The sequence below is a fragment of the Schistocerca nitens genome, chromosome 3 (genome assembly GCF_023898315.1).
Source record: "Schistocerca nitens isolate TAMUIC-IGC-003100 chromosome 3, iqSchNite1.1, whole genome shotgun sequence".
Lineage (NCBI taxonomy): Eukaryota > Metazoa > Arthropoda > Insecta > Orthoptera > Acrididae > Schistocerca > Schistocerca nitens.
Window position 1 is genome coordinate 710,115,466 of NC_064616.1, and position 72,089 is coordinate 710,187,554.

At 42.3% G+C, this 72,089-nt stretch overlaps 1 long non-coding RNA gene and 1 other non-coding gene across 2 annotated transcripts; both read left to right on the top strand.

The window, feature by feature from the left end:
• The first annotated feature begins 15,247 nt into the window (after nt 1-15,247).
• On the top strand, nt 15,248-15,320 carry Trnaa-cgc (transfer RNA alanine (anticodon CGC)). The gene has a single exon. It is a non-coding gene; the product is annotated as a tRNA-Ala (tRNA).
• An 11,709-nt stretch (nt 15,321-27,029) lies between these two features.
• On the top strand, nt 27,030-45,256 carry LOC126249728 (uncharacterized). The gene is made up of 3 exons (XR_007545648.1): nt 27,030-27,087; nt 28,117-28,329; nt 45,064-45,256. It is a non-coding gene; the product is annotated as an uncharacterized LOC126249728 (long non-coding RNA).
• Nucleotides 45,257-72,089: the final 26,833 nt, after the last annotated feature.

Consider the following 72,089-nt stretch of genomic DNA (forward strand, 5'->3'; position numbering starts at 1 on the left):
TCCATTCATGTCCATTGTGCATTCCGACGGAATTGGGCAATTCCAACAGAACAATGCGAGACCCCGCACGTCCAGAATTGCTACAGAGTGGCTCCAGGAACACTCTTCTGAGTTTACACACTTCCGTTGCCCACCAGACTCTCCAGACATTAACATTATTGAGCATATCTGGGATGCCTTGCAACGTGCTGTTCAGAAGAGATCTCCAATCCTTCGCACTCCTACGGATTTATGGACAGCCCTGCAGTATTCAGGGTGTCCATTTCCTCCAGTACTACTTCAGGCATTAGTCGAGTCCACGCCACATCGTGTTGCAGCACCTCTGCTTGTCCGCGGGGGCCGTACACGACATTAGGCGAGTGTAGCAGATTCTTTGGCTCTTCAGTGTATTTCAAACGCATGGCATACATTCTCCTTGCAGGTTTCTCTACGATAAACAATGGTGACACACTGTAAAATAAATAAACTACTTCCTTAAAACATCGATTCTTTGTGATACATTCACAATACAGCTTTCCAATTTTCACATCCGATCACGGTGCAGAAATTAAACTACGCTCGCATCAGTCCTGTACAAAATGATCGTTAGTAACTGAGAGTACATCTTACAAAAAAAGAGAGAATCACACAGCAGCGGTATTTGACATGTGAAATTACACGTCATGTCGCCACTAACTCCGTAAACAGGACATCTATGAAGCAGATGTATACACGGGGATTGCAGTACCTCACAAACACCTGCCGCTAACTTAGAATCGCCGTAGTTATGAAACTGAAGACTCGATTTTATGCCAAGATGCGGCGGGGGAATGGAGTAGCATAAATCTTCATTCATCTAGACGAATGTGTTAAAACGGGATGGACATGTTTCATCACACATGAGATGGAAGTCCTCTGATGACTGAGAGGTTTGCTGTTAACGATCCCAAGTAGACAGTGCTCTAAGTCACACACGAAACACATAGCTGTATATGAGTCAAACGCAGGTTATGTCACACAACTGATGCATCCCGATAGAACAACAAGAAAAAATGGTCAAATGACGTGCAGCAACATCTCCCCCCCCCCTCTATCTCTCTAGAATGCATAATCAGTCTACCATTAAATCATTCCTTGTCACAACTCCATCTCAACTGGTCACCCCATCCACTCTCTGTCGTTCTTTAATGCAGATACAAGTAAGTTTAGAGGCAGATGGTTCTCTTTCTTCCAGGAAAGCATCAAAGACAGCAGTCAACTAGCATGTATCACTATTACCTCGATAGACGTGCAGTAGAATGTTGTCTCGACGAAAAATGACTGTTTCCCTGGTTTCTAGAGCTTCCATGTCAATGTTTTCTCACACTCCTCTTGCTGTTACATACTCGTTCCCATGTATAGGAATTGTTCTGCACCAAGCAGAAGACATTCAAGTACTCTCTCAATTTTCCCTCATTTCACCCTATTTTCCCTCAATTTATCCGTATTCCGTCATTTTTCGTAATTTTATCGATTTTATCTCACTTCTATCCATGTGATCATGACATCACTTCTCGTTCTGTATTCTAAAATATCTTGGAAATGTAGTACAGTTGCCAGCATCTAGCGCAAATGCACTATTTTTCTGGTCTGGAGACATAGTATAGCACTGTACTCGAATGCATCCAGTCACCTCCAACTACATTTTCTACAGTTGCAATGTGTTTGCTCTGTTTTCTGTATGTCTGTGTCCGTGCAACTGTCACAGATGGCTCTCATGACCCAGAGTAGACTCGAGCTAGTGTTCAAGTGTGGATCGGCAACGCATTATATCTACAGCGATGTTGGAACGTGCATCCACAATATGCCACGTCCATGGTAGGGTTTGAAGGTGGATCCACCATGCATAATATCCAGAGTGATGTTGGGATGCAGTTACACAATATACCACATCTGGGATAGGGTTTGAAGATGGATCTGCCACACATTATATCCAGAGCGCTGTTCAGAGGTGGTTCCATGACACGTCACATCTGGGATAGAGCTTGAAGGTGGACCAACTACACATTACATCCTGAGATGTAGTCTATGTTCAAAGTTGGATCCACCAGTGGGAGGACCGGATCATGATTTCTCAGCTGGCCAGCTCTTTGGACACACAGTATGCTTGGTAGATGGCGCTGGACTAACTGGAGGTGAAGCGTTATTTGTGTTAGTACTGTTAATAATTTATATCTGTATTCCATGTAGTGTCACTTGCACTTTGTGGAATTTAAACACCCTGGGTGTATCCACACTCTGTGTCCCCAGTCGTTTATAAGGTGAGTTGCAGAAGAGTTAGTATAATATATGTAGTTTCATTTTGTGACATAGTGGGGTGGAGAGAAAGGGGAATTGCCTGCTTGCTTTTAATTTAGCAGGTCTCTGAATGAGGGAAGTGCATGAGGAAAATCTGGCAACGTACCCCACTCTCACGCTTCTAACCTCAACCGCCGTCTTTCCACCCTCTTAAACCACCAGAACACAGTTTATCCCCTAATATAGCTCCACTGCAGTTACATGTCGTACAAACATGTAACATTTGTTCTTAAACCACATTATTTAACAATATACATTAATTTTATGCCATTAAAGAAATATTTTTAATAATCTGTGGTTTTTTTATCCCCTGCAATGCAGAAACTTTCCATGACAAAAAATGAATAGAACCTTTTTTGTAAGAAATTTGATGTAGGATAATTTTGTACAAGCAAACATTTTCGCTAGATGGTGAAGTGTTCGAGATATTCAGGAAAAGTCTAGACAAGTGACTTTTATATTCTCCCCTCCCCCCCTCCCCACCAAACCCCACACACCGTTGGGTAGGATTTGTTCTATGTTGTTCATGACACTGTCCCTGCCACTGTACAAAATTTTGCGATTGCGTGAACGTTTTCCCCTAATTTTGCTTCGTTGACTATTTAACACACAGAATTTATTATTATTTTAGCATTACAATGTTACATTATTTCAGCACTGAACATTTCACGTATTTATTGACTCTTTTGAGGTATTATCATAAAGCTACAAGCTCAAGAAAGACCTTTGCAATGATCAATTAAATCAGTTTTTCGAAGTAAAGTAGCAAAAGTGGAATAAGTGTGATGTAATCAGTTCAGAAAAAAGATACGATTGTGTTCACAATTCTCCATTTCCAACTCCATCTGTGAAGAATGACGTTTCTTCGTTTGTTGACAGAAGTAGTTAAATCGATGCTCACTGATTGGAAATACTAATTAATATATAGGTAAGTACGGGGGAAAAAAAAGAATCTGAAACAGACTGTCGCATAACACACAGTTCATAGACGCTACGTACTCAGGATTATCAGTGGCTGCCACTGATATGTGAAGCTGGGTATTGCACCAAAATATCAATGATGCCTTTTTATATGAAACGCTTAAACAGAGAAAATTCGTGGTCTGGCTTGCTGTCATTCGTTATAATGTAAACACCTCTAGAATTCATAGTGTACGAAGGTCACAAAATCCCATTTGTTAAATCCAATTTACAATACTGAGAAAATTAGAGCTGCGACAGAAAAAGATCTTTTGCAAACAGCATGCTGCGGTTCATTGTCTATCCATAAAAACTGTTATACACTGAAGCGCGAAAGAAACTGATATAGGCATGCATATTCAAATACACAGATATGTAAACAGGAAGAATATAGCGCTACGGTCGGCAACGCTTATACAGTATAAGAAAACAAGTATCTGATGAAGATTTTAGTTCGGTTACTGCTCCTACAATGGCAGATTATCAAGATTTAAGTGAGTTTGAACGTTGTGTTATAGTCGGCAAACAAGCATGGGACACAGCATCTCCGAGATAGAGATGAGGTGGGGATTTTCCCGTACGACTATTTCACGAGTGTACCGTGAATATCAGGAATCCAGTAAAACATCAAATTTCCGAGATCACTGCGGCAGGAAAAAAATCCTGCAACAACGGGACCAACGACGACTGAAGAGAAGCGTTCAACGTAACAGAAGTGCTACGCTTCCACAGATTTCAAAAATGGTACAAATGGCTCTGAGCACTATGCGACTTAACTTCTGAGGTCATCAGTCGCCTAGAACTTAGAACTAATTAAACCTAACCAACCTAAGGACATCACACACACCCATGCCCGAGGCAGGATTCGAACCTGCGACCGTAGCGGTCGCTCTGCTCCAGACTGTAGCGCCTAGAACCACACGGCCACTCCGGAAGGCGCAGATTTCAATGTTGGGCCATCAACAAGTGTCAGCGTGCGAACCATTCAACGAAACATCATGTATATGGGCTTTCAGAGCCGAAGGCTCACTCGTGTACCCTTCATGACTGCACGACACAAAGCTTCACGCCTCGTCTGGGCCCGTCAAAACCTACATTGGACTGTTGATGACTGGAAACATGTTGCCTTGTCTTACGAGTCTCGTTTCAAATCATATCGAGCTGATGGATGTGTACTAGTATGGAGACAACCTCATGAGTCTATCGACCCTGCATGTCACCAGTGGACTGTTCAAGCTGGTGGAGGCACTGTAATGGTATCGAGCGTGTGCAGTTGGAGTGATATGGGACCCCTGATACGTCTAGATACAACTCTGACAGGTGACATGTACGTATCTATCCTGTCTGACTATGTGCATCCATTCATGTCCATTGTGCATTCCGACGGATTGGGCAATTCCAGCAGGACAATACGACACCCCACACGTCCAGAATTGCTACAGAGTGGCTCCAGAAACACTCTTCTGAGTTTACAACTTCCGCTGGCCCCAAACTCCCCAGACATGAATATTATTGAGCATATCTGGGATGCCTTGTAACGTGCTGTTCGGAAGAGATCTCCACTTCCTCGTGCTCTTACGGATTTATGGACAACCCTACAGGATTTGTGGTGTCAGTTCCCTCCAGCACTACTTCAGGCATTAGTCCAGTCCATGCCACGTAGCGTTGCGCACTTCTGCGTGCTCATGGGAGCCCTACACGATAGTGGGCAGGTGTTTCAGTTTCTTTGGCTCTTCAGTGCAGTAGCTCTTGTAGAGTAAGCAAGTTTGTGATGATCTAATCTTTCCACACACTGTTGATCACAACATTTGACTTTGACAAAAGTGGATTTATACAAATTGAGGTACTCATAGTTGGATCTCTGTTGTGCTGTCTGACAGACAGAGGGAATCAAATTATTGTTTGCAGGGTTTTAAATCTAGATTTTCTGAAAAAGTCTGATAGTATTGAAGTAATACTTGGTTCTTTGAATTTGACATCAGTTATTGATTTCACTACTCAGGTTCAAAATGGTTCAAATGGCTCTGAGCACTATGGGACTTAACTTCTTAGGTCATCAGTCCCCTAGAACTTAGAACTACTGAAGCCTAACTAACCTTAGGGCATCACACACATCCATGCCCGAGGCAGGATTCGAACCTGCGACCGTAGCGGTCGCGCGGTTCCAGACTGTAGCGCCTAGAACCGCTCAGCCACTCCGGCCGGCTACTCAGGTAGTACAGGAAAGCAGCTCTCTGACAGATAATATTTTTATTGACCAAGTTGAATTTAATTAAATAAAAACTTTTCCTGTTAAGAATGGTCTTTCAGATCATGATGAGAGCTGGTTACAGTATATGACATAGCTCATACAGTAATGCAAAATAGTCCTCCAAAATATTGTGTTCAAATAATAGTTTAATAATTTGCAATTATATTTAGGGAAAGCTTTCAACAGTTAGACTGAGATGAGGTGTACAGAGAATCTGATGCAAATTTCAAATTTAACCTATTTCATGGTACCTTTGTGAGCGTATTTGAAAACAGTTTCTCTAATAAAACAGTAAAAAATAATCATAAAGAACCACCTAAAAAGCGGTGGCGTACTAAAGGGATAAAAATATTTTGTGAACAGTAAAGGGAAATCTATCTTTCAGCTAGAAGGAGTGATGATCCAGAAACAGTCAAATTTATAAAAACTACTGCACTATATTAAAAAAAAGATATCATAAAGCCCAAAAGTATGTGCATTATGTCTGAGATTAGCACCTGTGATAATAAAATTAAAACAATTTGCAATATTCTTGAAAGGGAAATAGGGCAGTTGAGAGCACAGAAAGACTGTATTTCCATCAAACTAAGTGAAACGTTTGCTAACAAAAAGTCATAAATAGAAAATATTTTTAACAATCAATTTTTAAGTATTGTAGGAAAATAGGATCCAGCTGTTCATTAGAAAATGCAGGGCTGTATATAGAAGAGGCAATACCTATGTAGTTTGATAAAAATGAAATTCAACCCACCTCTCCTACTGAAATAAGGAACATAATAAATTTACTCAAAAGTAAAAGCTCTAATGGAATTGATGGCATTTCTGATGAAGTGCTAAAAGCTTGTTCCCAACAGATAAGCAGGATTCTCAGCCACATATGAAGTAGCTCACTGAAATCGGGCATTTTTGTGGATGGACTAAAATATGCTATTATTAAATCATTGTATAAAAAGGGGGATAGGTATGACGCTAACCACTGCTGCCCAACCTCTTTTGATTGCTTTATCCAAAGTTCTTGGAGAAAGTAACGCATGCAATAGTAGCTTCACATATTTGTAAAAATGAAGTACTAAAGAAATGTCAGTTTGGTTTTGAGAAAGGTTTTTCAACAGATAATGCTCTCTGTGCCCTCACTGATCAAATATTAAATTCTCTGAATAATCAAACATCACCCATTGGGATTTTTTTTATCTCTTAAAGGCTTTTGACTGTGTGAATCGTGAAATTTTTCTGGATAAGATTAAGTATTGTGATATGAGTGGGACAGTGCATAAATTATTTAACTGATATTTACCTGAAATAATGCAGAAGGTTGAAATTAACAAAACAGATAGTCTGTAAAAATCAACAGAGACCTCTAACTGGAGAGGTATCAAGAATGGCATCCCACAGGGTTTAGTCTTGGGTCAATTATTGTTTGTGACATATATTAATGACTTGCCACTCTATATTCATGAAGGTGCAAAGCTAGTTCTTGTTGCTGATTATACAAGTATAGTAATCACACCCAACAAACAAGAATTAGCTGAGGAAATTCTAAATGTCTTTAAGAAAATTATTAAGTGGTCCTCTGCAAATGGACTCTCGCTAAATTTTGAGTACGTATAGTTCTGTAAAGTAAATGGCATAACACCATTCATAAGTATAGACTTTGAAAAGAAGTCTATTGCTAAGGCAGAATATTAAAAATTTCTGGATGTGTGCATTGATGAGGAATTGAATTGGAAGAAATGCATTGATGATCTGCTTAAACGTTTATGTCAGCTACTGATCCTATTAGATTTATTGCTAATTTTGGTAATAAACATAGTAAATTAGCCAATTATGCCTATTTCCATTCACTGCTTTCATAGGGCATCATATTTTGTAGTAACTCATCATCAAGAGAAAATGTATTCATTACACAAAAGCATGTAATCAGAACAATACGTGGAGCTCTCCCAAGATCACCTTGCAAATATTTATTTAAGGAGCTAGGGGTATGCACTGTACCTTAACAATATGTGTATTCACTTATGAAATTTGTTATTAATAACCCATTCCAGTTCACAAATAATAGCAAAGTGTATGGCTACAACACTAGGAAAAATGATGATCTTCACTATTCCGGGTTAAATCTGAGTTTGGCATAGAAATGGATAAATTATACTGCCACAAAAGTCTTTGTTCATTTATCAAATAGCATTAAAAGTCAACAGATAGCCAACCAGCATTTAAAAACAAAATAAGAGGATTTCTGAATCAAAACTCCATCTACTCAACAGATGAACTTTTAGATATGAAGTAGTAATTGCAAAATAATAATAATAATAATAATAATAATAATAATATCATGTAAAGAAACCTTATGTTAAACTGACATGTTCCACATCACTATGAAATACCGTATTCATGATCTATGGAACAAGTATTCCTGTAATGTATTGTAATGAAGCCTGATACTGCAGTAAGTGAAAAGCACATACAACTGCAAAGATGGAATACACAAGCATATGACACCATTGCAAAACAGTATAGTGATCCTTCATTTTTCAATGTTATTAAATTCATTGTTAAAATTCTTGATGGTTAGCAAATGAGTGATGAGCAGATACAACCACTGGTTGACTGTTAGTAGTAACAGCTCATTCACATCAAACTGCAGTAACTTTTACACAGTGGCGACTGTTGTGGAAGAGCGCAAGAGCACATTAACACCATAACTTTTAACACCTTGCGGATTTATTGGTTATTTTTCTTTGAATGCTGTTAAATATAATGTGCATGTGGTAATTTGAAATATATGGCACTAAATCTACCGCGATATGCTACATAGTTGCTCCTCTATACTCAGTGAAACCAGGCATCAGCATCGCAAGCACAACTTCAGTTGTGCATGTTTTAAGGAGCTTTTGTACATGTGCAAATGGTGTGACCTGCCTTAAATGTGCCAAGAGCCATATGGATCTGATAAATAACAGTTAACCTTTACCACTCTTCCACACATTTACATCAATGCCACCAGGTAGTAACACACTGCAACAGACTTTTTTCCTTGCTTGCTTGGCATAAATCCTGCTAGATGGTTGCACACTCCTCATATATACCAGTTTAAGTAAAAAAATCTTTTAGGTTTCAGTTTTTACAGCACTTTGCAACAATAGTCAAGATTAGGTATTTTTTGTATGATAAGTTTATTAATCGTGCATAACAATGTTTCATTGTGACAGCATGTTAATTCCGCAAATATTAGCTGTTCCAGTTTACTGTATTGTATTTACCTATTTCGACAATCTCCTGACAAATGATCATGGTAGTAAGTATTATATTCAAATGTTTTATGTTATACTTTCTGACATGTTCCACACCCAAGAGAATCATCTCATTTTTTGGGTCTATGGAATGAAAACTGAATCTAATCTAATCTAATCTCAGAAGCTGGTGTCTTGAAACTAATATTGTAATCAGTCACAAGAATTGTTCTCAAGTAATCATACATCACTTTCATTTCTGGGAGGGCTCCTGAATTATAAATACTCCATAATTTGTGAATACATAGTTCCATAAGCAAGTACAATCTCGTACATTTGGGTCTACAGTAGTGAGAATCGACTGGCTGTAGTTTTTCAATGAAGACTTTAACCTCTTCTCGTATTTTGAGACACTTGGGAGATTTCGTGTCACCTCATCTATTCTCCTTTGGTGACGGACCTGTGGTGAATGGTTTCTTACACACTCCTTTCACTCTGTCCTTGCCTATGCACAGTATTGATAAGAAGGTCTTCTGACAAATCTGCGCTAATTTGGCCCACTGCTTGCCTCGATTCTGATGAAATACTTGACTGACATGCATTTCCTGAAACTGTTCGGCTCCACAAAAAAAAATGGCTCTGAGCACTATGGGACTTAACATCTATGGTCATCAGTCCCCTAGAACTTAGAACTACTTAAACCTAACTAACCTAAGGACATCACACAACACCCAGTCATCACGAGGCAGAGAAAATCCCTGGCCCCGCCGGGAATCGAACCCGGGAGCGGGAAGCGAGAACGCTACCGCACGACCACGAGCTGCGGACAAAACACTACTTATTTTGTTACGACATTTCAATAAAAATGGCAAATGTATACAGTAAATTCCATGTTAAGACTTACCTTTTTTGCTGCCACCCTTTCATCTTAGTCCGAATTACTTTATTGGAGCCGGCTGCTGTGCACCTCCCTTCCACCCGCTATAGAAAACACTACTTAATGGCTCTGAGCACTATGGGACTTAACATTTATGATCATCAGTCCCCTAGAACTGAGAACTACTTAAACCTAACTAACCTAAGGACAGCACCCAACACCCAGCCATCACGAGGCAGAGAAAATCCCTGACCCCGCCGGGAATCGAACCCGGGAACCCGGGCGTGGGAAGCGAGAACGCTACCGCACGACCACGAGATGCGGGCTTCGGCTCCACAGCTCTCTCTCTTTTAAGCGCTTCTTGAGTTATCTCAGAATAAATTCATCTTGTCTCACCGTGTCACTAAGCTCATAATACGCTTGCTGAAGTCCCCTTACATCTTGCATTTTAAGTTCATTGCACTGGAAGACAGTTTTCGCGTATTTGCAAGTGGGCATTGTTGGCAGGTGTTCTGAAACATACCTGAAACGAAGGATTAAAAGTAAGGCAGTGCTATGGTTTACAAAATAAATCTGACCAACTTCAATAGTTTTTCTAAGGAAAGACTGAGACAGACAAAAGGTTATGTTCAAGCAAAATATAGGTAAGAGTGTATATCTGTTTTGTTTAACTGTATTCTTTTTCCATCTTGAAGGATCTTTTGTCTTACTGCTATGTATATCGCTGATCTCCAGTACACTTCCGTTTTCTGTTACTACAGAGAATAAGGTACATTGTATTACTGAAACACGAAACACCAGTGGTATGTCTTACAAACACGTGCATGTGAGAAACTAGCGCGAAATAATCGGGAACAGTATTGTCAACTGTTTCAAAGAATACACAGTGTACTTGGCACTTCATAGACATCGTACTAACGTTTACTTCATATAGTGTTATTTGAGATACATTCCAATTGTGGTAGCACATGGATAAGATGAATTTTTGAAACAACATTTTAGGATAAGGCAGGTTTTAGAAACGTCGCCTGAATTTGTGCTATATTTACACGGGGAAAAAGCGGGTTTAGGAACTTTTCTTTTGTTGTTGGAAAAGATACCAAATAACATGAGTTATAGAGATAAGGCAATAACTCAATTTTCATAAAAAATGGGTAAGATGGATTTTGGAACCGTTCGCCACAATTATTATTATTACTGTTATTATTATTGGCAGTGGCTGTAAGTGTATAAATATGCTGATTAGCATAACTGTTATACAGTAGATGCTATTAATTTCACACTCTCATATTTATCTGAATATAAAGATTTGTGAACACTGAGAACCATATTCACGAGCCGCCAGTGCTATTATAGCAATGGTAGCAGGGTACAGGTTGTGCATTTGTTTACGTGATATGCTGAGTGGTTAAAAAACGTCAAATGAGCAACAATATGTATAATTATCAAATACGTTGCCACTTCATAATGCCTCTAGTGCGGTTACTATAGAGACTTGGCCACTGTTTCTACGTTTCGATGCAGAGTATCGATACGTGGAACTATCTCAGTGTTTCGGAACGGCTTTGGTTCACTGTTTCGAAACAGTGGTGTTTCATTCCGCCGATGTCTCGGATAACTGGGCCAGATTCGATCTCGAGCAAGACACAGAGACTGTATCGTTGTTTCAAAGTTAGGCTGTTTCAGTCCACCTGTGTTTGGAACGGACTAATTGTATCGAAACAGTGATGTTTCATTCCTCTCTCTGTCGGACGAGATTCGGGCTCGGCACAGCTACTGAAACACATTTAACATACCGCTTCATGAAACACTTTCAAAGAGAGTCGAAATCTTTTTGACAAGCAATAGCATGAAGCTTAAGATTTCCGAAAATAAAGTTTTGTTTCTAGCTGACTGCCCTATTCCGAAATGGCGTAACATCTGCTTTATAAACACTAAACAAACAATAAAATAGCGCACACTATTCACATTCAAAATAGGAAATGTGTGAAAATCATTCAGTTAAATTACACATTCTTTATAACATACGCTTCTCTGTTCACGTACAGTAATCATATTAAGCCGACAACATTCTGAGACATATACACAAATTTGATGTAGGTATAATTGCAAGCAATGACGTATCGCTAATAGTGTAATGGTGAACGGGAAGGGCTGGGAAGTATGGTGAATTTGTCGTAATGGTTCGAAACACCTTGAAAGACAAAAATTTTTTCTGTTACATTTTGTTATTTATTCGAATTACTTGGTGTTATTTGTGAGTCTTTAGTCACTGTGCCTCTTATCCACAATGATTCCTTTTGTGTGCATGGAAATTAGCAGGATGGGTATATTACCCATACTAACAGAATGTTGGAATCCCAGTAGTACATCCGTTGTTTCTGCAGTTTTCTCCCACCTCCAGTTCCGTTCGTGGTGGTTCTTCTGTCTTCAGCTATGGCGTTACGAAGCACAGTGTGGGATTATTTTATGCAGATGAATCCTGAGGAAATTAGATGTAACTTGTGCTCGGCAGTGTTGTCGTTTAAAAGTAGTTCAACCTCTTGCTTAAACAGATATTTGCGACATAATCATCCAACAGTTAATTTAAGTGAAACTCGTTCGAAACCAGTTTTTATTAACTGGGCAGTGACGAAGTCAGTTCAACTTCCACAGCAACTGTTCAAGAATCTGCCGGTTCAGTTATGGGTGGGTGTGGTGGACAAACAAAGATTACTGGATTTGCACCTAGACCTGTGCCTTCATCCAAGCGAGCCATAATACACGAACAGATTTTAAGACTTGTTGTTAAAGAATATCTTCCGTTTAATGTAGTTGAGAGTGTAGAATTTAGAAAAATGACTTATTTGTTAAATGAAAACTGTGTACGTCCCTGCAGAAAAACTGTCTCCAAAGGCTTACTCTCTCAAGTGTTCAACAACACACTAATGTGAGTAAGATCTGCAGTGCAAGCTGCATCCTCCATCTTTATTACGACTGCTTGATAGAAATCTGTGAAAAATGAGAATTATATTGCAGTGACTGCTCACTTCATTGATGAAAACTGCAATCTGAAGTCATATTTGTTATCTAGTTTTAAATTCCATAACAAGCATACAGCTGAAAACATTTCCAGTGAATTACAAAATGTGACTTCAACTTGGGGTATTACCAATAAAATTATAGCTTGCACTACAGATAATACACATAATATGATGAAGACAGTGATGATGTGCAAATGATGGCATCTACCTTGTTTTGCAATTACATTGGATTTGATTGTGGAAGTAAGCCTTGAACCTATACACAGGCAAGGACAAAAATGAAGTCAATAGTGGAATTTTTCAAAAGAAGTCCTCAAGCATTTGAGAAATTACACAATATTCAGAAGCAAATGGGCTTGCGTATTTTAACGCCGAAACAAGATTGCCCTATGAGATGGAATGCCATGTATGAAATAGTTGACAGGCTTTTGAAAATCAAACAGCCTTTGCACCCTCGCCATCCTCAGTTTGGATTCGCAGACAAAACTGTCCAATGAAGACTGATCGGTTATTGAAAAATCTTGTGAAATACAATCTCCTTTTGAGCGTCACAACAGAAATTGGCAGCAAAAGAAATGTAACCTTGTCAAAAGTTATCTTATTAAGCAAAAGTTTACAAAGTCAGTGTGTGAGACTGAAGAACTCAGATTACAGCAATGAAGCCATTAATACAGTAAATGCTAAACTTGATGATGGAATCTGTACCCGCCTCGTTTAAAAGTTTGCAGATAAAGCAATTGCTTGTGGCGCAACATTACTGGATCCTCGCTTCACAGAGTATGGATTTCCAAAACCTGGGCATCGATTAAAAGAAACAAAAGATGCCATAATTAACAAGTGCTGTTTAATACGACAGAAACCCACAAGGAGTTCTACAGACAATCCACCACATGCCAAACCAGCTGAGGTGAGGACATTCAACTCTAGCCGTGGCAACATTTGGCAAGGTTTTGACCAAGCTGTAGAGGGGTCGATCCAAAGTGTAGACATTCCACGTGCTGCAAATATAGTCGAGCTTGATAAATATATGAAGATGCCAGATCACAAGATCCACTGCTGTGGTGGAAAGAAAATCATGTGTTGTTTCCTCCGCTGTTTGAAATAATGAAACAACGTCTGTGTATTATGGCCACTTCTGTTCTATGTGGACGCAATTATCAAAGCAAGAGCAAACAATAACAGGCAGACGATCCCGTCCTTCAAGTGAAAAAGTATCAAAAATGATATTTCTAAACTACAACTTAGAACAGGCACAGTAGATCTACTCAGAAATGAAACAGTAAAATTTCAATGGATTTTGTTCTTCTCTGGACAATTTGCACTGAATTTGTATCCGACTGTATTTTGTTTAGTGCACTACATCTTACATGTAGCTACCTTAAAAGAACATATTTCTCAAATTTGTTGCACACAGGAGACACATGTCTGTTCACCATTCAGTGAGTTTAATTTCTTAAGTACGTTTATTTATGTGTTTGAGAATAATAATCGGATTTATGTATGTATATGTGTGTGTGTGTGTTTATTTTTGTAAATGTGCTATGTTTGGTTATTACACAATATAGGCGTCTTAATACTAGTGTATGATAAATAATTCTCAGGCAGTTCAACAATGGTACTTTGATACTTTTGTTTTTACGTTCGGAAACTGTGGTAAAAATTGCATTCCAATAACAATTTAACTTCATCTCTGCTTTCCTGGGGAAGTTTACAATAAAATGAAAATATATGTGCTTGCTGTGAGTACTTGAGTGATCTCCATATGACTGACATCAAACAAACGTCTTTAGCAAGAATTGTTAAGTGGTGTAAAGCCAGATCTGCCTTGACGTAGGTATCACAAGGGCATTACACTGTATGAATTGTTTTAAATTTTAGTCTGGATTTTATACTTCAAGGAAACATACTCTGTATTTCAGTTACCCTGAAATATTTTAACTTGTTTCCGGTTCTATCAAGTGTACCTATTCAGAGCTGTATTCAGCTGACTTGTGAATGTTTGATGAAAAACTGCCATACTAGACCATTGCGTTATGGACTCCAGTCTGTTACGGTAATTTTTTGATCTGCGTGCATCAGTCACTTTGCAGGCCTGCTCTGTGTGACAAATAACGGAAAATTTAACTGTAAGAAAAGTGTGAGTGGTACACTTATAAATGTTAATTCAGTGCCTCGTTTCCCAGAATGCTATCTCAATAAATTACATCTTATGATATGCCTTTTCAAGAGCACATACGGATTTTCACTCATAAAACCTAGCAAAATTAGGAGCTAGAATACAGGGAAACGAGTTTGGCAAACTCTACTATGTCAAACATACAAACACTGTCCTCAGCCAATTGAAAAGTATGAAAATCACACGACACGAAAGCAGCGCATTAGCTGCAGGAAATACGAAACTGCCAAGACATCTAAGTGAAAGTCATACTTTCTGCGATATGATTAGCGCTCTCGCACCTCATTTGTGTTTGTATGGACACATTTATACAGTAGAGATTAAAGATAATAAAATGTGTAGGTCTATTCGATTACTAAACACACACTATTTCACTGTTTCGAAACATTACATTGTACTAATCAATTTGTACGGAGCGAGGTGGCGCAGTGGTTAGCACACTGGACTCGCATTCCGGAGGACGACGGTTCAATCCCGTCTCCGGCCATCCTGATTTAGGTTTTCCGTGATTTCCATAAATCGCTTCAGGCAAATGCCGGGGTGGTTCCCTTTGAAAGGGCACGGCCGATTTCCTTCCCTCACCCGAGCTTGCGCTCCGTCTCTAATGACCTCGTTGTCGACGGGACGTTAAACACTAATCTCCTCCTCCTAATCACTTTGTATTGGAACAGTTACGTGTTACGTGCCCATCTCTTACCTCCATCTTTCAACAAAGTTATATGGCAAAGATCGCCAACATACGATCTAAGCCTCCAAAAATTGTTACGGTGAAAGCAATCTGTCCGATCCACGCGTCTGCCTTTTTTTTTTTTTTTTTTTTTTTCTTTATTGTGATTTCATTCCCCTGCCCCATATGGGCAGGGGAGGGCTGTCAGCAGCACAATCCGCCGCTCTTCAGCCGAGTGATATGACAATTAAAACAAGAATAAAATAATACATACATAAGGAGGTAAAAAGGGGGAACATAAAACAGAGTAAGGGGAGAAAATGGAGGTAAAAATACACTGATATGTAGACGTTCATTGGGGACAGTTAAAAAAGTCACCAGAAAGTTAAAAAACACAATTGGTGATTCTTAAAACACATGGAAGTCACTAGATGCACAGGCACAGGTTAAAAGTCGGCCACAGTAGTAAAAACACTCCGAAACAACACATTTAAAACCCACTCGGAGCACACACGACGAAGAATAAAACTACCAGGTGGGACCTGCCGAGGGAAAGGGCAGAGAGGATGGAAAAGGAGGGGAGAGCATGGGGCAGCTGGGGAAGCGGCGGGAGGAAGGGAGGAGGGGTAACCGTGGGTTCACGAAGAGGCAGGAGACACATGGGGCGGGAGAGGAAAAGGGAAGACAGGGCAGGAGGGAGCGCAGAGACACTGAAAGAAGGCACAAGAGATGGAGGGGGAGGGGAAAGCCGCTCAGAAGGAGGGAGGGGGAGGAGAGGGAGCCCTGAGGAGGAGGCAGGAAGAGGGGGTTAGAGTTGGTAGGAAGGGTAGATGTCAGGGCGAAGCTCATCATCCGGGAGCGGGAGACGGTGGAAGTTGTGTTGGGAAAGGAGATGGAGGGTGTGGAGATGGAGAGAGGGAGGGACACAACGGTAAAGGCGCGGCAACTGGTCGGGAGTGGAGAGGATGGGAGACACCAGGGGGTGAGGGGGATCAAGGCGACGGACAACATAGAGTGTGCGGATGTGTTCAAGGAAAAGGAGAAGGTGGGGGAAGGGGATGAGGTCATAGAGGATGCGCGTGGGGGACGGAAGGCGGATGCGGAAGGCGAGGCGGAGCGCATGGCGTTCGAGGATTTGGAGGGCGTTATAGAACCGGGGAGGGGCGGAAATCCAAGCGATGCTGGCATAACAAAGGATGGGGCGGATCATGGATTTGTAGGTGTGGAGGATGGTAGAAGGATGCAGACCCCATGTCCGGCTGGACAGGAGTTTCAGGAGGCGGAGGCGGTTGTGAGCTTTGTTTTGGATGGTAAGGAGATGGGGAGTCCAGGTGAGGTGGCGGTCGAGGGTGAGGCCAAGGTATTTGAGGGTAGGAGTGAGGTGGATAGGACGGCCATAAATGGTGAGGTAGAAATCATGGAGGCGGAAGGAACGGGTGGTGCGGCCTATGATGATCGCCTGGGTCTTGGAGGGATTAACACGGAGGAACCACTGGTTGCACCAAGCGGTGAATTGGTCAAGGTGGGTTTGGAGAGTACGTTGGGACCGTTGAAGGGTAGGATAAAGGGCTAGGAAGGCGGTGTCATCAGCGAACTGGAGAAGATGAACAGGAGGGGGAGGTTTGGGCATATCAGCAGTGTACAGGAGATAGAGGAGAGGGGAAAGGACAGAACCTTGGGGCACGCCGGCAGAGGGGTAGAAAGTACGGGAGTTGGAATTGTGGATAGTCACATAGGAGGGACGATGGGAGAGGAAGGAAGCAACGAGACGGACGAAGTTGATGGGGAGAGCATAGGTCTGGAGTTTGAAAAGGAGCCCGGGATGCCAGACACGGTCATAGGCGTTCTGGAGGGCAAGGGAAACAAAGATAGCAGAGCGACGGGAGTTAAGTTGGAGGGAAAGAAGATGGGTAAGGTTAAGGAGCTGGTCGTCAGCAGAGAAGGAAGGCCGGAAGCCACATTGGGTAAGAGGAAGGAGGCGGTGCTGGTTAAGGTGGCAGTGGATACGGCGAGAGAGGATGGCCTCAAAGACCTTACTGAACACGGAGGTGAGGCAGATGGGACGATAGGAAGAGGTAGCAGAGGGGGGTTTGTTAGGCTTAGGGAACAGCAGGACACGGGAAGTCTTCCACAGGTCAGGGTAAAATCCAGTGGAGAGGAGGACATTATACAGGGTAGCAAGGACAGACAGGAAGGATGGAGGGGACTCCTTGAGGTGACGGTAGGTGACGCCATCATGACCAGGGGCGGTGTTGCGTTTGGAGCGGAGGACGAGTGTGATGTCTTGCATGGTGATGGGAGTGTTGATGTCGGAGGGGGGTAGCCGATCCAAGTACTGGAAGCTAGGGGCGAGCGGGGGGACCGAGGTGTCAGTGCGGTCAAGGACAGTGGGGAAGAGGGAGTAATCAAAATGGGGATCGTCAGGAATGGAGAAGACCTCGGATAGGTGGGAAGCAAAATGGTTAGCCTTACTGAGGTTGTCAGGAAAAGGGCGATCGTCATGGAGGATGGGGTAATGCGGGGTGGGATGGCTACCAGTAAGGCGGTGGAAGGCTGACCAGTACTTGGAGGAGTTGACAGGGAGGGTGGAGTTGAGGCGTGTGCATGTCTGACGCCAGTCCCGGCGTTTCTTTGCTGTAAGGAGGTTCCGGATATGTCGCTGTAATTGCCGGTGGCGGGTGAGAGTATCCCGGTCACGAGTGCGGAGGAAGGAGCGGTAGAGCCTGCGGGATTCACGCAGAAGAAGGACGGCCTGCGGAGGAAGCGTAGGGCGGTGAGGGTGGATGAGTTTGGTAGGGACATGAGCCTCCACAGCGTCAGTGATGGTCTTCTGGAGGAAGGAAGAGGCATGGGTGATGTCATCAGGGTGGTGGAAAGTGAGGGGGTGGCTGTCGACCTGTGAGGCAATGGATTCCCGGTAGGCATCCCAATTGGCACGGTGGTAGTCATGGACAGACTTTGGAGGGGCAGGGGGGCGGGTGGCTGCAGTGGCAGGACGGGTAGAGGAGATGGTGAGAAGGACAGGGAGATGGTCACTACCGACGGGATCGAGGACATCAACGGCAATGCGACCAAGGAGGTTGGGGGAAGCGAGGATAACATCGGGGGTGGAGTTACTTTCAGGACGGGTGTGCTGTGGGAGAGGAACAAGGTCACCATGGAGGGTGGCAAGGAACTGATGCCACCGCCGAAGGGTGGCAGGGTCACGGCTGTGGATGTTGAGGTCAGCGGCGATCACATAGGTGGAGAAGGTACGGTCAACATGGGAAATGAAGTCAAAGGGGAGAGGAGCGGCGGGGCGAATATAGATAGTGGCACAGGTGACGGTGAGGGAGGGAAAAAAGAGGCTGAGGAGAAGGTGTTCGGTTGGGTCATTGAGGAGGGGTTGTGGCCGGACAGGGAGATGCCGGAGGTGGCCGATAGCGACCCCGCCTCGAGCTAGGGGAAGGGGATTGTCAGTGCGGTGAAGGAGATAAGGGGAGATGCGGACCACATGGTGGGGTTGGAGGAAGGTTTCATTAAGGATGAAGGAGTCAACCTGGTGCTGGGAGAGGGTATGCATGAAGAGGTATTTGTTTGCAAGGAGGGAGCGAATGTTGAGGTAGAGGAGACGATACTGTTGACGAGCCATGAGAGTGGGTGCGGGAAGGGTGCGGGAAGGGGAGAGGGGCTTAAACGAGGGTGTCTAGACGGGTGAAGGTAAAGTGGGCCTGGTTGTGGGAGTATGTGGCGTAGGTGTTTAAGTGGAAAACAGAGCGGGCAGCGAGGGAAATCTGCTGGAGTGTGTGGGGGCGCTGGAAGGGGTGGATGTTCTGCAGGACGACGGTGAGGAACCGGATGATGTCTTCTGCCGTAGGGGGAGGGCGGAGGGAATTGTTAGGGTGGATAGGTGGGTCAATGGGGCGAAGGGGGACAGTGAGTTCAGGGTTGGTGGGAGGGGGCTTGGCTTTGCATTTGGAGGAATAGGTGGGGTGAGGTTCATTGCAGGTGTTGCAGGATGGGGGGGAGGCGAGGTTGGGACACTGTTTGAGGAAGTGGGAGGCTTTACAATGGGGGCAGGTGGGTGGGTTCTTGCAGTTCTGGGTGAGGTGGTCATTGTACAGAAGACAACGCTGGCAGCGGTAAGATTGAGGAGGGGAACGGGACGGGTCAACAGGGTGGCGGCGGTTGAAAATCAGGGCTCCCTGCGTGAGGAGGTGGTCGATGGAGGAGGCGGACTCTGTGAAGATACGCATGAGGAAAGTAGGGCCAGAGGAGTTGTAAATACGGCGGGCAGAGCGGATTTCCAGGGAGGGGTGGGCATTCAGTTCCGCCAACACCTCAGCCTCCGTGACCACAGGGCTGAGTTTTGTGATGACGGCAGTGAGGGTCGGCGGACGACGTGGCGGTTGGGGTTGGCGAGGAGAGGAGGATGTAAGGAATGGGGTGAGGGATGCGTGGGGCCCAAAGGTGATGCGGGGAAGGCGCCGGAGGAGATCAGTATGGAAGGATGGAGAGGGAGACTTGATGAGAACAGAGTCTCTGCGAGGGATAAGTTGGGTGATGGGTGCACTGGGGATGTACTTCCGGATTTCAAGGGTGAGGGTGCGGGCATCCAGGAATTTCGGATCAGGGTTTGCTAGGACAAAGGTATACAGGGAGGGGGCTGGAGAGGAGGGAGGTGGGATGGTATCCATAGTGGGGTCAGTGGGAGGTGGGGGAGGCGGGGCAGGCAGTGGCCTTTTGGAGGAAGGAGTAGAGGAGAGGTCGCCACTGGGCCGTTTGGAAGATTTTTTGGCGGGTGTTGCCTGGGAGGAGGGATGAGGGACTGGATGGATGGGGAGGTGGTGGGAGGCAGGGCCCTCCTGTGAGGCAGAGGCACCGGATGAGAGGGTAGGGCGCTCTGTGGCGGCGACTGTGGCGCGGCAAGCGGAGACTCCGGTAGGGGAAGCAGCGGTAGTCGCAGGGGGTAGAGGGGGAAAGTCGTCTCGGCGGGCGACAGGAGTGGGAGGGGGGTTGGGAGCAGGGGCAGAGGCAGTAGCGGGAGAAGTAGCAGGGGCAGTAACAGGGGTAGGAGCAGGAGTGACGTACAGGTGGGGATACATCGATGGAGAGGAGATGGATGGGGAGGAGACTGTGAGTAGGGGAGGTGCATGAGACGGGTGAATCCCAGAGGAAGCACTCCATGACGTTACAATGGGGGCAGGTGAAGGAGAGGTGTAGATGATGGTGGTAGTTGGGGCGTCCATGATCGCAGGCGGCAGCGAACACCGAGAGACGGCGGCAGAAGAAGCGGCGAGCACCAAGAGACGGCGGCAGAAGAAGCGGCGAGCACCAAGAGACGGCGACAGCGGCTGAAGAAGCGGCGACCAGGCGGCGGCGGCAGAAGAGGAAGCGGCGAGCACCGACAGACGGCGACCAAGCGGCGGCGGCGGCGGCGGCGGCGGCGGCGGCGGCGGCGGCAAGCACCGGGCGGCGGCGAACAGACGACGGCGGCGGCGGCGGCGAGCACCGACAGACGGCGACCAAGCGGCGGCGGCGGCGGCGGCGGCGGCGGCGGCGGCGGCGGCGGCGGCGGCGGCGGGCAGCAGTGACAGCGTGCAGACGGGCAACAACGCGACAAGCACGAGTGGGGCTCTTCCACGTCGAAGGTACACCCTGAGAGTAGCCCAGGCAGTGCGAGTCCTCGATGAGGAAGTGAGGGAATCCAACCCTCGAATGGCGTCTGCCTTTTTTTTTTTTTTTTTTTTTTTTTCTTTATTGTGATTTCATTCCCCTGCCCCATACGGGCAGGGGAGGGCTGTCAGCAGCACAATCCGCCGCTCTTCAGCCGAGTGATATGACAATTAAAACAAGAATAAAATAATACATACATAAGGAGGTAAAAAGGGGGAACATAAAACAGAGTAAGGGGAGAAAACGGAGGTAAAAATACACTGGTATGTAGACGTTCATTGGGGACAGTTAAAAAAGTCACCAGAAAGTTAAAAAACACAATTGGTGATTCTTAAAACACATGGAAGTCACTAGATGCACAGGCACAGGTTAAAAGTCGGCCACAGTATTAAAAACACTCCGAAACAACACACTTAAAACCCACTCGGAGCACACACGACGAAGAATAAAACTACCAGGTGGGACCTGCCGAGGGAAAGGGCAGAGAGGATGGAAAAGGAGGGGAGAGCATGGGGCAGCTGGGGAAGTGGCGGGAGGAAGGGAGGAGGGGAACCGTGGGTTCACGAAGAGGCAGGAGACACATGGGGCGGGAGAGGAAAAAGGAAGACAGGGCAGGAGGGAGCGCAGAGACACTGAAAGAAGGCACAAGAGATGGAGGGGGAGGGGAAATCCGCTCAGAAGGAGGGAGGGGGAGGAGAGGGAGCCCTGAGGAGGAGGCAGGAAGAGGGGGTTAGAGTTGGTAGGAAGGGTAGATGTCAGGGCGAAGCTCATCATCCGGGAGCGGTAGACGGTGGAAGTTGTGGTGGGAAAGGAGATGGAGGGTGTGGAGATGGAGAGAGGGAGGGACACAACGGTAAAGGCGCGGCAACTGGTCGGGAGTGGAGAGGAAGGGAGACACCAGGGGGTGGGGGGGATCAAGGCGACGGACAACATAGAGTGTGCGGATGTGTTCAAGGAAAAGGAGAAGGTGGGGGAAGGGGATGAGGTCATAGAGGATGCGCGTGGGGGACGGAAGGCGGATGCGGAAGGCGAGGCGGAGCGCATGGCGTTCGAGGATTTGGAGGGCGTTATAGAACCGGGGAGGGGCGGAAATCCAAGCGATGCTGGCATAACAAAGGATGGGGCGGATCATGGATTTGTAGGTGTGGAGGATGGTAGAAGGATGCAGACCCCATGTCCGGCCGGACAGGAGTTTCAGGAGGCGGAGGCGGTTGTGAGCTTTGTTTTGGATGGTAAGGAGATGGGGAGTCCAGGTGAGGTGGCGGTCGAGGGTGAGGCCAAGGTATTTGAGGGTAGGAGTGAGGTGGATAGGACGGCCATAAATGGTGAGGTAGAAATCATGGAGGCGGAAGGAACGGGTGGTGCGGCCTATGATGATCGCCTGGGTCTTGGAGGGATTAACACGGAGGAACCACTGGTTGCACCAAGCGGTGAATTGGTCAAGGTGGGTTTGGAGAGTACGTTGGGACCGTTGAAGGGTAGGATAAAGGGCTAGGAAGGCGGTGTCATCAGCGAACTGGAGAAGATGAACAGGAGGGGGAGGTTTGGGCATATCAGCAGTGTACAGGAGATAGAGGAGAGGGGAAAGGACAGAACCTTGGGGCACGCCGGCAGAGGGGTAGAAAGTACGGGAGTTGGAATTGTGGATAGTCACATAGGAGGGACGATGGGAGAGGAAGGAAGCAACGAGACGGACGAAGTTGATGGGGAGAGCATAGGTCTGGAGTTTGAAAAGGAGCCCGGGATGCCAGACACGGTCATAGGCGTTCTGGAGGTCAAGGGAAACAAAGATAGCAGAGCGACGGGAGTTAAGTTGGAGGGAAAGAAGATGGGTAAGGTTAAGGAGCTGGTCGTCAGCAGAGAAGGAAGGCCGGAAGCCACATTGGGTAAGAGGAAGGAGGCGGTGCTGGTTAAGGTGGCAGTGGATACGGCGAGAGAGGATGGCCTCAAAGACCTTACTGAACACGGAGGTGAGGCAGATGGGACGATAGGAAGAGGTAGCAGAGGGGGGTTTGTTAGGCTTAGGGAACAGCAGGACACGGGAAGTCTTCCACAGGTCAGGGTAAAATCCAGTGGAGAGGAGGACATTGTACAGGGTAGCAAGGACAGACAGGAAGGATGGAGGGGATTCCTTGAGGTGACGGTAGGTGACGCCATCATGACCAGGGGCGGTGTTGCGTTTGGAGCGGAGGACGAGTGTGATGTCTTGCATGGTGATGGGAGTGTTGATGTCGGAGGGGGGTAGCCGATCCAAGTACTGGAAGCTAGGGGCGAGCGGGGGGACCGAGGTGTCAGTGCGGTCAAGGACAGTGGGGAAGAGGGAGTAATCAAAATGGGGATCGTCAGGAATGGAGAAGACCTCGGATAGGTGGGAAGCAAAATGGTTAGCCTTACTGAGGTTGTCAGGAAAAGGGCGATTGTCATGGAGGATGGGGTAATGCGGGGTGGGATGGCTACCAGTAAGGCGGTGGAAGGCTGACCAGTACTTGGAGGAGTTGACAGGGAGGGTGGAGTTGAGGCGTGTGCATGTCTGACGCCAGTCCCGGCGTTTCTTTGCTGTAAGGAGGTTCCGGATATGTCGCTGTAATTGCCGGTGGCGGGTGAGAGTATCCCGGTCACGAGTGCGGAGGAAGGAGCGGTAGAGCCTGCGGGATTCACGCAGAAGAAGGACGGCCTGCGGAGGAAGCGTAGGGCGGTGAGGGTGGATGAGTTTGGTAGGGACATGAGCCTCCACAGCGTCAGTGATGGTCTTCTGGAGGAAGGAAGAGGCATGGGTGATGTCATCAGGGTGGTGGAAAGTGAGGGGGTGGCTGTCGACCTGTAAGGCAATGGATTCCCGGTAGGCATCCCAATTGGCACGGTGGTAGTCATGGACAGACTTTGGAGGGGCAGGGGGGCGGGTGGCTGCAGTGGCAGGACGTGTAGAGGAGATGGTGAGAAGGACAGGGAGATGGTCACTACCGATGGGATCGAGGACATCAACGGCAATGCGACCAAGGAGGTTGGGGGAAGCGAGGATAACATCGGGGGTGGAGTTACTTTCAGGACGGGTGTGCTGTGGGAGAGGAACAAGGTCACCATGGAGGGTGGCAAGGAACTGATGCCACCGCCGAAGGGTGGCAGGGTCACGGCTGTGGATGTTGAGGTCAGCGGCGATCACATAGGTGGAGAAGGTACGGTCAACATGGGAAATGAAGTCAAAGGGGAGAGGAGCTGCGGGGCGAATATAGATAGTGGCACAGGTGACGGTGAGGGAGGGAAAAAAGAGGCTGAGGAGAAGGTGTTCGGTTGGGTCATTGAGGAGGGGTTGTGGCCGGACAGGGAGATGCCGGAGGTGGCCGATAGCGACCCCGCCTCGAGCTAGGGGAAGGGGATTGTCAGTGCGGTGAAGGAGATAAGGGGAGATGCGGACCACATGGTGGGGTCGGAGGAAGGTTTCATTAAGGATGAAGGAGTCAACCTGGTGCTGGGAGAGGGTATGCATGAAGAGGTATTTGTTTGCAAGGAGGGAGCGAATGTTGAGGTAGAGGAGACGATACTGTTGACGAGCCATGAGAGTGGGTGCGGGAAGGGTGCGGGAAGGGGAGAGGGGCTTAAACGAGGGTGTCTAGACGAGTGAAGGTAAAGTGGGCCTGGTTGTGGGAGTATGTGGCGTAGGTGTTTAAGTGGAAAACAGAGCGGGCAGCGAGGGAAATCTGCTGGAGTGTGTGGGGGCGCTGGAAGGGGTGGATGTTCTGCAGGACGACGGTGAGGAACCGGATGATGTCTTCTGCCGTAGGGGGAGGGCGGAGGGAATTGTTAGGGTGGATAGGTGGGTCAATGGGGCGAAGGGGGACAGTGAGTTCAGGGTTGGTGGGAGGGGGCTTGGCTTTGCATTTGGAGGAATAGGTGGGGTGAGGTTCATTGCAGGTGTTGCAGGATGGGGGGGAGGCGAGGTTGGGACACTGTTTGAGGAAGTGGGAGGCTTTACAATGGGGGCAGGTGGGTGGGTTCTTGCAGTTCTGGGTGAGGTGGTCATTGTACAGAAGACAACGCTGGCAGCGGTAAGATTGAGGAGGGGAACGGGACGGGTCAACAGGGTGGCGGCGGTTGAAAATCAGGGCTCCCTGCGTGAGGAGGTGGTCGATGGAGGAGGCGGACTCTGTAAAGATACGCATGAGGAAAGTAGGGCCAGAGGAGTTGTAAATACGGCGGGCAGAGCGGATTTCCAGGGAGGGGTGGGCATTCAGTTCCGCCAACACCTCAGCCTCCGTGACCACAGGGCTGAGTTTGGTGATGACGGCAGTGAGGGTCGGCGGACGACGAGGCGGTTGGGGTTGGCGAGGAGAGGAGGATGTAAGGAATGGGGTGAGGGATGCGTGGGGCCCAAAGGTGATGCGGGGAAGGCGCCGGAGGAGATCAGTATGGAAGGATGGAGAGGGAGACTTGATGAGAACAGAGTCTCTGCGAGGGATAAGTTGGGTGATGGGGGCACTGGGGATGTACTTCCGGATTTCAAGGGTGAGGGTGCGGGCATCCAGGAATTTCGGATCAGGGTTTGCTAGGACAAAGGTATACAGGGAGGGGGCTGGAGAGGAGGGAGGTGGGGTGGTATCCATAGTGGGGTCAGTGGGAGGTGGGGGAGGCGGGGCGGGCAGTGGCCTTTTGGAGGAAGGAGTAGAGGAGAGGTCGCCACTGGGCCGTTTGGAAGATTTTTTGGCGGGTGTTGCCTGGGAGGAGGGATGAGGGATGAGGGACTGGATGGATGGGGAGGTGGTGGGAGGCAGGGCCCTCCTGTGAGGCAGGAGCACCGGATGAGAGGGTAGGGCGCTCTGTGGCGGCGACTGTGGCGCGGCGGGCGGAGACTCCGGTAGGGGAAGCAGCGGCAGTCGCAGGGGGTAGAGGGGGGAAGTCGTCTCGGCGGGCGACAGGAGTGGGAGGGGGGTTGGGAGCAGGGGCAGAGGCAGTAGCGGGAGAAGTAGCAGGGGCAGTAACAGGGGTAGGAGCAGGAGTGACGTACAGGTGGGGATACATCGATGGAGAGGAGATAGATGGGGAGGAGACTGTGAGTAGGGGAGGTGCATGAGACGGGTGAATCCCAGAGGAAGCACTCCATGACGTTACAGTGGGGGCAGGTGAAGGAGAGGTGTAGATGATGGTGGTAGTTGGGGCGTCCATGATCGCAGGCGGCAGCGAACACCGAGAGACGGCGGCAGAAGAAGCGGCGAGCACCAAGAGACGACGGCAGAAGAAGCGGCGAGCACCAAGAGACGGCGACAGCGGCGGCGGCGGCTGAAGAAGCGGCGACCAGGCGGCGGCGGCAGAAGAGGAAGCGGCGAGCACCGACAGACGGCGACCAAGCGGCGGCGGCGGCGGCGGCGGCGGCGGCGGCGGCGGCGGCGGCGGCGGGCAGCAGTGACAGCGTGCAGACGGGCAACAACGCGACAAGCACGAGTGGGGCTCTTCCACGTCGAAGGTACACCCTGAGAGTAGCCCAGGCAGTGCGAGTCCTCGATGAGGAAGTGAGGGAATCCAACCCTCGAATGGCGTCTGCCTCTTTTGCTACAAATTATATAACATTCACAACGGATTGCAGTAACGAGTATGAAACATTCTCGACTTAAAAAAAGTGAAGACATATTCCTTCATAGCAATTTAATTAATGATTTAGAGATACATAACTTTTAGCTGCTTCGTAGATGACTGAATATCCCACAAAACTTTAAAATAAGAAATAAAATCTCTAACCGTCTACGGCGTCGAACGGCTTGCCACACAGCTGTCTCATCGCGCCGCCAACAGATGGCAGAGCAGTATCACGATTGACAGTTCTCAGCAGTCTTCTGCTTGTTGTATATGTGCAATGTCAGTGCTTTTTTTTTTTATAAAGGATTGCTTTTACATGTGAGTTAGTGTCTACAACATCTTCGCCAGGCGTCAGAGGCACATGAAGGTTACATATTCGGGCCATATTTATTGCATATTGATAATTACCGCAATTCGCTGCTTGGGCGATCGTTTTCGTGTGGCAGGTAGTATACAAAAATATTAGTAAAAATCCTTAAAGGCAGGACTACTAGCTGTGTGTGTGTGTGAGAGAGAGAGAGAGAGAGAGAGAGAGATAGAGATATTAGATTTAGAAATTTCCGTTAACCAGCTCTTTACTGACATTGAACAAATGATGTAACGCTGATTCACTGTCATTAAACTTCGAAAAGACCCAATATATGCAGTTTAGAACCTGGAAGAGAATTCCTTCTAGCGTGTCTGTAATATACGAAGACAGAAGAAATTGACAGTGGTAAATTTCAGGGGTAAAAACTCTATTATAAATTCAGTTGGATAAGGCACACCACAGAATTGCCGAATCACACAAACAAGTCTGTATTTGCAATGTAAATGATGTCAGAAATGTAAATATTAAAAAACTTGTATGCTTTGCTTACTTTAATTCTGTTATGTCATTTGGGATCATATTTTGGGGTAACTTGTCAAACCAAGCAAAAGTTTTTAGAATGCAAAAGCATGTAGTAAGTCCCATTTGTGGTATAAATTCAAGATCACAATGTATAAACCTGTTCAACCGCTTCTTCTCAGTATATGTATTCCTTAAAGAAATTTGGGGTCAACGGAAGTGTCCGATTCCACCCGTAGTCTTTGACCAGTGACGTAAGGCAGTTGTGGTGTCTGACGTCACGACGGCGCGGAATTTAGTTTGTGAGAGTGGTGTGTTTGTAGGTGTCGTTTCGATGTGATCGGTGGTGCGGTCTGGTGGTGTGTTTAAGGGTAGCGTGTTATGTGGCTTATGGGGTTCATTTGCGTGGTAGCATTGCACGTGTGTGGTATCGGTAGTGACTGTGCTTTCAGGGGAATATTTTTCAGCGAGTTAACGGTTTTGGTTTTTTTATGTCGACGTTATTGTAGTTTTTTCTGTTCGTCGTGTGTCAATTTTGGTAAATTGCTTTGTTTATGTCTTTTGTAGGTTCAAATGGCTCTGAGCACTATGGGACTTAACAGCTACGGTCATCAGTCCCCTAGAACTTAGAACTACTTAAACCTAATTAACCTAAGGACATCACACAACACCCAGTCATCACGAGGCAGAGAAAATCCCTGACCCCGCCGGGAATTGAACCCGGGCGCGGGAAGCAAGAACGCTACCGCACGACCACGAGCTGCGGACTGTCTTTTGTAGGTATGTATATGACTGACAAGGTCAACAGTTTACGGTTGTCGGTGATGATAGGGGACAGTGCGTTGTCTCTACAATTCGGATTGTGGATGAAGTCGTGAAGTGTTCAGTGTGTCATGAAGAAATGAGGCTTACTAAAGTTCCGGCGTCTCGGACCAGGGATGGCTATATAGATGTCATAAGGATAAATGGATAAATAGTTAAACGGAAGTGTTCGTTTCCTTTCTCTCTCTCTCTCTCTCTCTCTCTTTTTTTGAAGGAATATGTATTCCATGGTTTTTCGATCTATTTTTGTGTTTGGTGTCATGTTTACGTAATGATGTCATAGTTGCGATATGGGAGTTAATGTGAATATTGGTGACGACATTGGTCAAAGCAGACAGGTGGAATCGGACGTTTCCATTGCAAATACTATGCCTCTATTTCCAAAAATATAATGAAACTAACGGGACAAGTGGGTGGTATTAGGTGTTTGTGGGTGGAGACAAACTGAAAATAAACACATGCCACTACACCAAACGACAAAAACGGTAAAATAAAATGACCACAATCTTACCAAAATCAACTGAAAACAATATCAACTGGAATCGAACACTTCCCATGACCTACATAGGTCAACAGAAACTACCAACACCAAATCATGAAACCCGAAACTACAACCATGTCCACAAAAAACACAACAAACCAACAAAATTGGAATCGAACACTTCCCTTCACCTATATAGGTCAACAGAAAATACCGATACCACTCTATAAATCTCAACACTTTCACCACCACAGTCACAGCCTATGGTTCACTGTGTCTGCTACTACATGTCAACTTGGTGGGTATAAAATACTTTGTTTTTGTATAATTATTCCATGAAGACCATGCAGTGTGTGTTTGATATAAATACAGATAAGTCATCCACTTTCAAGTTTCACGAATGAGCTTACAAAAATCTGAAGTTAAATTAAATTGGAATAGTAGGAATTTAACAAGGTTTTATTCAGAACTGCTTATTTTTAACACGATATGGAGAAAGAATGGTGTGACAAACAGGCAGCTGCTAACATTGATGTCCGAAGACTCCAATATTGAGATGGTAAAGATAATGGTGTCCCAAGGAACACTGCCGTATACACTACGCTATCATTATAAATTTATTCAAAAAATTAAATGAAATACATCAACTTCCTTTCTGGTACCCTTTATCCAGACAGTTGGGACTGGTATGCTATTTCTCCCTTTCTTGTGGTGAACATGAAAAATAGCAAGCTGAAACTATTCCACTTGCTATTGTTCTACTCCTTTTAATAACTTGTCCCTTGTCTTTGAACTAATCACACTTACGAAAGTATGACATATGCTATGTACATACCCAAAACAACAAATTTCTTATTTACATAGTATTTCAGCTACATGGTCTTGGAAGTCATCAAAATGGCCAGGAGAGAGGTGTGCTAACCACATGCTCCTCCATACTGTATTTGCATGACACTGCAAGGCAGAGGATGACACAGCAGCTGGTCAACATCCTTGACCCTTCAAGGCCTGGATGAGGAGCTCATAGTTAACTTAAAATATTCATAATGAAAAATCTGTCACACCCAAATTTGCCAATTGAGCCTCTGTGCTTTTTAGATTCCAAGCTATGACTTTGTATTTTTGTGAACCAGCCAATGCTCTTCACTTCTCAATTAAGCCCTTCATTAAAAATATGCATAAACTGACAAAATTTCAAACTTGGTAGCTTCACTTGAGAATAAGTAATTCAACGTGCAAATATACAGTGAGTTAATCAAATAGCACTGAGAACTTTCGTAATTTTCCAACTAACTGTCCTTCAGTTAAACCAAATCATTGTAGGAAATTATCTACACTAGTAAATTTTTACCTTCCAGTTCTATAAACTGCAATGTAATTATTAAGATTACAAAATATCATTATGCTGTCTTTATATGCCACCCTGACAAAAAAAAATTGGCAGTTGATGATTAGCATTCTATGTAAGATTTATCCATAACAAATCTGCTCAAGGGAGTCACTTCCTGAGATTCCACATTGAACTATTACACAATTAACACCTCCTTGTAAAAATTTGCATAAGACTTCATGGCTATCAATCAACAAGCTAACATCTCTGTGACAATGCAGTCCCAGTTATGATCATGTTAACAATTCTGTGGTATTTGCATCAATCAAAATCAGCAGGTGTCTTTGTACAGTAATGCTTATTACAATCTGCATGGGACAAGTATTTTATTAACTTTCCTGGATCGTGTGTATGCAAAAGGTAATGATGTGTTGTGTTGTTTTTGGTGAAGTGTGAGTTGGACAGTTAAACTCACTGATGCTAAATGCTGAACTTCAGTCAGTGGGCTATTACTAGTACTGTGTTGGGAGTGAATTCAGTAGATTGTTAAGTAATGTGATGTGCATATGAACTGAGTATAGACAACAGTAATGGTTTATGTGAAGGAACTACCACTGGGTGTTACTTTCGTTAACAACATTGAGAAGTAAGGGTTCTTTACTTGGTTGCTTAATGACATTGTTTTGGATAAAAATTTACTGGCCAGCTTTTGTGATATCTGCTAGTAGACTAATACATTGAGTACTTTCACTTGCCAGAGACTGGTACCCACTCAGGTGTGTGTGCTAGAGAAAATAAATGCATACTGGTGAATCTGAAATCCCATGTTGGTGTGTTCATTATTACTGAACATAGAAACTACAAACAAATTTTCCAGCTTGAGATTACAGACTCAGGGTGATAACTAGGAAGAAGAAACCAGACCAACCATATAGGCTGTACCCTATAGGCTGTTATTACAATGGTGTCACTACTTCCAAAGGCAATTTAGAGCTACTACCAGCCATTCCCATCCCCACCCCTACATTTCTCCAGGAGGAATCTGTTTACCACTTCTGTTTGCATTTAATGGAAAAACATGGATAGTCATGCAACATAATTTTTTCTAAGTGTTTTTACATCATTTATCTAAGGCCAGATGTTTTAACCAGCCTAGCATTTACCTAGGTGGATGTGCGAAGGCACCTAAAAATTTCATTCATACATACATACATACATACATACATACATACATGCAGGCTGGCCGGCACACTGGTCCTTGTCGTTTATCCATAAGGTGGACTCGACCTATGGCTGGCCCACCTTCTCATGTACCAAAGGTGGGTGCTTTAAAGCCTATGGCTTTCCTGGCAAGTCTGCTTTTACATTCACACTCTGCAAACACTGTGAAGTACCTAGCATAGGGTACATAACCCTGTACTACATATCACTGTTTCTTTACATTATAGTCACATATGGAGGCTGGGTTGAATGGATGCTTAAATGCCTCTGTGTGAAGTAATTAGGCTAATCTCTTCCTCACAGTTGCTATGGAAGCAATGCAAAAGGGACTGCAGTGTCTTTCTAGATTTGTCATGTAATCCTGATTATGAAACTTTGTAGGCAGAGTTTTGTGGGATAGCTGGCATCTGACAGTTCAGGTTTCATAGTGTGTCTGTGAGACTCCCATGCATCAAACTTGCCACCATTTGAGGTGACTCCATTGTATATGTTCAGTACCACTGTTTGTCCTATTTGGTATGGGTCCCACAAACGTGAGCAGTATTCAAGAATAGGCCACACTTACGTATTGTAAGCAGTCTCCTGTGTAGGCTAACTGCATTTTCCCAGTATCCTACCAACTGACCCATTCCATTTCATATTGCCACAAATTGTTACACTAGTGTTTTTGTATGAGCTGACTGGTTCCTGTTGTAGTCGTAGGATATTACATTTTTGCATTTTGTGTGCTTAATGTTACATCTCTGAATATTTAGAACAAAGTGTTGATCATTTTATCATTTTGAAATCCTGTGTAGGTCTGACTGAATTATTGTATAGTCTTTTTCAGATTGTATTTAATTACAAATAACTGTCATATGCAGAAAGTCTTAAGTTATTATAGGGGTTGTGTGTGTGTGTGTGTGTGGGGGGGAGGGGGGGGGGGGAAGAAGGAGAGGCCCACATGCAATTGTATTAGTGTACAGCTTCAGAACTACAGAACTATTTTAAAAAAATTGGAAATACAGTTGGTGTACATTGAATTACCAGCTTTTGATAATCATCAACTTCCTTCTGACTGTTATGGACCTAACTTATCAGTGTATTGTTTATATCATTACTAATTTACAGAAGTGAGAACTGTCCCACATGGATGAGATGACAGCAACAGTTACTGCCAGTTTTATCATACCTGCCAGCAGAAGTGAACCTCTTGAGTTTATAGCTACAACACTTAAAGACACCAGGTTATCAAGGAAGAATAATATCTTCAAACTTTAGTAAGGCTCATTTAAAAGTGTTGCATTAATAATAATTACAGGAAAAATATTAGCTGCTAATGTCTCACCATGTGCATCAGGAGGGCGACAGAAAATGTATGTCTTGGAGGGTGCAGAAGTCAACCTTGTACAGGATGTACACATTACACTTCACAAAATGGAGATCACCAACATTCAAGAAATGTTCGAAACAAACCATTAATTTTCTCCCTGAGCACCAAATGACAAATTGTGTGCCACAGTGATCATAAAGAGTCTCACCATCAAGATTGTTGGCAAACTCCTTGGGAGTTACAAACCATGCAGAATGTTCAGCTGGGTATCCACTTGTAAAGAATGCACATAGAATCATATTGGTGTAATGGGGTGATGAGAACAGATGGAATATAATGACATGCAACTGAATGTGAAACAGTCAGTCATGGAGCTCAGCGTGAAACTTGCCAGTCTTTAAGGCGTAGTTGCAGATAGTGCAGTAATGTTTTCTACATAAGGAAGAAACAAACATCGAGAGGCTGAATTTGTACAATGGTTCCAGGTGGTATGAACTACAATGTCATATGCTTTTCAGGAGGGACAGTTTTCTCTAAAAGGAGTAAAATTGTTATATGAAGACCAGTAATCGAGCGAAAGCAAGTTGTTTTGGTCAGCTATTGTCCAAAAGCAATGCTAATACTATACTTTTTGTCCTCTTATGCCCATTTTCTGACACTTTCTTGCTGGGATGTAAGTATCCCCTACTGCCCTTGCAAGACCATGCACACAAGAAAGAATCACAGAGAGCAGAGCACCTTCAACTTCTCACTGCACAATAAATAACTTTCCAGCTAATCTACCAACAAGATTAATAGTCAGCATTATTGTGTATGAATGTGTTAAGGCATTTATGTTAGTTGATCTTGAAAACAAATTCCTTACTGAATGATGGGATAGGTTTGTTTATCTCATCTACAAATTTTTGGTCCGATTCCGCAGTTTGCTGTGCGCCGTCTCAGGTAAACGCTTTGTTTGAAATTTCATTATCTCATGTCTTCCAATTCTGTAGTACTGTTTGAAGTTATGCTACCATCCACTGCTCCTGTTGAAACCACTGTAATCTATGTTGCTCACAATTTGACATTAATAACATGTTGTTGTTGTGGTCTTCAGTCCTGAGACTGGTTTGATGCATTAATAACATAGTAAGCTATTACCATGCACATGGTGTAAATTCTATCGAGCACCCTTGAAATGCACAGACACCAGTTTTTGTAACAAATGCACCTTGCCCTTCCTTGAATATGTGTGGTTTTTCTTGTGCACTACACGGTCATATTGCTGCAGACTTATTTGAAATCTGTTCTTAATTATTTTTTACTCTGCTGTGGATGATCTTCCACATATGTAATTGTGTTTGGAACCTGCTCCTTGGACAATGATTGTCCTTTACAACATCACTGGAGACAGGATTTGTGGTTGCCTGTCCGACAAGGATAATTAACTACATGGCTCAATATCTGTTTTAGTATAATATACATTGTCCACCCTGTTGAGCATATGACACCACACATTGCACTGACTCATTTTGCATAAACACTTATGTTTCATCTGCCACTTCTTTCTCACTCTGCAAAATTTGTTAGGTACTTTTCTGATGAAATGTCAACTTTGGCAGCTGCTGCTGTAGATATAATGTGATGTTTGTTTTGTTCATCATTGCCATTGCTCTGCTTTGTAATGACATGCAACCGCACTGTAGCACTGTTGTGAGTTACTCTTCGACTAAGCAGCTCAAGTTCTCTCTGTAGCCTCATATTGTGCTCACCTTTGGATATCTCCAGTCCCACACCCTGTTGCCATTAGCAGTCAATATTGTGGTTGCATGGTAGACAATATGTGGAACGTCGAATGCCATAAACAGCATTGGCCATTTGCAACCTTGCACTTCGGGGGGTTCCTTGTTAGACATTTTAGACCTTGTACAGGAAAATACTCCAAGCTTCTGAACATCTTGTAGTTTTTTTCCCTTTTTCTCTATTATCATTTGTAAATATTTCTTTTAGCCTATGGACTTAACAACCAGAACAGTGCTCCCTCTTACATAAAGTGCATGGGCTCAGTTTTTTGTAACTAATCATAGCCTCAATAGTGGCAGTCTCCAGTGAATATCTTCTATGATGTTAATTATTTGTGAGCATGATTGAAAAGATTTTCCTGCACTTTGTATCATGTTCCCTATTGTTGAATGGAAACTCCACAATTTTTGTCTAAATATCATCATCAATCCTTTATTACATACAGATTAAAAACAAAGTATTAACAATGGTTTGTAACATTTTGAGCTAAAATAGTGCTACATATACAAATTCTTGTGCTTTTCCTAACTAATATTTTTTGAGAAAGCTTCAGGATATGCATAAACACTCTTTAAAATAGTGAATGTATAACTCTTCTCATTAACACATTAACTGCCAATTTTTTTCTTCAGTCTACATTTATTTCCATGTTGCCTGATTGACATAGGATGGGAATAGGAATGTGAAATTAAAAAGTAACCTAAAAATAAACACTATATTTTAGGCAATCCCCAAATGGGGATCATGGCCCATTCCACTCTCCTTTTATGTTTTGTTTCATATTTTGTGCCAGGCAACAAAGCATTGAAGATGGAGTCCCACATTGCACACGGAGCACTGATACCTTGCATTTTTCTTTCAGATTTCACATTTTCTTTCTTTCCCACATTGCACACAGAGCACTCATACTTTGCATTTTTCTTTCAGATTTCACATGTTCTTTCTTTCCCCAATGTCGTATGCTCAATCATGTGTTCATTTCAGAAGGCCTGAGTTCAACTGGAATATGTTAAGTGGCAGTCTTCATATATGGTGGGTGTGCTGCCATTTTTGGATCAAAAGCAGTAGATGATTCAGCACGATATGCCCTTCCCATCATCCTTCTGAAATGGAACAGTGGAATGTTTTCTTTTGTGAGGCAGTAAATGATAGAAACCATACACAACCCACTGTTTGAATCTAAATCTCACTGGTTTCCTGTGAATGAATTATTTTAGAGTATGGTATTTGCAGTATCGAACCATTTGTTCATCAATGCTCAGGCTCTCAGAAAAAACTTGAAATTTTATGTAATTCTTATTCTGCAAGTCCATTATGGCAAGAATTTTGAAAAGTTTATCTCTTTTGTCATCTGAAATTATGTTCAGATCTGTGTTGTCATTGAAGTGGAGATGGCATTTGATTTCCAGATATCTGTTGTGGCTTATACACTGTTGTATTAACTTTATATCAAAGTCATCTTTATTTCAGTATAACTGTTCCTGTGGGAAAACATGGTATCCAGTGAAGAGCAATATGCTTAAGAACTTTTTATGCATTCATTGTATCAAATTTGTAATTACTGTGTGTAGTGTATTGGACACTTTCACTGGCAATCAAATTCAGTATTTGTTTATCAAAAAATTCCTCAAAGCAGTCAGCTGCAGACTTCACTTTTAGTGCTCCTACCAAATGTCATTAGTGCGCTGTTAGATTTCTGCTAGATTGGTGCCGGCCAGTGTGTCTGAGCGGTTCTAGGCACTTCAGTCTGGAACTGCGTGACCGCTACGGTCGCAGGTTCAAATCCTGCCTCAGCCATGGATGTGTGTGATGTTCTGATATTAGTTAGGTTTAAGTAGTTCTAAGTCCTAGGGGACTGATGACCTCAGAAGTTAAGTCCCATAGTGCTCAGAGCCATTTGAACCATTTTTTGCTAGTGCAGGTTTTACTGTAAGTTGCATCTTCAGTTATTCAGTTAGAATCGGTATTAGCATTCATTTTGTTCTTTCAGTGTCCTGTATTTTCATCATCCTACCATTCTTCATTAATGTGAACTTCCAAGGTACCTGGAATATCAGCTGAAGGAGTATCTTCCAAGATAATTTCATGGATACCATCAGTCAGACATCTCATCAATGTGCTCTGCAGGCAGCTGGAAGGTGGTGTGATCTCACTCACTTCACCCTCATCACCAGAAGGAGCCATGAAATTGGGGTCATTTACAGTGTCTTCACTTTCCCTTACAGATGTACTTTATAGCAACTCTCCCCAAATGGAGATTGAAATTCAGAGAGCCATCATGGGAAATAGAATAAGCCTTGGAAATGAGCTTATAGGCCGGCTGGTGTGGCCGTGCAGTTCTAGGTGCTTCAGTCTGGAACCACGTGACCGATATGGTCGCAAGTTCGAATCCTGCCTCGGGTGTGGATGTGTGTGATGTCCTTAGGTTAGTTAGGTTTAATTAGTTCTAAGTTCTAGGCGACTGATGACCTCAGAAGTTAAGTTGCATAGTGCTCAGAGCCATTTGAACTTATAGTAAACATCTTCTAATACTGATACAGAACACACCAGTACATAGTGCCTGAGGTTATTTATATAATAATATAAATTATGCTATTTTGAAAATGTTCAATTCTTGTAACTGTGAGAAACTTTGTTTCTTCACACAAATAACCCTGTACAGTTCACTCGTATAACAACAACTGACTAATAATCAATGCATAATTGTGACAAAGGTCTAGACAACAATGAAAAATAGTAACAATTGCTGCCAACGTAATTACTAACACAAAATTTCCATGAAGAGATAAACCCCCAAGTCACACACTTAGTGATATTAAGAGTACAATATTCTTCAGCATCTGTCAAAAATTGTATAGGCATCTAGAACTTTCACAGTTTCATAGCTAGTAGTGTATTTTCAGCTCAAAATAAATGTGCCAATTGGTGGTAAAAGCAAATATTCAGACTTTCGGGCTTCAGTATCAATAAATTTCTGAATAAAAGTAATGACAGATGCCAAAGCTTGCACCAAAGTTTCCAATGGGATTTCTGTGTAGCCTACTTGAAGAATCTCACCTCAAAATGTGTCCAGTTTATACCCTGTGTGTGGCTGAGTGCCATACTCAAGTCACTGCTGGTTCTGCACCGCAGTAGCATTCTCAAACTTTAGTGCCAGTTAATAACCTGCTTTCCCTTGTCAAAGTTAAAATGTGCATTTACCACCTTTGCATTAAATTGTTACCACTGACAGGGTTTCACAGCTAGAGCACTGATTCTGTTGCCATGTATTGACAAAATATAAAATTACTTTTTTCCCAGAAATTCAACTTTATAGGCAGAAAACCACATTTTCTATTATAGTTCATTCTGAGATCCATTTTTCTGCACTCTTTATATGCTGCCTGACAAAAAAAGGGAAGCATGTGGCAGACATGGTCAGATGTCAATGTAACTTTGTAACATATACACCATTGGTGGGTGTATAAATGAAATAGAGATGCAATTCTCTGTGATAGGCAGAATGACCAGAGTGCTCGACTGATCACTGTGAAGAACATGAGATGCCGCATACCCATGTGAGACAATGTTATTAGCACATAACAGAGTTTCAAGGGAGTTTCGTTGTGAGTCTTCTTTTGCTAGCTGTCAAGTAATGCAATATCAAGATATTTTTAGGCATTTTGATCTGACAGTGGCCCAGACTTGGACTGTATGTGAACATGAGGACAGGCATATTCATCATAAAGCTTCCAGTGGACCATATATGACCAGTTAAGAGGGTCAGCAGAATGTGCACCAAGCACATTGTAACCCCTTCACTGTGGCTGCCATCTGAGATAAAGCTTTGGTCTCCCTACAACAATGTGTCATTCCATACTAATGGTTGGAGACTAGCAGTGGCCATACTAGGAATTTGCCATGTCATCTGTATGCTGCTGTTAACACAACAAGACAAATGGCTACATTTGCAGTGGTACCATGACCTAGAGCATGGACTGATGATCAATGGCATTGTAGTAATGCTTTGTCATGAATCACTGTCCTGCACTACTCTGTGCTGACTGTCTTTGGTGAGCATGGCAGTTACTTGAGTAGAGATACCATTCTTCCAATATTCTGGAGAGACACAGCAGTACTACTCTATTATAACTTCAGGTCATGGCTGGTAGTGAGGGAAGGAACTCTGATGGACAATGATGTACCATATACACTCTGCAACCTCATGTGTTATGTCTCATTTGACAGTATTTGGTGCCATTTTTCAACAGTACATTGCTCATCCATGCATAGCACATATCTCTTTGAACTGTGTGTGTGCTTGCTGAGGTATTTCTGTAGCCAGCAAAATCCATAGATCTGTCCCTGATAGAACGTTGGTGTGACCAGCTGGGATGTCAACTCAGTCCCAGTGCCATTGTCCATGGTATCAAGAACCAGTTATAATAGTGGCAGGGTAGCTTGCCTCAGGAAAAGACAATCATTTTGTGACGCTCTTCCCAACTGAAGCAGTGCATGCATCCAGCCCAGAGGGTCTACAACATCATACTGACAAGTGGGTACCTACTGCAAAGTTCTTTGTAAATTTGACTTGATTTTGTAATCAGTGAAATAACACTGCATACTTTCTCAACCTGTGAAGTTTCATTTGAATTCTTCCTCATCTTCTGGATGCTTCACTTTGTCAGGCTTTGTAATTGATTAATAAATGGAATTTATTTGTATGTTGTCAGGCATTTGTAAGGTTTCATAAAGAAATGGACTGAAAATGCTTTTTAATTATGTATACAAGAAGTAATTTGTTAGAGCTGTTTGTCTAAATATATGTTTATGGCAGGCTTATTTATTGTTAGGTAGGTCTCTGGATTGTGTTTGAAACAGTTTTGCAAGCATGAGTGGTCAATATTTATGCAGTTTCACTAGCTAACCTAACTGCTGATAAGGTACTTGAACTATTAAAAGCCATACACAAGATGTAAAGAAAACCTATAAATCTTGCAGGGAAAGGTTTGAGGGAGATAAGACTAATGCACAAAAATTTGCAGTGTACTGGCAACTAATAACTAAAGAAACCAATTTTTTACAGGGTGTGATGGTGGGTTCTAAAACTATGTTCCTTTTACTAATTCTGGATGCAGTTTGATGTAACAGGTGAAGAAACGTGCTTTAACTCTCTAAAATACTTATAAAAAGCAGATTTCTCTTCCTCAAGCTCTTGTACAATGTGTGAAATTCCCTTACTATACTACCGAATGACATTTTACAAAGACATTCTTTTTTATATTGTTTTGTACTCCAGTCTTCCTTGTCTAATATATGAGCTATCCCCTGCAAGCTGCAAACCATTTGGTTCCAATGTACATTATTTTCTTACAAATGTGGACATCAGCAACCACATATATAAGCTACCTCATTGTGTATGTGTACTTCGCATGTAAATACAGTTGAAAATCATCTTGTGAAGATTGCAATTCCCATGAAGAAACTGTTCAGGATAGCCATGCAAGTTAAGATCACATGACTTGAATTGACTTTGTGCCTTGATGTGGAGGTAGATGTGAATACACCTTGATGTGACACTGCCATGAAATTATAAGGTTACAGATATAGTTACTCCTGGAGTATCGATATCTGAGCCTAGTGCAGGAGCACTGCTGCCAGGAGAAATCACAGTGATAGAGAAGCTTGGTTTGGTGGCAGCTGTTACGAGTGGCATTGAAGGCAAGGTGTAGTGGGATCGTGACTGGAGCTCAGATGAGGTTGGATGTTATATGCCCATGTGCCTTGGGAAGTTTGCTAAAACCATTAAATGCAGTGTTTGTGGCAGGGATTGAGAACTCATCAGTATTAGAAGTGAGTCATTGGCAAAGATCGTTAGAAGCAATGTTTACTTCAGAAAAGTAATAACAAGCTGAAACAAGAGTGGATGTCAGTATGTGTGCACAGAAATATTAGGAATGTGTACCATGCCTTGTACTAAAGACAATAAACCTGTCACCTCTATGAAGTCAGTGTCTCCTTTTGAATATTTTTCATATTTATTAGAACTGAGTGAGAAAATTTTTAATGGCAAGTGCAGTGATTTTGATAGGGCAGGTACCGGTAGGCACATGATCCAATTTTCAGTCTTCAGTTGTATGTTCCTTGGGGAGTAAAATGCCCACTCTAATCTGTGCAACATAAACATCAGTCTGATCACTGTAGTTATATCAGCACAGCTGGTTTTAGAGAGAAACTTGGCTGTCATAGGTACAAATAACAGAGTAGGCATCTTACACTTGGCGGCACATGAAAGGACTTCCCGAATTTGTAGTTACCCTCGGAAGAAAGAACAGATGTGAACTGTGAGTTCAAACAGGAAAAATATAGTAAACAACTTGGGTGCAGTAAGCAGATGCCATGGTGCCACAAGCAGTTGACTGTGGGTAAGCAGAGATCAGCAGACAGAGAATGAAAAGTAGGTGTCACAAATGCCTAAGCCATTAAATTTTTGAAAGGTTAGAGAAGAGAAGAAGAGAAGATCAGGAAATTTTTAGCAAACAAATTATGGATTTCATGAAGGAAGATTTTAAAGAAGTGCAGTCATCAATGGCATCAAAGGAAGATTTTAAAAAGTAGAGGAAAAATTGGAAATACAAGAACAAACAATTAACAGCTTAGTAATAAAATGTAAAAAGGACATAAATGAACAAATAGGAAAGATAAAAGGAACAGTCAGCAGTGAATAAGAAATTAACATGGCAGATGAACTTGCAAAAGGCCAAAATCAGTGAAATTCACGAAAGGCAAACTGTATTAGAAGATAGTGTGTTAGCGCTTTCAGTTCTCACAAATGACACCACACAATGTCAAGATAAGACAGCCAAAGAGGGTTCATGAATTTGAGAAAAAGGTAGTCTGTAAGCCAATGTGTACAAGGGTTACAACAAACTGTTGAGCACAACAGGTCGATGTGATAGTGAAAAGTAAATCAACATAGGAATTAGGAGCTTATACTGGACAAACAACTGTGCTTGGTAAAAATTACCAACAGGTTGAGTTCCTTAACAGTCACAAATTCAGCAAATTCCATCTAAGGGAAAACTGCACCTCATAACTTTCATTAGCAATTTTAGTGGCCTGTTACCTACAAGTTGGGACGATAAAACAAAAACTGTGTACATGGTGAGTCAGATGAAAGACAAAGCCTATAATTGGGGTATGAGGTTAGAAAAGAAATGAATGTCATACCAAGAATTTGAGAAAATGTTTCTGAATGAATATTGGTCACAAAGTGAACAAGATGATATACTAATATCTAATTTCAACTACCCATACAAGAGGAGACTGGATAGGACATGTGCTGAATTTTTAGAAAATGAACTTGAAAGGAACCAGTACTTAAGTACTCTGTCCGTCAATCAAGCAAGGATGATATTCACCCAAATGGAGAGAGAAGAAAGACAAGGGGAAGCGTTTAGAGAAAATTTTGGCAATGCCCAGCCACAGCCAGAAGGGTGGCATAAAATGGAATGAAGAAATGAAGTTTGTACACCATGTGGCAGATGATGAGATGGCTACAGATACAGAAGCTGTGGGGAGCAGAGATACCGCAAACAGGAGGAAGATGAGCATAATGCATGTGGGAACAAATGTGACACTTGCAAGATAGTGAGTGGAGCAGAAGCTTTCACTGGTAATCTGATGGAAAACAGGCTGTAGTTTCAGGTGTTTCCCAACCTGAAGTAGATGAAGCATGTCTGCAACATTACAGTGTGAATGAGACTGGTGAGGTTTTTGTAATAACAAGACTGATTAAGAGATGACCAAACAGAATTGATAAAGAAAGAGGTAATTGGTGATAAGTCAGTAATGGTACTGGTTACAAAAACTGAAATATATGAAAGAAAAACAAGAACTATGACTCTGGAAATGACCTGTATGCAGTTGCCAACAATGTTTACAATGCATTATTAGCAGAGAATGCAGAAATACCAAGTGTTCCTGTGACAGATTTAAAGATTAAAGGACCTGTGAAAGAAGCTGGAAAACCAATTAGTTGTCAGTCCATGTTACAAGTTAAAATAAATGGAGGAATGTATCAAATGGGCAATTTATTAGTGGATCAGATTGGCTCACCAAGTAGGGACTGGAAATAGGTACAGAAGGAATGAGATAAGAAGAGGAGGAGATGGTGGAGCAAAGAAAATTTGATATAGAAAAAGGATGGCAATTGATAGGAAATTTTCACAAGTCTACCAAGTAGTTGAAACGGAAGGAAGTGAAAATGATGTGTCAGAGGCTTACAAGGTCAAAACAAAAAGTTTAGAGTAATTGGGACAGCAACATAAACTTAATCCAGATGAAGTGTGTTCAAAAATTATTGGCATTGTGACGTTGGCACCAAGAGGAGGAGGAGAATTATTCAAGTTGACTGGAGAACATAAAAAGGTACTCATTCAAAAACCAGGGATCAAAATAAATCCACACAAACCATATTTTGTGCCTCCATATAAAATACCTCAAGCAAGGAAGGAAGCCATCAAAAAGGAGCTCCAAAGGATGATGCCATCCGGAGTAATTGAATGAGCCAGGAGTCAGTTCAACAGCTCTTTTGATGGTGGTCATGAAAAGAAATGGGAAGGTTCACTTGGCTGTAGATGCAAGACAAGCAAATAAGCTATTTGGACCTGAAAGAGACCAACCCGTAAATATGGAAGAAATACTTCAAAGATGTAGAGGGAGAAAAATTTTTACAAGCCTAGATTTGACGTCATGTTCACACCACTTTTATTTGAAAGACATTGTTATATTTCAAGTTGAATGTATGTGTTTCAGCATCTGCAAAGACATTTTCTAGAGCACTGGGTTAAGAATTATTGAAAACAAGTAACTGTGTACATTGATAATTTGCCAATAACCAGCAAAGCCCAGAAGGAGCATTTGCAAATGCTAAGGGAATTTGCACAGAAAAGAGCATGTGGGAAACATTAAATGATATTTTGACAATGAAACTATATCTGACAACTAAAGATGTGAGGTGGCATAAAGAAAAGAAGAAACTGTGATATTGTAAGGAATAATGTAATTTGTACACCTGTGTGAAATTCTTGTTTTAATCTGTGAAGTGCTATTGACCATGTGAAATTTAAATAGTTTAGGTCGGTGCCCATAGCCAGCACAGTTAGGACAATTAAATGTGTGTAATAGATCTGTGATACACTAGGTGAAGTTGTGGCCTAGTGTTTTTCAGACACACATTATGGTGTGATGCACCATTTAGCTTGAGACAGCTTGGAAGCATGTGAACATTGAAGCAGACATGGCTCTTGCTCATTTGTCACTAGACACTCATCACCAGTGACAGCCAGCGGTCCAACTTGTCACTAGCGGGAGCAGAACCATCACAAATACTGTAATGGCAGGGATACATTACAACCTACAGTGAGAGGTGGCAAAGTGGACAATTCGGCATGACACGGAGGCACATGGACAAGTCCAAGGCTGTAGTATTGTGAGTTGCCACTAGGAAAATCTGTAGTCACAGACAGCAAAATGGCTTCAGTGCAGCAGCAACAAATTCAGAAGTCTTAGACAGTGCTCAGAAGGGCACAAGCAAAGCTAATTGCAGAGTCATCACCAGGGGGCAGCAGCAGTGTGTCAACCTCAATGGCAGTGAGCAGAGCTGATTCCCAGCTACATAGTGGCCATTGTTTGGCTGCTTCAGTGGAGATTGGTGTCAGTGTTTGGTGCAGACTGGAGGGAGACTGTGAACAATGCACCGGGTAGCTGAGTGGAGTGAAACTGCTAGCTGCTACCATTATACGCACACATGGGCACGATGTCATTGCAGGTGATGCTGTGTTGTGAAATGTGTGCAGGATCTCCATGAGTCAATTAAACCACAGTACATGATGTTAAGTAAAAAAAAAATGGTGATGTGGAAAACAACAAACATATGCATATTTATTAGATTAGTTGTATAATACAGTTGTGTACAACAAAAAGTAATTATCTTCAATTTATTGAAAATAAATAAAAGAAAATTAAATTAAAATAACTACCATTTTAAGTTAAATCAAATTTATGCAAATTTGAATTTTTGAGACACAAACTGCTTCTAATTTCTATGAATAATATGTTCCTGGTTTTCATTAAAGTTCAATTTGATAGTCTAGTTAACTTTCATATAATTAGCAACAATCACTATAGAGTAAGGCAATTATGTTACAATTCTGAGTAAATAATAATTTTTCATGCATAAAATTCCACCATGTATATAATTTTTTACACTTGTATATGGAAATAATATTCATATATTTGAATAACTTTACCTTATTAGCTATTTGAATTACCATCTGTATTGGACACTGTTTGTGATATTTGTGAATGTATTTTAATGGGTATTTTTTGGGCTGTTGTGATCTATCTTTTTCAGGTTTGGTTTATGTGAAACACAGACTATATTTTCAAATTTCTTTAAATTGAAAACTAAATATTTTTGTGTTTTTCTACAGATACATTTCATGTATCATTGTAAAATGTTCTTCAAAAGTTAGGAGGTACGAGTTATGATATGAATGGTGTTTTCTTATTAATGTTTTCTAGGCTATTCATCCTGAGAATACCACTGCAGTAAATTCTTCAGAATTTGGGAAGGGAGAGTTTCCTTCCAGTCTGTCCCACAGGGAAAGAGAGTTTTTCTTTTTTCTTTTTTCAAAATTTTGAAAACATCTAAGGTGGGAGATGTAAAGTTACACAAATAGTTACTCCTGGAGTATCAATATCTATACCTTACTCGTAGCAGCCTAGCACTTGGAACCCTCAGTGATTGAGAGATTTGGATTGGTACCAGCAGTCAAGAGTGGTGCGGAAGGCAAGGAGCACTGGGATCATGACTGGAGGTCAGATAAGGTTGGACGATATGTGCCTGCATGCTGTGAGAAGTTCACTAAGTCTGTTAGCTGTGAGAAGTTCACTAAATCTGTTAAATGTTGCAGTGTTCATGGAATGGACTGAGACCTCATCAATATTAGCAAAAGTCAGTAGAAGCAATGGTTGCCTCAGAAAAGTAATAACAAGCTGAAATAAGAGTGAATGTCAGTAATTTTTGACAGAAGTGTTTGGAATGTGTGCCATGCCTTGTACTACAGACAATAAACCTATCAGTTCTATGAAGTCAGTGTCTCCTTTTCAATCCTTTTCATGTCTATTAGAACTGAGTGTGAAGATTTTTGACGGTAAGTATGGTGGTTTTGATAGGGCATGTACTGGTAGGCACTCGTCCCATTTTCAGTCTCCAGGTGCATGTTTCTTGGGAGTAAGATGCCCACTCTCAGCTGTGTAGCATAAATGTTGGTCCAATCACAATAGTTATATCAACACAGCTGGTTTTAGAGCGAGACTTGGATATGATAGATACAAATAAGCAGTAGGCATCTTTCAACATGCCAGTGCTGTGGCAGCATTGTGAATTTGCCTATATACTCTGCTGCATTTCAACACATCATTAATGACTTGGATGCCTCACAGTTATGTGAATTTTGTGTCATCTCTGCATACTTAGTTCTCCCTTTTGAGATAATTTTTACAGTGCCAGAAATGTCAATAAGACAAGGTTCAACATAGTTCCAGATGTGGCTAGGTTGAATTTCAATTGCAACATTTCACTCAACCGTTCCCATTGGTAATTGTTTGGTCATGGTCCAATAGTATTTTTTTTCTGGGTATCATTGATCAGCTAAGACACTGAAAAAAGATGAAAAAAATGCTCAGAATAACACTTGTGATTAACTTTGATACAGTCCCAAAATTATCCTACCTGTGGCTGACTTTTTATAATTTTGAGGTGGTAAAGTAAAAAATGTAGATTAAATTAAATCTATTATGATACGAGGTGTCAGAGCATGTAATCCTCAAAATAAATACATATCATTAATGAAATATGCACAATTTCCTACTGGCATGTGAAAGTTTTCCAGAAACAACCAATCTTGAAAATTTCATATTGTTATTAATTGCTGCAAACTGTCAGTCTGGATGGCAATAAATGTAGATTTATAAGTAAAAATAAACAAAGTAATTGATAATATGCAACTTACTATGTTCAGTTTTAATGTGCTAAGTACGTATCTTTTAGAAAGCTATAAATTCTGTCCAGTTCCACTGAAATTGTAATTTCCAAATATGTTACAATATTTATTTGTGGATATGAAAAAGATGTGTAATAATATTTTAAACAGAATGAAAGGCACACATTGGTGACAACTGTTCTTCATTTTATACAATTAACTCATGGTCTTCCATTTTTACACATTCTGAGCAAATAACACTTGCATGTTCCAAACAGAGATATTTACTACAAATGCAGCCGCTGTACCTGGGAAATCTGTTCTTCCTCATGTCATAGTATGCACAACTTCCACTCTGTGTGTTAGGATGTTCATTGGGCCTTGTTTTTGCTTCAATTTGGAAAATTTCACAAATTGTGGAAGGAATATTATACAGTTTGTTGCTCATGCAGCTCAAACTCGCACATGTTCTGTTACAAGCTCATAAGACAACTGGCGCAAAAAATTCCTTTGTGGAGTGCAGCTGCTTGGGTTGTTAGCAGTATGAATCGCTAAAGAATTGATATCTCCAACATTCAGTAAGGAATAAAATATGACCATAGGTCATCAGCGAGAGTGTCTTGCGTAACTGTAGACAGTATGTAACTTTCCACACATGTCTATGCCTCCTTTCATCTTGTTATATGTGACTATCATTTCTGCTTTACCCATCTCTTCATCAACGCTGTCATCATGGTGAAGACTGAACACCTGTATGACATTTCCATCTTTCTTAGGAATATGTGATACAAGAGTGCATGTTGCCAAGAGTCTTCTACAGATCATCTCCATTCAGACGGTTAGCCTTCATCATTTGAGCCAAATACAATATACCTATTAGAACTTGAATTTCCCTTGCAGTTGTAACATTGCAGTCTCTGTGTTTGGAAAATTTCTCTCTCTGGGACTCGATAAACAGGTTTGTGTTTTCTACTATCGTGCTGATAATATAATGAGTAAAAAAGTGCTTCCAAATTTCATTAGGTGTTTACAGATGTTTTACAGTAGGCTTTACACCAGGAAGATGGGGTATTATATTTTTGGACCTGGTTCTAACATTTTTTGGAGGTACATTTTTATTCCATTTCGTAAACTGATCTTTCCCAACATACACTGGAGTGTTTGTGATGTTGTCAATAGCATCTTAACCATCAGGAACCTCTTGTTCTGTATCAGAATTTTTAGCTTGCTCTTCTACCTTAGCTACACTTTCTTCACATTCAACATCATAGTCACCTTTATGATCTCTGTGCCAAAACCTCAGCAAGTAACTTTCTAATTCTTTCAGACTCTATTGTACACATCCATTTTACAAAAAATATATAAATAAAATTATTAACTAACCTGAACCCAACAAAACAATGTAACTAATAGAAGGTAACACTGCAATAATAAGAAACCACTTGAGTATTGACAATAATATAGCTATAATGACTTACCTTTTACTATTAGTCCTAAAGCCAACTCTGCAGATTACATGTAACACTGTTGCTCATTGGGAATGTGAACCCGCAATTGTTGACCATTCCACCACTGCTGCTCCAATCCAGATGAAACAAATGAGTGATGTAGTACTGGTGATTGTAGGAAATTTTACAGATCATGTGACTCCTAGATCTAATGACATTAAAAAGAAAGAAAGAAAATGTAACTAATAGAAGGTAACACTGCAATAATAAGAAACCACTTGAGTATTGACAATAATATAGCTGTAATGACTTACCTTTTACTATTAGTCCTAAAGCCAACTCTGCAGATTACATGTAACACTGTTGCTCATTGGGAATGTGAGCCCGCAATTGTTGACCATTCCACCACTGCTGCTCCAATCCAGATGAAACAAATGAGTGATGTAGTACTGGTGATTGTAGGAAATTTTACAGATCATGTGACTCCTAGATCTAATGACATTAAAAAGAAAGAAAGAAAATTACATCTATGCAGACTGTCAGTTCAAGTGTGACTACTTCATGGTTAATTCAGATGGTAAAAATTAAAATTATGTGCTGTCCCAAAGTTACTCCCCCTATTTCAAAGTTGTTTGGAAGTCATCTGAATGTTAGCCCTTTTATCAGTCAATCTTTCTTCATATGAGAACAGAATCTGTGACCAGCATCATTTCCTACAAATGATAAGATGATCAACAAGGTAATCAGCTAAGTAATAACTTTGAATTTCAGATGTAGATGTGCGATTTGATACAACCAATTAAGAATGATCGTCAATGTCTGGTTCAAAGACAGATCATTGAATAGTCAGCATTGAAGAAGTGCGTTATCCATGATAATTACAAAGAAACATTAATCTGACATGTTTTTCAGATAAATTAAAGGTGAAAGGAATAGGAATCTTATGATGATTACAAAAGCCAACAGAGTGGAGATGAAATGGAAGAACAATCAAGACTTGTGAACAGTAGGACTGGAGGAGGGTGTTGTGTACACACAACTGAAGTTAAGTACATAATTACAGCTTCCTTCTTTCATTATCATATTAGAAAAAGAACAGTGATTGGAAAGTTATTAGGCCTACTTGTGACATTATTTTGGCATGTGAAACAATTTATGTGCTAACTTACATTATTGGTTAAATTTTGAAAATGACATTAAGGAAAGAGAAAATTGGTCCAGTTCAGGATATGCTTCTGGAAGATGATTCAGGTTTAGGACTTCAGAATCTGAGTTTGGAATATTCAGTAGATTCAGAAAACAGATCAGTGTTGGTACGATTTATTAGAGAAACAACAAGAACGATAAGGGTTTTAACTAGAATGTGTGATACTATAGGCAAGCAAATTATTGATACAAACAATCAAATTACTGTAACAAATAACTGAATTTCTGATGGCAAAGTAGCTCCAGGCAACTGAATTACTGAAAACAGAGACGTTATAGGCAACCAAATTACTAAAAGCAGGGAAGCTTTAAAAAATGAATTACCATAGCAAAAAACAATGACACTTTAGGAAATAAGTTTTGTGTAAGTTGTGGCACTGTTAGATTGGACCTAGGAAAGCAAATTCTGGTATTCTGAGGTGAACTAAGTAGTCAAATCCTTGCCATCGGAAATGAATTGAATGTACAAATTGAAACTGAGAATTCTAAAATTACAGAATTAAAAGACTGAGTTACAAACACAGATTCCAGTGTTTAGATTGTTAATCAGAAAGTAACTTATCTGTAAGTAAATTGGTGAGGTGAGATTTCAGAAATAGATTGTAATTTTAGTAGTGGAGTTGTATCTGTTAATAATACTCCTTCAAACAAAATTTTGTAATGTTCAAAAGACCATTTCAGGAAAGGATAGTGTATGTAAAAATAGTGTGTCTTGTCCACCAGGGGGCTAAAAATTCTTTTGTGGGTTCGTGCATGATGCCCACAGGATCCTGAGCTATTGCAGCCCATTCTTCCTTCCTGGGCTGCCTTTCCTCACCTGTGCCCCTCCTCCTCATCCTCGCCCCTTCTTAATTGCCCTCATCTTCCCATCTGTCAATGTTCTTACTTTAATAGAGGGAAACATTCCACGTGGGAAAAATATATCTAAAAACAAAGATGCTGTGACTTACCAAACGAAAGCGCTGGCACGTCGATAGACACACAAACAAACACACAAAATTCAAGCTTTCGCAACAAACTGTTGCCTCATCAGGAAAGAGGGAAGGAGAGGGAAAGACGAAAGGATGTGGGTTTTAAGGGAGAGGGTAAGGAGTCATTCCAATCCCGGGAACGGAAAGACTTACCTTAGGGGGAAAAAAGGACGGGTATACACTCGCACACACACACATATCCATCCACACATATACAGACACAAGCAGACAAAGGTCTTTAAATATGTCTGCTTGTGTCTGTATATGTGTGGATGGATATGTGTGTGTGTGCGAGTGTATACCCGTCCTTTTTTCCCCCTAAGGTAAGTCTTTCCGCTCCCGGGATTGGAATGACTCCTTACCCTCTCCCTTAAAACCCACATCCTTTCGTCTTTCCCTCTCCTTCCCTCTTTCCTGATGAGGCAACAGTTTGTTGCTAAAGCTTGAATTTTGTGTGTATGTTTGTGTTTGTTTGTGTGTCTATCGACGTGCCAGCGCTTTCGTTTGGTAAGTCACATCATCTTTGTTTTTAGATATAATGTTCTTACTTTGGTTGACCTGGCTATCCATCTGGTTTTCTATATTCGTTACGTTTTATCTTTCATCCTTCTTTTTTGGCATTTTTGGCCTTACTTTGGGGTTTGATGTCCACTTCTAAATTTTCTCTTTGTAGTGTGTGTCACTTTGGGTTGGGCTCCCTCCGTAGCACCTTCAACATGGATTCATGTGGCCCCCCCTTCCTTCCCCACCATAGCCCCCTTCCACTCTGCATGGTCATCAGCATGTGTTGCCAGTCCCCATGGTAGGGCTGTTATGTACACATCTGACTGGGCCTCCTGACAACACAGGGATCACACTTCTGATACATGAGCTGTTGCCGGCTGCCATGTCAGATTGCCATTGCTATGGCTGGGTGGTGCACGTCAGGAGAGCCCCTGATGAGAGTGGGTGGTATCAGGGCAGAGGCTTTGCGTATGAAATGTAGCAAACTCCAAAACTCTGGCTATTCTCCTATGGCTGCCTCTTCAATTGCTAATGGATCATTGAATGCCGCTTCATATGACCCTGTGACCTTACCTTTCCTGGATACACTCTGGGAGGAGACCAGGCTCGCCAGCTTAGGGTGAAACACTTTCCCCGCCACCTGGTCTGTACTAGGACAGACAAGGACACATTCGCTGTCACAAAGCTGTTATCTTTTGTAGAAAATATTGAAGACAAGTTTAGTGAAGTGGAGTCTCTCAGTAAGATATGATCAGGTTCCCAGTTGATCAAAGCTACTTCTGCTACCCAATCTGCTGCTCTTCATGCTTGTTGTCATCTTGGTGACATACTGGTGTCCATTGAATATGGTCCAGGGAGTCACTTTTCATAGGGATCACATCCTTCAAACTGATGAGGCCAATCTGGAAGGATGGGGCGTTCATTTTGTTCAGTGTGTGCAGAAAGGTCGTAAGAACAATTGTACCAATATCGGCACCTTTATTCTGGCTTTTGAGGGAGATACCATCCCAGAGAAGGTAAAGGTTGTGTGTTATTCGTGTGATGTGAAGCCATACATCCCATCACCCATTAAGTGCTTTTGGTGACTGTGTTTCAGACATGTCTTCTCGATGTACCACAGACCCTCTATGTGGTGATTGTGGACACCCATTCCATGAGGGGAGCCCCTGTGTTCCACCACCCATATGTGTTAATTTTCATGACTGTCACTCTCCATGCTCACCAGAGTGCCCGACTTACAAGAAAGAAAAGATGGTACAAGAGTATAAGTCCCTGGATCATTTGTCTTACATTGAGGCTCGTCAGAAATTTGACGGACTTCATCCTGTGTCAATGAATTCTACTTTTGCCTCTGTTATATCTGTTCTCCCTTCTCCCTCTCCCTTACCCCAGTCCCATCCCCCCTCCTCATCCTCTTCCCTGCAGTTTCCACACCCTCCCCTCCGGGTACTGTTCCCCCTCCCTGGTCAAAAAAGTGCCCCTCATCTTCACACCAAGCGGTGATGGGGCTCCCTCCTGGGTCCCAGCATGTCTCAGGCCAGAGGCCTGCTATCACAACTTGGCCCTGGGACACACAGTTTGTGCGCCCCAAGGTCATTCTCCCTCTTTCGGTTCCACATCTTGCAGAAGTCTCCTCTCCCTTTGTGCTCTGCCCTCCTCAACCTGTGAAAGAGAAGAAGAAGAAGAAGAAGAAGAAGAAGAAATATAAGTCCAAGGACAAGGCCCCTGGTGCACCCAGGGCTGCTATCTCCTCTCTTGCAACCTGAGACTGACCTCTTCTTTGTGGATGTCGCCTTGTCCTCATTGATGACAGATGGTGACCTGGCATCGTGATTCACTACAGCCCATTCACCTCCAATTTTGATACCCATTCCATGCTTATTCAATGGAACTGTAATGGATACTACTGTCAGCTCCCAGAGATGCAATCCCTTATTACCTTCTACTCAGCAGCAGCAGCTTGCCATTCTCCAGGAATCTTATTTTGCTGATGCTCACTCACTGACCCTTCATAGGTTATGTGCTTTCTGTGGGAATCAGAGTGGCCCTTTGAGGATTTCCAGTGGCACCTACACATTGGTCTGTAAGGATATTGTTAGTACATGGATCCCATTTCATACCATTGGAAGCAGTTGCTGGTTAGGTCCACTCTGCAGTCAAGGTTCGTAGTCTCTGTCTCCCTTCTGACAGACAGCCTATATCTGCTGCCCTAACTGCCCTCCTTCAGCAACTCTCCCCCCCCCCCTTTCCTCTCCCTTTCTCTGCCTTGCAGATTTTAATTCCCGTCACCCTTTGTGAGGCAGTGCTTTTTCATCTAGTAGGGGGCTTCTCATTGACCAATTTCTTGCAGACCACGACCTGTGCCTTCTTAATGATGGTTCCCCTACTCATTTTAGAGCTGCATATAGCACTTTCTCTGTCACTGATCTTTCATTCTCTTCCCATCCCCTTCTTCCTTCCTTACACTGGTTGCCACATGATGACCTCTGTGATAATGACCACTTACCATTGATTCTCTCATTCCCTTTCCCCCTCACAGTGACTCAGTTACCCCACTGGGCTTTTCATCATGCTGATTGACCTCTATATACCTCCCAAGTTGTATTTCCACCTTCTTTGTCAGGCTGTATTGATGAAGTCATCTGTGATCTGTCCGATAAGCTAACCCACACTGCTAGCATTGCTGTTCCCCACTTGACAGGCCCCGTTCACGGTTGGCCAGTTCTGTGGTGGAACAAGGTCATTGCCATCACTATGTGTGATTGTTGTCATGACTTGCTACATCCTAAGTGTCACGAGTCCTCTGCTGGTCTTATTACCTTTAAACTTCTTTGTGGTAAAACCCATTACTTTATCAATCAGAGAAAAGGGGTGTGTTAGAAATGCTTTGTCACCTCTGTAAGTTCTTGTTTCCCTTCATCACAGGTGTGGGCTACACTCCGCACTCTCCAAGGTTACCAGCCGCAGTCTTCCATTCTGGGCCTTGCCCTTCCAGATGGTCTTTGTACAGATCCATTAATTCTCAGAGAACACCTCGTGATCCATTTTGTGATGACATCTGTGTCAGGCTCCTATCCATCTGCAGTCCTCCTCTTGAAATAGCGGGCTGAAGCTTCTCACTTATATATTACCCCTTCTGAGGCAGAATCCTCCAGTGAACCATTTACTGAATGGGAACTTCTTTTGGCCCCCTCTTATTCCCATGATTCACCTCCTGGCCCTAGTTCCATCCATAACCAGTTACTTCAACACCTCATTTCTCCACAACGCCAATATTTCCTGCAGGTTTTTAACCATATTTGGCTCCAAGGCATTTTCCCCTCTCAGTGGAGGGACAGTATTGTGATTCCTGTCATTAAATCTGGCAAGAATCTGTTGTCCCTTGACAGTTACCGACCAGTCAGCCAGACAGTTGTCCCCTGCAAGTTACTAGAATGGATGGTGGCTCATCGTCTCAGTTGTGTCCTTGAATCTCAAAACCTTTCATCTACTAAGCAGTGCAGCTTTCGGGAGGAACAGTCTGCAATCGATCATCTGCTTTGATTGGAAACAGCAGTTCAGCAGACCTTTTCTCAATGCCACTATCTTGTTGCAGTTTGCTTCAATCTTCGTAAGGCCTACGACACAGCATGGCACCGTCACATCCTCCTTACACTCCATGAGTGCGGTCTTTTGGGCCCCCTCCCAATTTTTATTTTTCCAGTTACTGTCCCACTGGTCATTCAGATTACAGGTTGGCATTGTTCTCAGCTCTCCGGGGACCCAGGAGAAGGGCATTCCACAGGGCTCCTTAGTAATCGTTATTAATGGACTTGTGGCCTCTGCTGGACCATTGGTCACCCCTATTCTGTATCTGTATTTGGGCTAGCTCCCATGTGGTGACCTCTGTGGAATGACAGTTTCATGGTGCCATCTGACACACTTCTGCATGGAATCACTCACAGTTTTCAATTCTCTCCTCTTAATTCAAGGGTGGTGCATTTCTGTTGCCGTATTATGGTCCATGCTGATCTGGAGCTCTACCTCGACACCCAATGTCTAACTGTGGTCCCCCAGTTCAGTTTTTTGGGTCTCCTTTCTAATAACAAGCCTACTTGGTTGCCCCATATTCATCATCTGAAGGTTGGCTGTTTTGGTAAACTTAGTGTTCTTCACATCTTTGCCCTCTTGGGGTGCTGATCATTCAACCCTTTTCTGCCCATCCTGGGCATTAGTTTTGTCTTGTCAGGACTACGGTTGTCAACTTTATGGCTGCCTCTTCCACAGTGCTCCTCTGGGATCCAGTTCACCATCATGGTATCTGTTTAGCCCTATCAATAGTCTTCTGGTTGATGCTGGGATCCCTCCCCTTTTGATTCAGCAGTCCCACAACTCCTGGTTTCCTGTGCCATCACTATCTGCTCTTCCCATGCTCACCCATCCTATTCTATTCTTTCTGCAGCTTTGGGCCATCACCCACCTGCTGAGAGTCCTCTAGTGGATTTGCTGGTTGGGCTCCATCTCCCTTCTCTCCACCGTGGCTTCCATCTCCCCTCCTTGTCCTCTTCCCCATGTTATCTCGTGCCACCCCCCTCCCCCTCTTGCCCTTGGTTAGTTCCGTGACCATGGATTTGGATGGATCTCTTCCATGGTCAGAAAGCCTCCATCATTCAAATGGTGTTCCACTGTTTGTACTGAACACTCTTATGTGAGTTTCAGAATGCCATTGTTTTTTACACTGGTGGCTCTAAATCTGCCGATCATGTGGGATATGTTTTAACATCTGTTGGCACAGAATACCATCTCTCTTGCCTGCTACGTGTGGGGTGTTTACTGCGGTATTGATGACCATCTATCGGGCTCTCTGCTTCATTAAACAGTCCTCACTCACCTGAGTTTTATTATGTATGGACTCAATAAGTGTCCTTCAAGCTATCACTAGGGGTTTTCACCACCACCCCTTGGTCTATGTCATCCATGACTTTCTTGCTGATCTTGATGATGCTGCTTGTTTTGTTGGTTTTCTTTGGGTTCCTAGCTATGTGGGTATCCCAGGTAATGAACTTGCTGATCATCTGGCTCAGGGGGCTGGCCACCTATCCCAATTCTCCATGACCCCTCTGGGGGCAAATTTGCGACTTACATCAAATCCCTTTTTGCTCAATTGTGGGCTGACTCTTGGGAGGCTACCTCTCTGTCTAATAAACTTTGTGCCTCCCCTGGTTGGAATCTACCATCCTCTGCCATCTTCATATTGGCCATACCAGGTTGACCCACTGTTTTTTTTACTCTGCAATGAGCCACCATTCTCCCCCCCCCCCCCCCCCCCCCCACAGCTTTGTACCTTGGGGCTCCCCTCATGGTAATCAATATTTTGCTGGACTGCCCCTGCCTTTTGGCCCTTTGCACTAAATATGCCCTGCCTATCTTGGGTTTTAGTGGACGACCCATGCATGGTTATGTCTGTCCTCAGTTTTATTCACAAAAATGGTTTGTACCCTCAGCTATAAGTTCCTGAATTTTCCTTTGGAATTTCAGTCCCTCAGTTGGCACAGGCATTGGTTATGGCGGCCTTGTCATTGGCTCCACACCGACCAGGTTCTACCCGCCTTTTCCCCACATTTTGTTTGGTGTGTTGTGCTGTTTTGTTTCCCATTTTCTTGTGTCTTCTTGCCCCGGTGTTGCCCCTATTGCATCATGATAATGGTATGATGTGAGAGTCTGGACAGGTTGGTGGTGGTGCTGGTGCCCCACCATGTATAACATTTGTGGAACACCCATGCTATCCCTGTTTCCACCCAACATCCTCCTGTCATTTCCTGCCCCTGATGCCCTGACATCCCTTTCCCTCTTTTTTGTGCTTTATACCTCCCCCTTTACTGGAATGTGCTGTTTGTGTTGTTCCTCCTTTGATTTCTGCCATCCTAGATCATGAAACCAATGACCTCGCTGTTCTCCTCTCCCAAATCAACTAACCAGCCTAGTGTGTCTTGTTTAGAGAATAATTTTCTTTATGTTCTGAAACAATTACGTAGTTTAAATGAAGGTGTGACTAATACAGGTTGTAATGGTTTTTCTAGTATGCCAATGAAAAGTTTACCTGGAGATGGTAGTTTGGATCTGATTGATTTCTTACTACACTGTAAAGACAATTTCATTTTAAACTTAACTTATAATCTTAACCTCTTACTGCTTACTGGGACATATTACGCACATACCACTTTTCTATTTGTGAAACTCATATTTGAGCATTTGAAACTGCATTTTGGGACAGATGTGATACATGGTCAAGATGAGCTGTTGGGATAGAAAGAAATTACACGGTATTAATCTTTGCTTTGTGCTGTGAGCTGTTTTTACCCATGTTTGTTCATACAGACAGTTGTGTTTGTTACAGTAAACATTTCATTTCATTGTTAATATTATTTCTAGGGGGAAATTGCATCTGTGAACAATTATAAAGAGGATAGTTTATAAATATTTGTCCATTATATATATATATATATATATATATATATATATATATATATATATATATATATATATATATATATATATATATATATATTTTCCAGCCATGTAACTGCAATGGATGTATGAAGTTTTACAGCTCTTCAGCCACAATAAGAGTTGTAGAGCACAGAACTGTTTGTGCAGAACTTTATATGTCACAGGCCGAAACATTAGCTATGGAAATAAATTTGCAAAATGTAAATCTTGTTTTTTGATTGGAGTCAGATAATGATGACGATACTAGGCCTAAGAGTTACAATACAAGACATAAAATAACTGTGATATCAAAAATGGAGCCAGAAACAGAAGGTGACAGCAAGATTAGGCTTACTAATGATTATGATCTTAACAACCACAGTCCTCTTTCAAATAAGATTACAGCAGTGTGACAAAACTCAAAACCTTCAGCCAAGACAGAGAAGCTTACAATACATTGGAATCCAGGACATTTGATTAGAGTAGCTGATGAGACAAAATTCTCCAAAAATCCTGTTTTTCTGTGGGAAATATTGGAACATGAACTTAAGTAGAATATGTCCAGTATTTCCTTACTATGGACATTAGTGCAGTAGAAAATAATTTGTAAAGGCCCAAGAAAACCCAAAACTTGGATTACATGAGGGATCAAAGTATCATGAACAAGAAGAAGAGAACTTTTTGTCCTATCAAAAACAGATAGCAGCCCTGAATTTGCTCACAACCTCAAAAAAATACAAGTTAACTCTGAGTCGTGTAATAAGGAAAGCAAAATTAAGGGAGAATGACAACCTTATTATGGAATCATCAAACAAAGCTAAGACAATGTGGAACACGGTACAGAGACTTACTGGAAAGGTGGAAGCACACAAAAATATTGTATTGTCACAGGCGGGCAATGAGATCACTGATCCATATTAATTGCTAACCACTTCAATACTTACTCCACCAATATTGCTGGTGAGCTAGTGAAGGAATAAATGGGAAAAACATCAAACAAAATATTACAGGAAATTTCTGGAAATAGTGTAACAAATACATCCATGTTCCTTCGACCGATAAGTAGGGAAGAACTGTTAAACACCATAAAGTCATTAAAAAATAAATATTCAGCCAGAGTTGTCGATGTGCCAGATTTTATTATAAAAGTATCAGTTGAACAGATACTGCTAGATATATACAATTCTTCACTATCAAGTGGTATTTTCCCACAACAGTTAAAAACTGCAAAAGTTGTACCCCTTTACAAAAAGGGCGATGGGCAGCAGATGGTCAACTGTAGGCCTGTGTCACTCCTCTCAGGTTTTTCAAAAATCATTGAGAAACTAGTTCTGCCACAATTAACAGATTTCTTTATCAAAAAAAATATGATCTAAGGATGTCAGCATGGCTTCAGGCATCAGTGCAGTACTGAAACAACCACTTTTAGCCTCATAAATCGTATTTTAAATTCAGTGGATACTCACAAAAAAGTTTCGGGGATTTTCCTGGATTTAACAAAAGCATTTGATTTAATAGACCATGAAATTCTCCTAAGAAAGTTAGTGTTATAGTGTAAGAGGCCTGCTACACAAGTGGCTGAAATCCTACCTAGAAAATTGCTCTCAGATAACAGAGGTAAAACACATGGGAAAAAACGAACTCCAAGCTTATCAATCGAAACCTTCCACATTAACCCACGGTGTATCAGAAGGATCAATTTTAGGTCCCTTTCTCTTCTTAATTTTCATAAACGGCTTCCCCCTACATGTTCAACACTCTGAACCAGTGCTATTTGCAGATGACACGAGCATATTAATTGAAGGTGAAAACGAAACAGCTCTAAGTTTAAATGCTAAAGTCACAAATGAAAATGTCACAGAGTGGTTCATGAGGAATAAATTACTGATAAACCCTCAAAAAACAGTCGTCTTACACTTCCATAAACAACAAAATAAAAACCCATTAAAACCAAACATGTCCATGGGAAACCAAAGAATTAACAGTGTCACTGAAATAAAATTTCTTGGCATCTACTTACAAGACAATATTAAATGGAATTCCCACATCACATCATTAAATTCTAAACTATCGAAAATGACTTATGCGATGAGGATTATATGGAACAACACAAGTCCTGAAACAGTTAGAGCGGTGTATTACACTTGCATATGCTCCCTATTGAGATATAGCATCATATTCTGGGGAAATTCTCCTCATAGCATAACAACATTCCGGAAACAAAAAAAGATTGTGAGGCTAATGAAAAATTTTAACAGCCAAAAATCATGCAAACCATTCTTTAAAGAACTGGGGATTCTACCCCTACCATGTATCTATATACTAGAAGTTGTCATGTACCTAAAAAAAGCATGCTAAAATGGAAATGTATTTATTCAGAATAAATCTGTACATGAACATCATACAAAGGCAAATAGTGACATACACAGACATCATTGTTATACCACACTGTGCAAGAAAGGTGTATATCACTCAGGTTCACATTTGTTTAATAAGCTGCCAAGTAACTTAAAGGCCATAAACAAAATCCATAGCTTTAAAAAATCTTTAACTTCATATCTCTCGGAAAACTGTTTTTACTCAGTAACACAGTATCTTGAAAAATAAGTTAATTTCTGTTGTTAATTTCTGTAGTAACACAGTATCTTGAAAAATAAGTTAATTTCTGTTGTAACAATATAAAAATGTAATGTAACAATATAGCAATTTAACAATATGACTATGTAACAATTTATAAATGTAATGTATACAATCAATGTAACAGTATATTAATGTAATGTCATTTTGTCCAACGTCTAGTGTATAGTATATGTACCTCAAAGATTTAGGATGTAAATAAATAAATAAATAACATAGTTGAACTATCTAATTTTTATTCTATACAGTGCTGACCTGTTAAATGTGTAAATGTTAGTGCTGGAGAAACTGAACAATTTATTGATGTGGCCCGGTTTATGTCAGTTACTGAACTCCCAGCAACAAGACAGTATTGGTGTAAATATCTTGGCCCTCCCACTGTGAGTGACGTAATTAAATGTAACCAATGGGAAGAAATAAAATGTTTAATCCACTTTCATGATAGCAGTAATCTAGTCCTCACTGGTGAATCCAATCATTTCATACTTTCAAAATTCACCCGCTGCTGGACCAGCTGTGTGAAAGGCTGCTAAAAGCACCAAAATATGAATTATTAGCTGTAGATTAACAGATTATTTCAACAAAATGTAAATCCTCACTCAAATAATGCAACCCCAGTAAACCACATAAATAGGGGTTAAAAGCTTTTGTCTTCAGCTATGATTATGATATTTTTGCAGGAGCTCAGAGTACTCCTGTTTATCTTACACAAAAAGTCGCATGGCATGTGGATCACAAGCTATTGCTTGATTATTGGTTTCAAGTGTACTCTCTGAAGTGTATTTGCACAATGAAATTATACAATCACAAGGGACACTGTGGGCCATTAGAGTAAATTGTTGAATTTTACCCAAGAAGGCAGCAATGAAAAAGAATGGTCGAAGCAGTATGGAGGAAAAGGCATACCGTTGTCAATATTCTCTTGGTTTGACAACATAGTAGTCAACACTTTGTCAACATATGTTGGATCCAAACCAGAAGTATAAAGAAGAGGCTTTTCAGGATGGAAAAAGACTAAAAAATCATACCTTGTCCATGCTCTGTGGTAATCTAAAAGGACAACATGTGTGTAGTGTTGGCAGAAGAGCCAACACCGTGTTGCTAGAGGAGGCCGAAATACACGCGTTTAAGCTCACGCAGACTGGCGTGAGGTCTGGAACAATTAAAGGAGTTGAGTCTAATAAATAAAGAACGTAGTGGCTTGAATACTTAACTTTAATCCATAATTGGTGTACATCGCTCTTGACGGTACTCTAATAACAATCTCAATATAAACTGGTAATGGCGCCTTGCTAGGTCGTAGCAAATGACGTAGCTGAAGGCTATGCTAACTATCGTCTCGGCAAATGAGAGCGTATTTGTCAGTGTAGCATCGCTAGCAAAGTCTGCTGTACAACTGGGTGAGTGCTAGGAAGTCTCTCTAGACCCGCCGGCTCGGTCTGCAATCACTGACAGTGACGACACACAGGTCCGACGTATACTAACGGACCGCGGCCGATTTAAAGGCTACCACCTAGCAAGTGTGGTGTCTGGCGGTGACACCACAATGTGCGTGCCAATTTATTAGATTCTATGCTTGAATATTATAGAATTCAGAGCAGATAAAAAAAACTGATATCTGAAGATATTTTTCATCTAGTTTATCTAGCTTTCATGAAAAGCTAGCTGCTCAGAAGAACAGGAAATACAGATGCTCCTTTTTGATTTCAACGTAGTAGTTGCAGGTACCATTTTTAAAACACGAAGCCTTTATGCAAGAAAAATGAATTTCAAAAAGAGCTGGTCAGTAAGAAGAGTAGTCCCACAGCAGGTCTCCCCCAGTGACAGGTACAACAGCATATGATAGATCACATACCCATCTGGCTGGAAAACTGTTGTCGTTGCAAGTATTCAGACTGCAAAGGAAAATCCTACCGTATATAGTGTGTCTGAAGTGCAGTGCAACATTGTGCTTGAACACAGGGAAACACTGCTTCATCAAGTCTCATAACAAATCAAGTAAATGGAAACTGAATTAGTGTTATTTCTGATAAGTAGGTATAGTAATGAACAAAAATTGTAATTGTTTTGTATAAACTCAGTTTCGCTATTATATGTATATATATTATTTTATATTTTCCAAGCTTTGCATCATCCCTCCTAAAACTGGTATCACAAGATCTTAGCCATTACTGCTGACCCATATATGGCATGAACCATTAATTCTAAAATAACCCTCCCCCCAAATAAAATTTATGGTTTTGCAAAGTATTTTTCCTGAAATCAGAACATTGGACTTAACAAGTCAAAATTTTTCAGAAAAAAATAAATCGTACAGCAAGGTGTTAAAATTAAATTTGTCAAAAGATGTTTGGATGGTGAAGTACTATTGTGGACAAATAACACTTCCACAGAAGATTTATCCTATCAGAAGTTTGAAAAGAGTTGCCTTCGTAAGCTTTGGTCAGAGTCAGGACAGGCTAGAGTTAAAAGTGAATTTCCCAGTAGGCCAAGTTACAGAGGACACAGGGGGGATATTAAAGAATAATGTAAAAATCAGTTAAACAGACTTGTTCATTTGGACTGCTGTTTGATGAATTGACACAAATTTATGCACGAATAGTAACTCAGGATGTCCAATGGGGGTTGGTGTATGACCATGAAGAAGCAACTGAACAGTTCCTTAAATATGTAGATAAGTTGAACAGAGCTTCTGAAATTAATGACAGGCAGGATTTTGATTAAAATCATTTCAGACAAGGGATTGCAATGGAAATTGGAGAAATAATAATTATTATGGGAGAAATGACAGTAATGATCACAGAAATCCAGAGAGGAGTCCACCAAGAGAATTTGATAACAAAGAGATACAATACAATAGGGAATATGAATGTAGGAGGATTGTACCAAAAGTAAGGTTCTCATATTTTTTACAAATAGGAAGCATTGTTTATTGTTATTAATTTATACACCGTTGAAAAGCTTACACTTTTGTCTGTTTTTCAACATAGTTTCCATTTTTTTCGACACACTTTTGAAGGTGGTGCTCCAGCTTTTGTATTCCTAAGTTGTTGAAGTCTCCTGCCAACCCGTTGAGGAAGCGTGTGATCTGTTTGGCCTTCATTGTTGCTCTTGAAGCGTTTGCCACCTAAGTGTTCCTTTAGCGTGAGGAAGAGGTGATAATCACTGGGGGCTAAGTCTGGGCTGTACTGGGGATGGGGCATAACAGTCCACCCAAATTTCTTCAAAAGCTCCTGTGTTTGATGAACGACGTGAGGTCGAGTGTTGTCATGAAGCAGCACTACTCCCTCCTTCAGTCACCCTCTCTAGTGATTCTGGAATGCTTGCTGGAGTTTGGTCAATGTTTCACAATATCTGTCTGAGTTTATTGTCGTTCCAGGTTGCATGAAATCGTTGAGGAGTACCCCCTTCCAATCCCAAAGCACAGTCGCCATAACCTTTCCTGCCGACTGTGTTTGTTTGAATTTCTTTGGTGGCGGTGAACTGGAAGTCACTGAAGATATTGTTGTTTTGTTTCGGGGGTGTCCAACAACTTCTTCTTGTTGCCTCCCACCTCACATTGTTGAAGAAACTTGCGAGCACAGTCCTTGCTCCTTCTGTCCATCAGTCAGAATCTGGGGAACCCAGCGAGCACACACCTTGCGTTAACCCAATGTTCCTGTTAAAGTTCTTTCAATTGTGCTGTGGAATGCTACAGTAATGCATTCAACAAGTTCACAGATGGTGACCCTCCGATCTTTGAGTAGCTCACTGTTGATCTTTGAGACAATCACATCCAAAACCAGTGGTCTTGTACTACATTCTTCATCGTGAACTTCTGTGTGACCCACAGCGAAAGCCCTGCATCATCTGCAGATGTGCTGATTTGACATGCACTCTTCACCATAAACCTCAGTCAGCTGCCAATTAATCTCCACGGGCGGTAACTTCCTTGCATGGAGAAACTGGATTACTGCTCGAACCTCACACTTGGCAGGAGCAGTGATCAACACTTCCATCTCTGATGGCTGCCAAACCAACACTGAGTGATGTAGCGAATTGCAGACGGGTGGACTTGAGAGTGGGGGAACCACTATGCACAGCACTGTTGTCGGATTTAGCCCAGCACCTTCCCTCGAGGCTGTAGCTCATTGGGAACATTACTTTTGGTACAACTCTCTTACTAATAGAAACTGGAGTCATAATCAACATCCAGCTCAGCATTTCAGACAGGGTGCAAAAATTAGTGAGCAGTTAAACAGAAGGTTGCTCCATTGGGGACAGAATTTGAAGGTAAAAATTAATAATTTCAATACATGCACCAATAAAAGTAATAAAATTATTATGTAAAATGGTTGCTACAACAGGGGGTAATAACACAGGAATACCAAATTAATAAAATAAGAGTTTTTAGGTACTTTCTGGCAAGATAGAATTAAAAAATGGAACCCTACAGAAACATAAAGTCTAAACTGTGAGTTACAGGAAGGTGATCAAGGAAACTTTTACAATGTTCTTATGGGGAAGAAATATTAATGAGACTGGTGATTACACACTTATGAGATCTTTTCTGAAAATGAAGATGTAGAACAACATTTTTTGCATGGAGCCACCAACTGATGACTTGTGCTACAAACAACATAACAATTTTTTTACAAGTTTCATATGAACAGGGGAAATATAGACCTACATTATGCACGCCTATGTAGTGAGGCAACAGAATTTACAATTTTTATATAAACAGAGAGCTGTCATAACCCAATGTGGGTCCCAACATACTTACACGAATCCCTCAGTCAAATAGGAAATAATGTGGGATTTTTCAGGTCTACAGACTTTTTAGAACATGAGCAGCTTTGTGCAAGGAAATAAGTTGGTGGCTGGGTCTAGCTGAGGTTTATTAGGTCTCTATGGTTCGAGACAGTACAGAAAGACTTGTATCAGGCTAGGGAGGCAAAAATGAGTAAACAAGCTTCTGGGTTGGTACCTTGTTCTGATTTTGTTGCTGCTTCCCGAGTTTAATGAACATGTCGAAGAGCACAGACACTGGGTCATAATTTTAACAAATGTAGAATGTAGATGAGACATACTTTATACTCACATGACTAGAACAAGTAGCCTGCCTGGCCTGTCACTTTGACTCAAATCATGAAAAGGACCCAGTTTCTTATTGCTCAAATCAAACCCTCATGTTCTGTTACATGTTACACTGTAAGTGACAATGAGTCATAGGTACAAGTAAGCCATGATAGATTTAACTACACACAGTCCAGAGGTACGCACAGGTAAAAATACAAGTCCTTCTTAGTGTATAAGCTTAATTGAATAGATTATTTCACCTACATAATTTTCTGCTGTCGGCTTATGGACACCTCAGGTTCATCTGCTGGCAGGAACTCCTGAACTGGTGAACTCTGCACTGCTCCTCAACTGGTGGACTCTTTATACTGTTTGCTTATAGATGGTACGTGACCTTGTCACATTTTTACTGGCAATTCACAATCCGCCAGCTTGAAATCAGCAGTTTCTTAATGCTTATGACCTCATAATGATCTGGCAAAAGCATCAAACACTGTATATCTCCACCTAGTTTTCAAGGCCTTACTTGTTAAAATTCTGACCAAGATGACTTTTGTAATCCTGTCATGATTTGCTTATTACACCTCTTGCCCCCCTTCTGACAGCCATGTACCGCAAGTCTCTAGAGGAACGGAAGGTTCCAAATGATTGGAAAAGAGCACAGGTAGTCCCAGTCTTCAAGAAGGGTCGTCGAGCAGATGCGCAAAACTATAGACCTATATCTCTGACATCAATCTGTTGTAGAATTTTAGAACATGTTTTTTGCTCGAGTATCATGTCGGTTTTGGAAACCCAGAATCTACTCTGTAGGAATCAACATGGATTCCGGAAACAGCGATCGTGTGAGACCCAACTCACTTTATTTGTTCATGAGACCCAGAAAATATTAGACACAGGCTCCCAGGTAGATGCTATTTTCCTTGGCTTCCGGAAGGCATTCGATACAGTTCCGCACTGTCGCCTGATAAACAAAGTAAGAGCCTACGGAATATCAGACCAGCTGTGTGGCTGGATTTAAGGGTTTTTAGCAAACAGAACACAGCATGTTGTTATCAATGGAGAGATGTCTACAGACATTAAAGTAACCTCTGGTGTGCCACGGGGGAGTGTTATGTGACCATTGCTTTTCACAATATATATAAATGACCTAGTAGATAGTATCGAAAGTTCCATGCGGCTTTTCGCGGATGATGCTGTAGTATACAGAGAAGTTGCAGCATTAGAAAATTGTAGCGAAATGCAGGAAGATCTGCAGCGGATAGGCACTTGGTGCAGGGAGTGGCAACTGACCCTTAACATAGACAAATGTAATGTATAGCGAATACATAGAAAGAAGGATCCTTTATTGTATGATTATATGATAGCGGAACAAACACTGGTAGCAGTTACTTCTGTAAAATATCTGGGAGTATGCATGCGGAATGATTTGAAGTGGAATGATCATATAAAATTAATTGTTGGTAAGGCGGGTACCAGGTTGAGATTCATTGGGAGAGTCCTTAGAAAATGTAGTCCATCAACAAAGGAGGTGGCTTACAAAACACTCGTTCAACCTATACTTGAGTATTGCTCAACAGTGTGGGATCCGTACCAGATCTGATTGACGGAGGAGATAGAGAAGATCCAAAGAAGAGCGGCGCATTTCATCACAGGGTTATTTGGTAACCGTGATAGCGTTACGGAAATGTTTAGCAATCTCAAGTGGCAGACTCTGCAAGAGAGGCGCTCTGCATCGCGGTGTAGCTTGCTCGCCAGGTTTCGAGAGGGTACGTTTCTGGATGAGGTATCGAATATATTGCTTCCCCCTACTTATACCTCCCAAGGAGATCACGAATGTAAAATTAGAGAGATTCGAACGCGCACGGAGGCTTTCAGACAGTCGTTCTTCCCGCAAACCATACGCGACTGGAACAGAAAAGGGAGGTAATGACAGTGGCACGTAAAGTGCCCTCTGCCACACACCGTTGGGTGGCTTGCGGAGTGTAAATGTAGATGTAGATGTAGATCCTTGGGAGAAGATTTGTTCTCAAATCTTAGACTCAAATTTTACTTTTTTTAAACACAAGTTATGTGCATGAATACATAAGTTTATCTTTTTTTTAAACACATGAACAAATATACATACAGATTTTTCTCTCTTTTTTTTTTTACATATAAACGTTTATACAAGAGGTTTTTTATTAGCACAGTTCATATACACCATTGAAGTTTCAACATATACAGACAATATATGATCACCTCCTTTTCATCTGTGATCCTGTTGATGTTGTGGTGAAGCACTGTGGTTAGGGGAAACTTCACATGTGGGTATACCTAAGAAGCAATCCTATGGATATGAAGGTGGCAGTTGTTGATGATGCATAGATGAAAACTTTTGTTTCCCAATTGGCTCTCTCAGTTTCTACTATTCCCTGATGAAATGCAGATGCTGCCTGGCTGCTTTTAGGTTCTGCAAGTGACATATGTTTGTAGGTGCGGGGAATTGCTATTCTTGGTCTTCCTCATTGTCTTTTTGTATTCTAGACCCAGATAGGAACTTTTTCATGGTCATGTTAATATTGGTTAGTATGTTCCAGAGCACTTGTTCAGTCTGTATCATCTGCTGTGTATGTAGTATAGTCTGATCACTACATCCTGTACACTTTTTTAGGAATGTCAGCTTTCCTGTTTCCTTCATGATTATATCTATTGATACATGACTATAGTTAATCTTTTATCTCTGGGAGATATGTAGATACATTCATTCCCTCCTACTGAGCTCCAAATGCCCTTGCTATTGATACAAGTGTCTTGATGCAGTTATTTGGGATCTCGTTTGGTTGCTTCAACAGATCTATCACACAGGGGTTGCACTCCATTGTCATTTATATTGCAAACATCTGTTTGCATATCTTCTGTTCATGTGTTGTTACTTTGCAATGTAACTGATCCTGGTCTATGGCTGTAAGTTGTTGCTTGGCATCATCTATTAGCAGATAGTCAGCTTCAGGAGTGAGATATACATACCATTCCTTCCCACCTCTTATGGGAAGTGGTAATACCCTGCATACATTAAAGACCTGATTCTCCACTGAGGAAACTTTCAGTACATATTCTAAGTATGCATTGGTTAAGAATACATTAGTTTATATTATTCAGAGGAACCCATACCCATTCTCCTCTTTGATATCTGGGGGAACTCCTTGTTACCAATGTCATTGCTGATTATTCGAAGGCATTCTATTACCTATGCAAGATAAATATGTGGGGTTAGTAGTCCCTTCTGTGCATTCATGATGGCTGCCAACAGTCGCTCGTATTCTGCTCTTGAATCTTGAAATATTGTGATCAATTGCATCATCTGCTCATTGAATACTATCTCTAAGAAAATCTGCTGCATCCTCTGGTCTCTTTTGTTCCACAGTTTGGAGACTTGTTTATTGATTATCTCTGTACTGGCTCACAAGATATTAGTGTACTCCTGTTGATCTTCTTCTGTGCTGTTAAAGTTTGTTATTACTGATATTACTAATGTCAATTCCTCCTGGCTTAAGTGCAATAGTTATTTCTGTTCCTCTGCCACATATTTTATTCTGATTTCAATGTACTCAGTAACTTGCTCATTTAAGGTACCAAATAAAATTTTCCTCATAGCTCTCACAAAGTTCATGAGTTCTCACTTAGGTTTTGGTTCATGACATGCCAGCTGCTTAATCAGTGCCTGTGATTCTTGTAGTCTTCCTGTCTGCTATTCTACCACATCCTCTGTAGATTGTCCTTCTGTTGTGCCCAGCCCTGCTATCTGGGTCCATTTATCTTGATGTTGTATGGCGGCTTGTGCCATGCATATCGTCCTGCCGGCTTTTTCCTCCAGCCTTCATAAATTTATGTAGGTCACACTTATCCACATGACGCAGTAATCTGCACCTTCCCTTCTGCATCATAGTACACTCCTAGGGAGGTGCAGAACTCCTGCATCTATTAAACATCCAGCTTATACTGGACTGAGGTCACTGTTGTCCACCCACATATCAGAAGGTCTCCAAGCAGCGTTGATGTTGGGGCCATCAGTAAAGTGAAAGGGATTATCTTTACTCTCTTGATGTTTACAATCCAGCTTTAAGTTTCTTGCTGTCATCTTCCTTCTCTGCCATCTCCTCCCATTTGCTGCTGCCACCAGGGTTAGGCTAACAGAGGCAAAGTGATCGTGGGTCAGCCTGTCTCTGAGGACCAATTACAATGTCTCCCTTACCTATAGCCTGGGTACACAAGATCTTCTTTTTATTTGTTTTTATATAGAATTTTTACCCATTCTCTGCCATCAATTTCAGAGCATGCTATTCAGTTTCTTCATAGCCTCACATGTCTAGAGTTAGAACAACTCTTTTAGTCTATTTGCATGTACAGTTAAGAATTTCTTGTTCAATAACTGGAGTACCTTATTTGGTCTACATGTTCTTATAACATGGAAGGGCACTCTCCATGGGCTTGTTAACTTCTTTGACCTCCCTCTTCTCATGCTTTTGTCATGTAATAATATTTTGTCTCTAGCCTTAAATACCATGGGATTTTGCATGTGATTATAGTATTCTTTGTTCCTTTTCTTACAATCCTTATTAAAACTTCTTGCCATCTGATGCACATGGTGCATTCCTTCCTTTAATTCCATAATCATAGTACTTATATTGCATTTTGGCAGGATCCTGCTTTAGGATCCCAGGAATATTTCATACTCTACCAAAAAGCAGCTCGAATGTGGTGAACCCAGACAAGGAATGTGGTGTGATATTATATTTAAAGGTGGCAAGATGTACCCATTCACACCAATTTTCTGGCTTCATTCGCACATAGTGACATACGTATTCTGTTAATATTTTATGCATTCTTTTGAGTGCGCCATTCATCTGTCAGTGGTAGGCAAAAGACTGAATCTTCTCAATCTACATAATCTTTTGAGAGCATCACTTAGGAAACTGGTCCTCTGGTTGCTAAATGGTAATCATCGTATTCTGTAATTGCCGATTATTCTGTCCACTAAGATTTGTGTTATTGTGTCAGCATCATGTAGTGCTATAGGTTCAGCTACAACAAATTTTGCAAGGATGTCCTGGAATGTTAGTGTACATCTATTCCCCTTCTCTGTTATTTGAAGCAGTCTGACCATGTCGATATCACAACAAGCAAATACCTGGGTAGGCAATTCAGTCCACACTAATGCATCTTCACCTTATTTTGCACAACTTTATTGTTCTGACAACTCTCACAAATTTGAATGTACTCTCATATGTCTTTCTTCATACCTCGCCATGATCTGTACCATTTAATGCATTCATATTTGTGACTGATTCCTGTGGCCCCCTTATAGGTGAATTGTGAAATTGCTTCAGAATAGCTCCCTGATCACTGGTTGCTGGTCATCTTGCACTTCAGCAGCCTCTTCCGCACTCTGGATGACTGCAGCAGGGTCTTCTGGTATGCATGACAATCCATCTGCTACTGCATTTTGTGAGGCCTTTTTGTATAGAATCTCAAAGTCATCTTCTGCCAGTTTGATTCTGAATTTTGTTAACCTTCACGAAGGATCACTCAATGTGATCAGTGCAGACATGTTCTTCTGTACACATAAGGTCAATAGTGCTTTACTTGCCACACTATGGCTAGAAGTTCTTGCTCAGTCATACTACGAGGGCGGTTCAGAAAGTAACCTCCAATTGGTCACAGTGCGGGTTGTGGGGGGAGTAGCGACGCCATCTGTGCGTTCACGCACTCAACAGGTCAGTCGGCATCAAGCCGTGGTCGAGTGAACGTCGTACCTGCGCTAGTTTACTTTTTGTGGCAGTTTGAAATGTGTGCTGCAATAGAAAACCCCGCCAAATGTGAAGTGCGTGCTGTCATAAGGTTTTTTACAGCCAAAGGATATTCTGCAGCAGCTATTCATCGTGAGCTTTATGCTGTGTATGGACCAAGAGTTATGAGTGAAGGAGTTGTCCGTGAATGGGTACGTTTATTTAAAAGTGGACGAGAAAACGTTCATGATGAAGAGAGGAGTGGTAGACCATCATTGGTGACTGACGAACTCGTTCAGACAGTTGATGCAAAAGTTCGTGAAAATCGATGTTTCTCAATGTCGGAGTTGTCTACTGGTTTTCCACAGATTTCTAAGACTCTCTTGTACGAGATAGTGACAGCAAGATTGGGTTACCGTAAGTTCTGTGCACGATGGGTGCCCAAAATTCTTACCGACCACCACAAAACTCAAAGAATGGCCTCTGCATTAGACTTTCTGTCACGTTATGAGGACGAAGGAGAACCATTGTTAAACAGAATCGTGACCGGTGACGAAACCTGGATTAAGTATGTGAACCCTGAGACAAAAGAACAAAGATGTGGGCACATTCAAATTCGCCTACCAAACCAAGAAAAGCCTCGCAAGATTTTTCTGCCAGAAAACTGATGGCAGCGGTGTTTTGGGATGCCAAAGGGGTGTGGTTGGTTGAATTCATGGAACGTGGTACGACCATTAATCAAGACGTGTACTGTGAAACAATAAAAAAGTTACGACGGGCTATACAGAACAAACGCCGTGGTATGCTGACTTCCGGTATCGTTTTTTTGCACGATAACGCCCGTCCTCACTCTGCTCGCAGAACAACGGCCCTTCTTGAGTCCTTCAAGTGGGACGTTATCAACCATCCACCTTACAGCCCAGACCTGGCGCAAAGTGATTATCACCTCTTCATGCATTTGAAGAAATGGCTTGGGTCACAGCGGTTTGATGACGACGAAGAGCTCAAAGATGCGGTCACAGGCTGGCTCCAGGCACAAGCGGGTGATTTTTATGCAGAAGGAATTTCAAAGCTTGTGAAGAGATACGATAAGTGCCTCAATCGCTATGGAGACTATGTAGAAAAATAGTGCAAAGATGTAGTTGTAAGATGTATATATTAAAATATTTTTATTTAACTTGGTGTATTTTTTTAAATCAACCGGAGGTTACTTTCTGAACGGCCCTCGTATATCCTCTGCCAGTGTGGTTCAGTGTTCTGGATGTGAAGGCTATTGGTACGTCCTGTCCTAGTTCTCCTTGACTCAGAGGGACATCTGTAAATACCTTCCTTGTGTCTGTGGTGATTCTGAATTGCTTTGTGAAATCAGTATACTGTAAGATCAGTGGGCTTACTATTTTCTCTTTTAATTCCTCGAAAGCTATCTTCTGCTGTATTTTCTCCCTTTTTCAACAATTCATGTAATGGTTTTGCTATCTGACTGCAGTCCTTGATGAAACATCTGTA